Source organism: Panicum virgatum, chromosome 3N (genome assembly GCF_016808335.1).
Source record: "Panicum virgatum strain AP13 chromosome 3N, P.virgatum_v5, whole genome shotgun sequence".
Taxonomy (NCBI): domain Eukaryota; kingdom Viridiplantae; phylum Streptophyta; class Magnoliopsida; order Poales; family Poaceae; genus Panicum; species Panicum virgatum.
In genome coordinates this window covers 36,891,606-36,963,694 of record NC_053147.1, presented here as the reverse complement: position 1 = coordinate 36,963,694, position 72,089 = coordinate 36,891,606, and the positions used below count along the sequence as shown (strand labels likewise).

General features: G+C 46.7%; 1 protein-coding gene, 1 long non-coding RNA gene and 1 other non-coding gene across 3 annotated transcripts; all 3 read right to left on the bottom strand.

Annotated features, from left to right (window-relative positions):
- Positions 1-16,492: 16,492 nt before the first annotated feature.
- LOC120668260 lies at positions 16,493-16,633 on the bottom strand. Its single transcript, XR_005672356.1, has one exon. It is a non-coding gene; the product is annotated as a small nucleolar RNA Z247 (small nucleolar RNA).
- Positions 16,634-33,196: 16,563 nt separating this feature from the next.
- Positions 33,197-40,974, bottom strand: LOC120667792. The gene is made up of 3 exons (XM_039947789.1): positions 40,717-40,974; positions 34,245-34,317; positions 33,197-33,588 (listed from the first exon to the last, which is right to left on the bottom strand). The coding sequence occupies exons 1-3, from the start codon at positions 40,972-40,974 to the stop codon at positions 33,197-33,199; spliced, it is 723 nt and encodes a 240-aa protein (XP_039803723.1).
- Positions 40,975-42,760: 1,786 nt separating this feature from the next.
- LOC120665874 lies at positions 42,761-46,486 on the bottom strand. The gene is made up of 3 exons (XR_005671410.1): positions 46,129-46,486; positions 45,736-45,812; positions 42,761-43,101 (listed from the first exon to the last, which is right to left on the bottom strand). It is a non-coding gene; the product is annotated as an uncharacterized LOC120665874 (long non-coding RNA).
- Positions 46,487-72,089: the final 25,603 nt, after the last annotated feature.

The following is a 72,089-nucleotide window of genomic DNA, read 5'->3' as shown; positions in this document are numbered from 1 at the left end:
CCAGTGCCAGCAGCTGGAGGCTCCTTGCCCGCCTCCTCGGCCACAGGACTCTCCGTTGTACCGGCAGCAGAATTGCCCAACTGATCATCCCCCCGCGGCGAGCTGGGAGACAACTGAGCAATATTCTTAAGGGAATAAAAAATTCCGTTCTCCGACTCATCAATCCCAAGAGCATCTGGATTGCTACAAAAAGAAGTCCTTGACACTTCAATCACAGTATCAAAAGAGCAAATACAAACAGTTGATCAACAAACACACTTACTGAGAGGAGTGCTTCAGCACGAATTTCTTCGCCTTGACAAACTTCGGGACCATGGTCTGTCCCGAAGCGCTCTGCCCCTTAGCATCACCGCTCTCACCGAACTCAGCCGGCGTAGCAGAAGCCGAGTCCACAGGGCTCACGAAGGAGCCCACCACCTGCCTCTTCGAAGAGGAAGGAGGCCTGAGAAAAGGAAAAAAGCCATCAAGAAAAGGAAACAACTCAAAAGGGTACCAAGCCATACTCACCTGTCAATACTCCTAGCAGAGGCAGCACTCCGCTTCCGAGTCCTCACAGAATCGACGGCCGGCTCATCCGCCGCCCGCTCCTGGACGTCCGACGCCGTCCGACTTGCCGAAAGACCTGCAAACAAGATTCAACTGCAATCAAACAAGGATCCAACGACAATTTCAATCGAAAGCACAAGGCAAAAGAAGTCAGATGCACACTTGAGTCAGTATGCACCAAAGGCACATCTTCTAGCAGCGGAGGCCTACTCTGATAGTTTTCTGGATTAATCTACACGAAAGATACCGAATCAACTCGACTAATCGACAAAAAGTACTCGAACTACACTTCAGTCGACTACTCAAAATAGTACCTCCCGAGGACGCCTGACAGCGCTGAAAGTCCTAGCAATATTGGCCGTCCCTGGCACGTTCTTGAGCAATTCCAACACCCGATCCTTCAGATCATCCTCAAAAATCTTGGTTCGGGTATAACGGGAAGGATCCGCCTCTCCCATATACTGAAAACCCAAATTGACCCGCCGCTGCAACGGCTGGATCCTGCGCATCGACCAATGTGCAATCACAGAAGCACCGCAAATTTGGTGCGAAGAAGAAGGGAAGAAGAAAGATTCCTAATATAAAACCACATTGACTTCTAGTCGATGACCTTGTCACTCAAATCATAGGGGATATACTTGGGTTTCCTCCCCTGACGAAATTGCAACCCGGCTCGCCCAACTACATCCACCTTGGATTCGTTGGGATGAGGTTTCAAATGAAAGAAATACTGAAACAAATCGAAGTGGGGCTCGATCCCCATAAAGGCTTCACACAAGTGAACAGGGATAGAGATGTGGAGGATGGAATTAGGGGTCAAGTGATGCACTTGAAGCCCCCAGTAATGAAGGAGGCTGGGGAAAAAATCAGAAACAGGAAAACCGAGGCCCCGAAGAACATGAGGAAGAAAAACGACAGATTTGTTTCCCCCTCATGAGGAAAAAGCTCTCCATCCGAACTCCTCCAATAGATCACATTCTGGGGCTGAAGAAGGTGACTCTCTACCAGATTCAAAAGGTGGGAGTCGATACACTTACTCGACTTCCACTCTTGGACCTCCGCCCCGTCCCCGACCGCGCTGCTCGCCTTCCCCATCGCAGCAGATCTCTTCGGCGCCATTAGAATGAGTCTCTCTCACTTCACGCCCGGGGGCTAGCGGTGGCTAGTTTCTCGCGGCACTAGAGGGCGAGAGCAGATGAGTTTTGCGGCAGCTCAGAAAGAAGAGGAAGCGTGCTAAACCTAGATTTACTAAAGCGGTTAAATAAACATAGACAGGGGCAGTATGGTAAAAAAACAAGAAGTACAGAAGGCGTGAACCAAGTTCTCAAAGTTATCTCATCCAGCAACCCTTGGACTCATTCCAAAGGAAATACAATTACAAGGATTACATCCCAATATAAGAAAATACACAGATCTCAACGGTTTCACCACTCGAAACCACTCGATCTCAACTCCAAAGAGAACAGCCCAAGGGCTGATAGAAAAATACAAAGCTTGTTACACCCAGAAGGGAGCAATCTAGATACATTTAGGGAGGAAAAGGTTTGTTGTAAGAAGATATGGATGGATACAGAATATCGCAAATCCTCTTCTTGCACTTGCTCTTCTCCCCGATACATTTCGCACAAAAACAATGCCATCTCACCACAAAAACAACTAGGATGGCTGCGATGTGAGAAGCAAAGGCGGCGGCCTGAGAGAAAACAAGTGTTTGTGCTGCTCGCAAACACTCTTCTAGCACCTACAAGAACAAATCGAGTACTCTCATCAGGAGGTCGAGTACTCTCCAGTGCAGAACTCCATCTGGAACCCATGTCTGCAACTACAAGAATGAAGATTCAAGCGCAACAGACCCTGCTTAAATAGAAGAAGAAGAAGCAGAGCCGCAGCTCAGCTCGTGACATCCAACGACAGGGAGGCTCACGGGCAAAACAGAAAAGATTCTGCAGCAGTACCCGCCACATAAACCCACGAGCAAACAGTACACCACGCTGACACCTTTTCAGAAGATTCGCTCCAGCACTGATGATTTCAAAAAGATCACAAGTGGACGTCACACGATTCTCCTGGACCCTTAACCCCAAATCAAGGATTTGAATTCAAGGCTTGGGGGCTGCGGAATACGTGTCATGAACGAGCAACTTTTTTCGAAAAAAGTTCCAGACTTCAAACGGGAGGTCAAAGAACCCAGAAGACCAAGCCGATCCTCAGCCTGATTCATCAAATCAAACTAAGGCTCGGGGGCGACTCCATATGGAGTGTGAGTACATCGTGCATCATACACCAAGAACAGACTCGGGGCTTGAGCACCTCATAGCCTCGATGCAGTCAAGGAAGCACTCGGAAGACTATGTGAAGCACTCAGCGGACTCCGAGGATGAACAACCTGCTCCAGAAGCACCCGAAGCACTCGGTCACACGGGCAGAAGTCCAAAAACTCTCGAAGTAGCCATCTTTAGAGGCGCTCGATTGCCTGCAGGACTCGACTACGAAGAGCTCGAGGGCTTGTTGGACCCGGGCCAGCCGGACTGCCCACGGGCACGGAATATCCTAGAGTAAGGAGTAGTACATGGATATGCCCTACCTCTCTTGTACCTACCCGAATAGGAGTAGAACTAGTCGACGTACTCGGGAACTAGCCGAACTCCTCGGACTAGGATCCTAACAGAACTCGACTAAGACTTTCCATGTAACTCTGTCCCCCCAAGATATATAAGGGCGGGCAGGGACCCCTCCAAAGTATCAAACAATACTAGAGGGAACACAAACCACCACACATGATGTAGGGTATTATGCTCCGGCGGCCCGAACCTGTCTAAATCCTTGTGTTCCTTGCACCATCGCGTTCTGATCTCGGTTAGTCCCTACTCATAACCACTATCCTCGGGGTACCCCTCGGAGAATCCGACGGTAAAACACCGACAGGAAGTGTTACTGTAGTTGACCCAACAGGAGCGAAATTCATCTGACCAGGCTGCTGATAACATAGTCCTGTATAACCTTGAAACGCACCTTCGCTCAACGTTCTGATCACGACATTATGCACAGTGTGGGTCGTTACTGGTGCGTGACTAACAAACGCGTGTCCCACAGCTTGATGCACCATGTCCAACATCTTGTTCTTACGCTGTACCTCAGTTAGTGACTGGAGAGTAGGGAAATCAAATTTCTTAACCGCTTCACCAGCCCTAGTAGCACTGAAAGATTTGAGGCATTCACGCTTAAACATCTTCGTAGCTTTGTTTAGTTCATCTCTTTGTTCACCTTTGAGCTTGTCTTCCTTAACTGGGACATAGTTGTCCTCGCTGACACTAGCATTATCTTTGGCCTTGATCAAAGAACACTTACTAGCCAATCAAGTCGCTCGAATATGAGGTGTCCTTGATCAGCTCGAAAGAACTCACAGAAAAGAAAATAACGAAGTCACTGATGAGAAAGTAAATTGCAAGGAAATTGTAAAGGATTTGTTTGATTTGGTGTGTACCAACCTTACTCAGGTCTCATACAGCTGCTATTTATACCCCTAAACTAAATGACTCCTAGCCGATTATGGCAGATACATAACTTGACGCAAAAGAAAAAGATTCCTAAATAAAAACAAATCGAATCAAAACAGGACTCCACCGCAATCTGAGCAAATCTGGCTATTCCGCCGGTTAAGAGAATCCTCATCGGCAACGGCATCATCGGCCGATCCTCATATTGGATACGCTGGTACCTTCCAAATCGGCAGCCCTCTCCATTCCAACATCTATCCTGACGCGTGTCAAAAAAAACATCAACACTATGCTTATAATTTTTTGGTAATGGTATAAGTCAGGTGATTTCATATCACCCGCGAGAGTAGGATTGTTGCTTACTTCTATCTTACTATGATGATGGATCTTGATATTAATGTGAGACCGGGTGGTTGCTTCAGTTGTGATATGGTAGACCCTCTTGTCTCGATTAAGGACCATACCATTGTTGGTCCTGTTAAGCATGAGACCCAGTAAATTGGTGTAGCCAATGATCGTGAAAGTCTGGGCAGCTTATCTGCAACTCTAGCACTACTAGAAAACAGGCCATGTGAACCGGTTGGAAATAGCCTTAGGCACCGGTTTTCCAACCGGTTCCCGCCAACCGAGACCAATGGCCACGCCTTAGGACAACCGGGTATTTAACCCGGTGCCTTAGGCACCCATTGGTACCGGTTGGAAAGTCCAATCGGTACCAAAGAGGCTGCCACGCTGACGCAAGGTGGCAGCCCCCTTGGTACCGGTTGGTCTTTTCAACCGGTACCAATGACATTTTCCCTTTTTTTCCCAAATTCAGTTTTGTTTGTTATATTTATTACTGTTTATTCTTTTATAATTGCTAAACGCACTCAAGCTCTACAGTACTATACGTTCATTGGTCGTTCATGTTCGTTTTTAGAGAATATTTGAAACTAACTAAAAGTGAAATGCGAGCATATAATTAAGCTAATTAGATGAACTAATATATTTACAAATTTACAAACATCAAGACATAATGTTTAAAAATATTTACAAATGTACAAGTCATGTTTGTAGTCCAACTATTGGTCCCCTCAAGAGGTAGATGGAAGCCATCTATGGATGTGACCGTCGTGGTAGAACACGCCTCTAGGATCCAAGATCTCGTTCAAAATGAATCCGGCGAGCTGCTCGCACACGGCGTTGATCCGATCAGTAGAGTAACATTCATCCCTCATTTGAGACATCTATCATTTAGAAAAAAAAGGATTAACATCATGTGCGTTAGTACAATTATGAAAATATACTAGTGAACGGTTTGGACGTACTCTCGTGTCTTCATCAGTAACCTTCCCGCATGGAGTCATGATGTGCAAGTAGTCGCATAAGTAGTACAAATAGTTGATAATGCATATAACTATAATAAATAGATACTATTCACTTATCAAATAAATGGATAAAACATATAAATACAATAATTTGATAGTATTCAAATATCAAATAAATTGATAACGCATATAACTACAATAAGATGCTACAAATAAAAATAATTATCCCATGTATAAACTAAATCAAGTAATAGCTGTTTCTAAAAATTAATTGCTAAGTTATAAAGAAAAATAACTAACATTTTTTCAAAAAAAGCAAAAATTCTCATCCCCTCACCTCACTCAGCTGCCATGAACAGTGAGTTCACGGCAGCTTGAGGGGGGAGGGGCTGGGGTATTTATAGGCTCGGGACAAAGGCACCGGTTGGTTTCAATGACCCGGTGCTAAATTTTGTTCAATAGCACCAGGTCAAGACACCAACCGGTGCCTTAGGCCCGAGCTCCTGTCAGCTGTCACGTTTCATCACCATAGGAACCGGTTATTACCATCAACCGGTGCCTATAGCGCCGCCTTCATTTGGTACCGGGTGGTGGTTCAAACCGGTGCCTATGCTGACGCATTAGATCCGGTTGGAACCACCATCCGGTGCCAATTGTCCTCTACTAGGTTAGTCCAAGGCTAAAGGTACCGGCTGTTGTTGGACCGATGGCCCGTTTTCTAGTAGTGTAGGCGTGTGGAGGAGATTGGTGGAGAGGGTTGAATGATTGTTGTCAGAACTCACGAATGGCTCATACGTGTGCATCGTGTTGGGGACTAGATATCCCCGAGAATTGCGGACCCGTTCGGACAGCCCTGGCAAGATGCGAAAGGTTGCCGCATATGACTGAACGGTGCATATCTCGGATATGAGTACAACTTGTTCACTGCGTCGCATCATAGAGTATGAGTATTAAGATGATGATGGTTGAGAATAAATATTAAAACTTGATAATTGATACTGAATCAGGATTGAGATAAGAGTTATATGTGCTAATCATGAGTCAGATAAATGCTGAATCTGCTGCTAAAATCTTGAAATTAAGAATGCACTATTAGTAAGCAATTTCTGTAAAAGAGTCAAACCAGCAGACTAAACAACCTTGCATGCCCTTGGTATAGGCAGTTATGCCAAATTAGTCGGGTAACTCTCGCGAGTACTCTTATACTCAGGGTCTGTGGTTTTGACCCTATTCAGGTAATGGGTTGTTGTACTGTGTCATGTGGAGTCTTTCACGAGAAGGACGATCACTCCAGAGATGGTTGGACGTTTGAACCAGAGTAGTAGGGGATTCCGGTACCATGGATGTTAGGCACGAGGATTCCACAGTGGGCTCAGCGGATGAATCCCGATAGTCTGTCTGTTTAATTATGTTATATAGTATATACTAAGGGCTTGTACCTTGCTACTTTTATATCGCTGCTACTTCTATTCTTGTAATATTACCTTTCTATCTATTTGCACTCTGGTATGTAATATAACTTCCGCTATGGTGTTACCGTACTATGTTGTATGAGTTGTTGTATTTCATCTCTACTCAAGTTTGCGAATTTGGTATATGATTCGATCTTTTGCTGGGATGGATGTTTCAGGTACCCCTTTAGGTGCTCAACGGACTACCAGATGTATTATCTTAGTATTTGGCCAACAAATGGGGCATCTACGTTTGCTCTACCTTGACAATCCCACGTTAATCGGAGCAAAAAAAAATATAAAATTACCCACTACCGCAATTAAAAAATTAGCCTAAAATGATTAACCATCTCTACATCCCCACGTCTTTTTATAAACTTTTGCTCTCAAAGCTTAAAAAATCCCACGTTAATCGGAGGAAAAAAGAAAATATAAAATTACTCACTACTGCCATTAAAAAAATTAGCTTAAAATACCTCTATTTGTAAATTAACCATCTCTACATCCCCACGTCCTTTTATAAGCATCGTATCATAAATAATTACTCTCGATCACTAATTGCTTTATTAGAAATAGAAAAGCCACGGCACCATGGCAAAGTACGACCTTTTCCAAGGTATATATCAATCTAATACAGAGCGATTCCCCTTCGAGTGACTTCATCACCTTCCGAGTCTGATCAGATAGAGCGCCTGTCTACTCTCTGCTTAATCCTCTTCGAATGCGAGATTGATAATGCGACAAGTTCTGGCACTCTGACGATCTCCCTCTTCGTAGCTACAGAACACAGAGTTGGCCTAGCAGAACGACCACTTTCGTCCTGGCTTGCCGCACAGTACAATCGGTACATTGCGGGCATGATATGCAGGCCAGCCCGAGATGAACATCGATGATTTCTGCCGTGCTACGTATGTCAGACCGTTAGCAATAGCAACAAGGGCACAAGTATACCGAACCGGCGAGCTCCATAATAGATGATTGAGCGTATTTTATTATATGCACGATACAAAGGTACGTACAAAACCTGCATCTCTGTCACTATAATAAGGAACTCACATTGATGAACAATAGAAATATTATGGTCTCTCTAGAGGCATGAGCGTAAAATGTTTAGGAAGCGTTGAACCTCCCGTAGGAGGCCGCGGGTCTATTTATAGTGGATGGGAATAGCCCCCATCGTGGCTTACAAGGAAAGGATCTCTGAGATCGTTAGGTTTCCAACTAACTATGATTTACATACCAAATATTACACCGACCATTTAGGAAACTACAACCTATGGAAACCATATGATCTCATGACCCCTTTGTATACATGGAAGTTATATTGATTGGAGCTATCTATATTTAACACCCCTCCTCAATCATAACTTATCTAAGTTAAGATTGTTTCTAAATTCTTCTAACTGTCAAACTGGAAGTGCTTTTGTGAATCCATCAGCCAATTGATCTTTTGTAGATACAAACCGAACATCTAGTAGACCTTGAGCAACTCTCTCACGGACGAAATGAAAATCCACCTCTATATGCTTTGTTCTAGCATGTAAGACTGGATTAGCAGATAGATAAGTTGCACCAATATTATCACACCATAATTGTGCAGCTTTTGGGCTCTTAACTCCAAGCTCTCTAAGCAATGTTTGCACCCCACATAATCTCTGCAGTTGCATTGGCCATAGATTTATATTTAGCTTATGTACTTAATCTGGAGACAGTAGCTTGTTTTCGTGCACTCCACAAAATAAGATTAGATCCAAGAAAAACTGCAAAACCACCTGTAGATCTTCTATCATCTAAGCATCTAGCCCAATCAGCATCAGAAAATGCACTAACACAACATGCTGTCCAATGAGATGCTGTAGGAGTGTGCAAATATTGACATACCTTGTTAGCAGCAAAAGATAAATCCGGTCTAGTCAAAGTCAAATATTGCAAAGCTCCCACAATACTTCTATATTGAGTTGCATCTTTTGGTCCTAGCGCTTCACCTTGAAAGGCCGACAATTTCTCTGAAGATGACAAGGGTGTACTAACAGGTTTGCAATTCACCATATTTACTCTCTTTAATAAATCAGAAGCATACTTCTGCTGTGTGAGGAGAATTCCTTCACGCACCTTCTTTACTTCAATCCCCAAGAAATAATTTAAGTCACCCAAATCTTTTAATGCAAATTCTGCCTTTATATCACACAGTAGAGCTTCTGTAGCTTTTTCTGAAGAACTAGCTACTATAATATCATCCACATAAATAAGCAGAAATATCACAACACCACCTTTGTTGAAATAGAATAAAGAGATATCTGCTTTTGATGGTTTGAAACCAATTGTCTGCAATTTAGTACTAAGGTGAGAGTACCAAGCTCTAGGGGCTGTTTCAATCCATATAAAGCCTTATCTAACTTGTAAACATAATTTGGAAATTTCTCATTTTCATATCCAGGAGGTTGTTTCATAAACACATCCTCTTCAAGAACACCATGAAGAAATGCATTCTGCACATCTAGTTGCTGAAGACACCAACCATTTGAAACAAAAATTGAAAGAACTAATCTTATAGCAGCTGCCTTAACAACAAGACTAAAAGTATCCTCATAATCAAGTCCATATCTTTGTTTAAATATCTTAGCTATGAGGCGGGCCTTGTATCTATGGATAGTACTATCAGCTTTCTTTTTTATCTTACATACCCACTTGCAATCAATAATATTTCTACCATAGCTAGGTGGTACTAGATGCCATGTTTTATTATTCATTAAAGCCTTATACTCAATGTCCATTGCTTGCTTCCAATTATTATCACGCAAAGCTTCATGTAAAGTTGCCGGTTCACCCATAATAGCGAGAACACCGTAGCCATACCTTATTGTTCCATCTGTAAACTTCTTTGGTTTGCAGATGCCACTCTGAAGACGAGTCTTTGCACGGACCACGCGATAGCGTGGTGGTAACACTTCTAGTCTGGGAGCTGCCGACCAGAGATCGATCCCTGGTACTGCACCTGGGACCGAGCTATGGGTAGGGTTGAAAACGGTCGGGATATATCCCGTTCCGTTCCGCTCCGATTTCTACATTTTACCGGCTCGTTTTCGTATTTTCGAACAAATTCGGAATCAGTACGAAATACGGGATGTCAAATTCGAAAACGGGTCGAAAACGGTTTGCCCTGTATCCCGATCGTTTCCGTATTTCCCGTATTTGATCGGGATATCCCGTTTTCATAAATTCGAACTATCCCGTTTTTTACAGCCCAAATCCACATCCTTGACGGCCCAGCCCAAATCGATCTAGGGTAAACTCACACGGTCACACGCACTAGTCAGGCTGGCAGTCACCACTCACCACGCCCCCGCCTCCCTCCAGTCCTCCCGGCTCCCAGCCTCCTCTCGGGCGCCGCCAGGCCGCCGGCCCCTCCTCTCGATCCCCGCCTCCCTCCAGTCGACCCGGCTCCCTGCCTCCTCTCGGGCGCCGCCAGGCCGCCGGCCCATCCTCTCGACCCCCGCCTCCCTCCAGTCGACCCGGCTCCCTACCTCCTCTCGTGCGCCGCCAGGCCGCCGGCCCCTTGCCCCCTCCTCTCGGTCGCGACTTGCGAGCCGCCTCCCTGCCTCCTCTCGGGCGCCGCCAGGCCGGCCGGCGATCCTCCCTGAGACAGCCCCTCCTCTCCTCCCTGCGACGGCCCGCACACACGGCCTGAGACAGCCCCTCCTCTCCCTCCGGTCCTCCCCCACACGGCCGGCGAGGTCTCACCGCCAATCCCTCCTCCGGTCCTCCCCAGACGGCCGCGAGGCCTCACTGCCGACGTGCACGGCTGAAGGAGAAGGACGTTGCATCCTGCAAGCTGCAACCACGATGGATCCGCCGCCTCGTCCGGGAAGGGGCAGGGTAAAGACCAAGAGCGTCCGCCGTATTCTCGATCCGTCGCCGCCCCAGCCACAGCCAGCGTCTAACTCAGGTACTGTCCTCGGTTGTGAATTAGAAGTGATCTCCTAGTATGCTGTGCTTGTGCTGTGCTTGTGCTTGTGCTTGTGCCTGTGATCCGTCGCCGTATGCTGCCTGTGATGTGAATTAGAAGTGATCCGTCTATTGTAGTGGCTGTTGAGCTCGAATTGGAGAGATGAGCAGAGGAGCGGTGAAGAACAGAGCAGGAGGGGTGTAGGTGTGGCAGCCAGGAAGGGAGAAATGAAAAGAGAGAGTGGATTAGCTGGCAGTAGATATGGACAATAGCACCTGACATGGTTATCTCTGTCATCAAAATAAGCAAATCCACTGTCTATTGTTAAAACCAGTTGCTTGGCTGACCAGCTTATGTTTATGTATTACGCCAGTTTTATTTCAATTAGAGATGTAGAGCTACTTTCTGAATGTGTATGGGTCCTTTTTTTTATACTGCAGCTTATCATCACTTTGTTTTATACTGCAGCTTATGTTAATGTTTAGTTATGCTGCTGATGTTACATTTTTTTTGCTGCAGCTGCCCTGCTTGCCTCCTATGTGTTCATTTCATTGCTGTTACAAATGGCCACCAAGAAGCCTCTTGTGTGTTCAGCTCCTATGTGTTCTTTTCATTGCTCCTAGTAGATAACTTTTTCATTGCTGTATGCTGGCTGTGATGTGAATTAGAAGTGATCCGTCGCCGTATGCTGCCTGTGATGTGAATTAGAAGTGATCTCCTAGTATGTGCTTGTGCTGTACTTTTGTTTTATTCTATATGTGGAACAAATTAAACTATTTGTTTCTGAGATTCTCTCCTTTGCACTACTATGTGTGAAGTGTGGTCGTGTCGTGGCTGTGAACAAATTAAACTACTTGTGCTATTAATATTTGTCTAGTGTTTTCGTGTATGTATGTCAAGTTTGTCGGATGATTGGGTACGATACTGGGTCGGTGTTTCCGTTTTGCCTTTCCGTAGACCGTTCGCTTTCGACACATTTCCGTTCGAATTGGTTCGTTTTCGAAATACCGTGAGTCCGTATTCGTATTCGTGTTCGACTTGTTCGTTTTCGATATCGTTTTCGTATTAAAATGTAAAAGTGAAAACGGTAAAGGGCTTATCCCGACCGATCCCGACCGTTTTCAACCCTAGCTATGGGAGCTCGGTAGGTTGCCTGGCTGGGGCTTGGCAGCCCGCATGCGGTTGGGCGCGGGTGCCGCTTCCCTCTCTTAAACGATGGGCCAGTGCTCTGGCAGCTTTAAAAAAAAAAGAAGACCAGTCTTTGCTCGCACAGGCTTCTGGAGCAACAGCATCAAGCGCCGCATCGGATACAGAAAAGTACCCCCGTGATCCGTAGTGGCGGCAGCAGGTGACTCGACAGCCACCGTGTCGGGCGCAGGGGACGCGCCAGGCTCAGGCGCCGCAGGTGGCGCGCTGGGTCCAGGGTTTTAAATTTCGGCGAAATTTCACCGAAATTCGGCGAAAAATTTCGTTTTCGCTATTTACCAGGAAAAAAATTTCGGTATTTTTCGGAAAATTTCGTTTGAAAATTCAAAATTCAAAAAATTTCGGCCAAAAGTCACCGAAATTCGTTGAAATTTACCGAAATTTCGGAACGAAATTTCGTTTCCGCTAAACACCGGGATTTGCAACGAAAACGAAATGGTTAACCCTGACTGGGTCCAGCGGGCGACGCACCAGACATGGGAACACCCGGCTGGTTGATGGCTTGCATGTGACGTGGAGCTTTGGGTGGCAGGTGGATGCGCATGCGCTGGTGCATAAATGGAAGGCTCCATCACATCAGGCATTAATTCTGGAGTGGATCCACCTGCTGAGGGCAAATACAACGGTGAGTCGACCTAGTCGCAGGGTTCTTTATACCGACCGGACACCCCAAACCGCCGGCCACAGATTCTGGTTAACTGGACCGGTTTGACCAGTTATCGGTAGAAACCGGTCAAATTCAAATTTGAATTAAAAAAACTCAATTCAACTAGTTCGTACCGGTATACCGACCGGTTAGACCGATTTACCGGTCGGTTTGACCGGTTTGAATTCGAATCCAAATTTAAAATTGCATGTGTAACTGGTATACCGGCCGGTTAGACCGGTTTACCGGCCGGTTTGACCGGTTTACCAAGTAGGCCTTAATAGGCCGTCTTATTTTTTTCTTTTTTTTTTTGTTTTAACTTTAAATGCCCGAAAAGTATGTTAAACGAACGAATTTTTTAGAAAATTTGATACCATTAAATTCATCGCACATTGAAGTATTTTTAGAAATTTTTAATTTTTTTTTATTTTTTTGAATTTAAATTTGAATTTTGAATTTTAGTCAGTTGGATAGCGGCCGGAACCGGAACCGAAACCGACCGGTCCGCACCGGTTAGGTGAACCTTGCCTCGTCGACATGCAGAGTTTTTGTTTTTGCAGAAAACCCCCCGCGGCAAGCAATTAGTGGAGAGAGAACAGTGCCGTCGTCTCGTTCGTCGCCGGCTCCCTCGCGTGCTCCGAGGCGAATCAACGACGAGCGCCACCACTGTACGACTGGCTGCGGCTCATCGACGGAGGGGCGGATCCGCTGCGCGCGTGGGGGAATCCATTCGCGCCATCTTCCCCCTCCTTCGGCCGGCAGAGCAGAGGTCCCGCGCGCCCCCTCTCGTTCCCCCTCTTTTCTTTCCCCCGGCCCCCGACAGAGCAGCAGCAGCAGGCGGTGGGGCGGGCGGAGGATGGCAGCAAGCGTCGCCGGCGACCGTGTTCCGGATCCGGCTCAAGCAGTCGCCAGCGAGCCTCGGGCATAAGATTCGTGTGCCCGAGCTCTGCAGGAACTTCAGCCTGGCAGGCAGAAGCAGCAGACAGGCAGTGCCGCCGTGCCGTCATCCGGGTAGCGCAGGAAGCACAGCAGGGACCCATCCCTCGCCTCCCCCTTCCAAGTTCGAACCAGAGAGAGGATTCTAGTAGCGCCGCGTCCAATTCTTGGACTCTCCCCAGTTCGCCGCCGCCCGTTCACTTCAGGGAGAAAAAAAAAAGAACGGAACATGTGCTTATGTTTTTAGCTTAGCTTTGTTTCTTGTGGCAATGACTGAAGTTTTGTTGCTTACAGCAATATGCGAAGCTGTGTGCTTCGTCTAGTAACTGGTTGGGGTCGATTAGTGTGGTTGTGGTATTTTCCAACGAAAAGACTGAGTAGGTTTTATTCATGATCCATCTATTTGTTCATGAGCATATTCTCTACCTGCTCGGTTGGTTGATTACCAGTTTCTTCCTTGCTTTCTTTAAGCTGCTGGTGGACAGGATGCACACCATGTGTTTGATTGTTTGTCGCTGCCAGTGGACAGGATGCACATCTAGGGGTGGTAAAGGGCCCAAAATTTTGAATAGAAAATCTAAGAACCGGACTCTAATCTTATATAGTTTTGAACTAAATATTTGAAGGGCCTTGTTGAGCTGTGAAGATGCCACTAGGACCATAGCTCATTACCATGTGTTTGTTACCATGCTGTGAAGATCCTCACCACCCCTAGCACACCATGTGTTTGTTAGCCTTGACCAGATTTCTGCAGAAATAAGGATTCTTTTGGTTTATCAAGATGTGTGATGAAAAAATTAAGTTATATTAATGAGAAAGCTATATTAATGAACTAAAACATGTTAAATATATTTCTATTAACATCAAACTATGCAACATGATTTGATCCGATGTTTTCTGCTGCCCCTTTTTTCTGTGAAAAGTAGCATGTGGTGAGGATCAGTGTTGTAGCAGCATGTGGTGAGGGCACTCCTTTTTTGCTGCTCCATTTTTCTATTAAGAGTCATACTAATTATTTGAATGTATTGTGCATTCTCTCATGTGTGCACCAAAATGGCTACAAAAATCAATAATGCACTAGATCACCATGAATTTGTGTGTCAAAGGATGAATTATTTGAATGTATTGTGCATTCTCTCATGATGCGCCTGCAGTTCCACAGGTGCCGGACGGATCAGCCGCGGTGTCCGAGCTTGGCAAGTCCTGCAGAAAATCATGGGAAACACCTTCCGCCGAATCAAAATTTTCTGGGAAATTTATAGAACTATTAACCACATCAATGCTATGCAATGTTGTACCCCTAAGCATAGAGCTAGCAGGATTAAATAAATCAGTGGGTAAAAGAAGGATTTCGTCACGAAGCCGAGCTCCTGCATTAGGATGGAGTTCCGCAAAGGGAAAAATATTCTCATCAAATACAACATCACGAGATATATAGATGCGTCCAATACAGATATCGAGACATTTTAAACCTTTGTGCATAGTGCTATATCCAATGAAAGCACATCTCTTGGAACGAAAGGCTAGCTTACGAGTATTATACGGGCGAAGATTAGGTCAACAAGCACAACCAAAAACTCGAAGCATAGAATAATTGGGTGGCTCTTTGAAGAGACGGTTCAAAGGTGTATCATACTAGATGACTTTACTCGGAGTTCGATTAATCAAATGAACAGCAGAGATGAAAGCTTCACCCCAGAATTTTAGGGGCACTGAGGCATGGGACAGAAGGGCAAGACCCACTTCAACAATATGTCTATGTTTTCTTTCAGCAGCTCCATTCTGTTGGTGTGCATGAGGACAAGAAACATGGTGGGATATACCAACCTTGCGGAAGAAAGAATTGAGTTTCTCATATTCACCACCCCAATCTGTATGCATAGTAATAATTTTTCTATCAAATAGATGCTCAACCAATCTTTGAAATTCATGAAATTTTTCAAAGACTTCGGATTTATGTTTGAGAAGGTAGATCCATGTGAACTTACTGTAGTCATCAATAAAAGAAACATAGTATGTATTTCTTCCAGCAGATTCGGGCGCACGGCCCCAAACATCAGAAAAGATCAAAGCTAAAGGAAAATTGGACACACTGGTCGACTTGGGATAGGGTAACTGATGATTTTTAGCTTGTTGACAAGCATCACACACTGACTCCTTACTAACTTCACTAGAACAAGGAAGATTATTCTCATCTATGACTTTCTTAACTATAGGTAGAGAAGGATGACCAAGCCTACTATGCCAACGACTGGCGGTTGGTTTCTCCGCACTCAAGCACTTCTCTGCTTGGCGCAGGTAAAGGATAAAGACCTCCTTTACATTTACCTTCAAGAATTGTTTTCTTCGTGAGCTGATCCTTAATCAAGAAGAAATCAGGGTGAAATTCAAGGAAAGCTCTATTATCAGTAGCAAGGTGATGAACGGAAACAAGATTTTTTTTGGCTTTAGGAACATGAAGAACATTGTTCAAGTGTAAAGGATGACTAGGGGTATGAACAATAGCATGCCCAATGTGATTAATGTTCATACCTGCGCCGTTGGCGGTGTGAATCTGATTGTTGCCATTGTATTTGTCATGAACCGTCATCTTCTCTAATTCACTTGTGATGTGATCAGTAGCACCAGTATCGGTGTACCAATTCGTGTCAACTCCATATGAGTGGGTGGCAGCACTTGCTGTCTTCTCCTGAGGAACATAATTCTCATCACAGCGATGCCAGCAGATATTGGTGGTGTGCCCTTGAGACATACTTGGCACTTGGGCCTTTTCTGCCCATAGTTGCCACCACCACCATTGGGGGTGCCACGCCCCCGACCACCATTGCCGCGACCGCTGCCACGGTTTGGTGGCCCTCCACGACCATGATTTCCATTATTATTATTATTACCCCCACGTCCTCTAGACACAGAGTTTACATATGACTAAGCACCGCCTTGCAATAGATCAAGGCATTGCTCAAAACTTATCAACTGATTTAACAGGTCACTATAGGAGATTGGTTCAACCCTAGCCAAAACAGTAGAGACTACAGGGTTGTACTCAAGATCTAAACCGGTCAATATATATATGAAACTAGTTCTTCATCTCCTAACGGCTTCCCTGCAGTAGACATGTCGTCGGCGAGGGACTTCATCTTGCCGAGGTACTCATTGATGGTCATGCCACCCTTCTTCATATTAGCCAACGCGATGCGCGTATTCACCGCACGTGTCCACGTCTGGGAGGAGAAAATTTCTTCAATGGACGACCACAGCTGGGCTGCCGTCTTTGCCGTAGCGACTTGCTTCAGGACGTCACACATCAAGGTGGTCAGCAAATAGCTGAGCACCTACTGATCTTGGGCGATCCACTGTGCATACTCCGGGTTCGCCACCTTGATGGTCTTGTCTCCAACCTTGGCGGCGACTTGCACCGGTGGAGGGACTGCCGTGCCATCGAGGAAGCCCTCAAGTTGGGCGCCTCTAATGGCTGGCATGACTTGAGCCTTCCAGAGGGTCAAGTTATCATTGGCGAGCTTCTCTGTGATTGGGAGTCCTAGCGGCTGCACCTGATTCATGGAGGAGGTGCTAGAGGAGGTAGCATTCGACATCTATATGTGTTGGAAAGAAGAGGAAGCTCTTGGTACCATGTAAAATGTTTAGAAAGCGTTGAACCTCCCGTAGGAGGCCGTGGGTCTATTTATAGTGGATGGGAATAGCCCCCATCATGGCTTATAAGGAAAGGATCTCTGAGATCATTAGGTTTCCAACTAACTATGATTTACATACCAAATATTACAACAACCATTTAGGAAACTACAACAACCTATGGAAACCATATGGTCTCATGACCCCTTTGTGTACATGGAAGTTATATTGATTGGAGCTATCTATATTTAACAATGAGAAGAGATTAAAAAAAACTAATGTTGTGTAATAAGGCATGTAGCTAAATGCTAGGAATATCTATATTTGAAACTTTTAAAAATAGTCACATTGATTATTGCGTTCCTAAAATAAATCCAAGTGTTTAAGAAGACTACAACAAAAAATAGTTAATGCTTCTGTATCTATTATCTTAGTATTTAGCCAACAATAGAGCCTCCATGTTCGCTCTCAAAGTCTAGAAATTACAATGTTGACCAAAGAAATTAGAAAAAAAATAACCATTGTTGATTTTAGTGGCTACAATTGAGATTGATTCAATATGATGGCAAGAGAAATTATCCTATATATTTGAACGGACTAAAGATACAAAATCCTATGTATTTACTACTATAAGATAGCGAGATAGATGACATGTATTTGAATTGACCAGGAGATATAACAAAATGCCAAATATGTAAATATGGGATCACTTTACTATGTTGGAATAGATATAACAATATATCAAACACTAGGTAATCATCAATCGTGTTGCAAATAAACAAAATCATAACAACAGGAAGCTTCCAAGGGTTCAATGGGCCATGGAGAGATCGAGATGCCGTCACCATTGACACTGCATCCAGCCGGTGATTACAAGAGTCGTCGATAGGTTCTACCATAGCAAATTTGTAGTGGCGGAAATTGTAGTGCGCATGCGCGGGTCAGCCGTTCAGGGTCAGGAGGAGCACGCCATCACCCTCAAGGACTCTAGAAAGCTGATGTAGTAGCCACTGGCCGGATGCGAATGAGCTCTAGAGAAGCCAGCATGATGCACCACCGTGCCGGTGATGGAATCAGCCAAAGTAGTCTCTCCAGCTCTAAGTGGATGAAGAATTGCAAGGGACCTACGATATTGCAAGACCATGGAATCATAGTTTCAGTAAAAGGCTGAAAGCCTGTACTAGATCACCGCCTGGTAGCTTCTTCAACATCAACCAATATCGGCGCAATATGAGAGTGGGTAGGTAAATGGATAATGCAACATCTGACATGAGGACAAGTCTTATTAGAAATTTTAGTTGGTGAGCTTTGATATGCAAAATTTGGTCAGATGTGTCACGAAGAAATTAAGGATCGGAGTAGGATGCAGGCAAGAAAAGTTGTGCGTTGGGCTGTAAATATGTTAGTTAATAATTATTGCAGCCAAACAAGTCCGATAGAGATCGATTCAGGACTCCAAACACCATGAGCATGGAGCTGCAACATATACACTACATATGTATGTGACACCCCGTGTCTTTCAAGGACCTAAGTGTAAAATTTCTTTGGAAGTGTTGATATATGTAAAAGTGAATACTTTGGACATAAAGAGTTTTTCATATGAAATATATGAGAAGTTATTGAGAAGTTCACTTTTGTTTGTCACATGAAATGACGAGCTTCCATTATTTGGAAATTGGAGAAAAACAATTCAAAACCTCAAAAGTTAGGGTTTGAAGTGAGAGACACCTTCCCAAGGAATCGAAAAGGATGCCATGGTACAGTTTTATATTTACCATATTGGAATTTGGCTAAAATTTGGCAATTCAAAGTAATACTACTACTTATAGAAGGTTGGCAATATGGCTCCATTCAAATTCAAATTCAAATTTGAATTCGAAAACAACAAGTTGATTGGAAGGCAAAAATGGAATCTCCATACTTTACTCTGTCTATGCTCTAGATTTGAGTCAATTTGGACAACATTTGGTCTTTCAATTTTTGGATCCAAAGTGCTCAAAGGAAATAAAAAGGAAAAACATTTTTCCTTCCCTCCTACTATTCGGGGCCGAAGCCCATCGCCGCCTCTAGGCCGCACGCACATCAAGCCGCCCTAACAGTGGGCCCCACTCATCATCGAGCCACCTCCCTCTCCCTCCCGCGCGAGCTCTCTCTCTCTAGCGATCCGGTCCCACGTGTCGGCGCCGTTGGAAGTGAGCCGAGCGGAGCTGGTCCAAGCCGAGTCGAGCCGAAGCCGAGCTGAAGAGCCGGGAGACCCCACCAGTAGTCTCCACATCGAGCTGAGCCGTGTTCCCCTGGCCAGCCGAGCCACACCGTCAGCCGAAAGCCGCGAGCGCCTAGTCCTCCTCCCGCGCTCTCTTTGTGACGCCATTCGCCGCCCGCTGGTCGGGGCGCTGGTCGGGCCCGCTCGCCAGCGATTGCACGAAGATGCCGAGGAGTGGCCGTGCGTACACTGCCAGTGCCGTCATCCGCTATCACTAGGACCCACATTGGGCCCCACCGGGACGCGTGGTTCCCCACGCGTCATCGTCGCGCGACGCGAGCTGGTTGGAGCGCCGTCGCCGCCGTGCTTTAAAGGAGAAGGAGGAGGCCGGCCAGAGATCATTCCCTCCCCTTCTCTCTCTCTCTCTCTCTCCCGCAAGGTCCTGTATAGGGTTGCAGGGCTAGGCGAGCAAGAGGGGAGGAGCAAGACCCTCGCCGGCGAGATCGCCGTCCACCACCCCTGTCCGAATGCCGCCGCCGCCATGACCGTCGATTCGCCGGCCACCATGTGCTAGAGTCCGATTCCTTGTGCTAGTAGCTAGTATAGAGGGAGACCAAGCTACTCCAAAGCTTTTGCCATCGCGCGCAACTCAGAATTGCCGCCGCGCATCGCACCGCTGCGCGGCATTCCCGACTCTAGCCAAGTCTCACAGTGAGAACCCATCTCCGAGCCTGTTCTCCGTAGATCCATATGTGTTCTGGTATCCATGGGTCACCATGATGCTCATAGTGCCGTCGTGGTCGCCATTGCCACCGTCTGGGTTCGTGCGACCATTCTGCTCACAACTGTGACCTCCTCCCTGTGATGTTGAGTGTTCTAGTGTCATTAGCTTCTCACGAATCAAAACAGTATGAAGAGTTTCTCCGTTTGATCATTCGGCTAGCGAGAACGTGATCGTGAACTCTCGGCCATGAGCTGTGGAACATGAACTGTAGTTCATGTCTTGATCTGTGGCGCGTTCCAAGCCTTTACGGAGCTGATATTGGGGTTGTACCAGATGTTTTGGGATGCTCTAGACACCATGTTGCTAAAAGAATTAAAGTGAACAAATCCAATTTGTTCACTAATTAAAGTAATTAATTTAGGGCCTTTTCTTCAATCTGAACTTCTAAAAATCATAGTAAATCACTTGGATGTCACAAAAATGCAAGACCACTTGAGATGGACTCCATTTGGTCCCTGTTTTCAGAATGATAAACTGTCCATGCATGATTTCTTACTGTTTTAGTGTTATTCACATGTATTAGTTAATTTGTTTTATGCAATGCTGCTATATCTATTCATGTTTAGCCATGGTTAACATTTTTGTTTGAAAGTACATGCTTTTAGATGTTTTATGCGAATTTGTTTTATGCATTAACAGATTAATTTTGGTGGTTTATCTTGCTGTTTCAGCAAGATAAATGCCTCATAATTATTTGTGTTGGCATAAAAATCTCAGAAATTCACATAAATTCTGTTAATGCATCTGAACTTCATTTATTTGCAAGTTCAATTGCATAAGTTTGATGAAATGATTAATCTCAGTTTTCCTGTGGTAAAATAAATGCTGAAATCATGCTTTTATATGCTGTTCTTAATTTTCTTAGCTTGCTGTTGTCACCCTTAACATGTTTTGTAAATGTCCAGTAAAGGGTTTGCATATGAAATATGCTTCTATAAAATGTTTGCTAAATAACGAGGTTAAGGTTCTATTTAGGAAAATATTAATGCTTTTACTATATATGTTAAAATGCTTTTATAATGTCCTTTTTGATAAAATAATTAGTTCATACATGCTTGCTGTTACTTTGACCATCTTATGCTCATAAAGTTATGTTTATAGATCACTTTATTAAATGTTATTTCTGTGAAGTGATGAAATCAATCTTTCCTTTGGAAGATCTGTTTCATCATCTTCTTTATACTTCAGTTATATGATCTATGCTTTACTCTTCTTTCCCTTTCAAAGATATGCTTTTATGAAAATCTTCATCTAAGTTTCTCAGTCAATGACTACCCTGTGATAAAATCATAAATAATAAATCCATCCATGCATTGCATATAGAATCACGTGAACCGGAGGAGCCTGCAGTTGCTAAGGAGGAGTTAGCAGAGGAGAACTATCAAGAGGAGGAGTTAGGAGCTGGGGTTTTCTCTGAGGAGGGTGATTCTAAGTGGTTTGATTTTATTGACCAGCTTGGTCAAGGTTTCTGAGGCAAGCAGCTATTCACAACCTTGTTTTCATACATGCACTATGTTTATTTATATATATGTGGGATTATTACGTTTAGGAGTTGTTTGAAACCCCTACAAAGATACACTAACTTTCCCACAGTCAATACTAGACACAGTAGGACGATAGACTTGCTATGCTTAGTCTGGATAGGTTTTTGGTAGAAGACGAGTGATGAAACATCTTGGTTCCGAGAAATATTTCCCATGATAATGATGGGGATGTTGTATTTCTTAAATAACTTGACGGTGATGATGTGTTGACATCATTCCGGTCTGGGCGTGGGCTTCATGGTCCCTGTGGTGGTAGACCCGCCTTGGCTGAAGGGTTGTTGTATAACACCGATGTGACAAGTTCGAGTGTGTACTGATCACTTGTGGGAATCATAAGTTGATGTAGCTAATTCCGCTTTGTTTAGACCATAATGTGGCCACTTCGAGCGTGTGGAGTTATAGCGAGACGTGATGCCAATATTGTCAGATGGCCTACGGGTGGATTCCTGACTGAGGCTAGATCTGATGGGGGGGGGCACTGTTGGCGCACAATCTGGGCCAACACACGAATGCGCACGGTCACGCGGCGCGAGGAGGAGCTCGATGCGGCGCCTCCTGCGTGAGGTAGTCAGACCGGTCAGAGAGACCGGTCAGACCGGTCGCCGAGGTAGAATGGCAAAATCCGCCGAATGCTCGCCCGGGAGGGACCCCGTTAGGGCAGGCGTACGTAGGGTTGTTCTAGGATCGGCAGGCCCCTAGAACGCCTTCAAACATCGCGGAGACGAAGAAAGAACAGCATATACAGGGTTGGAAGAGCTAGGGTTTGTAGATAAAGGTAAAGACAATAAAAAGATAGAAAAATAATGTATTGTTGTGTTTTTGATCGATTGGATTCCTCAATCGGTCGTGGCTCTTTATATTTATAGGGTGGGATGGACTTGCCCCACAAGAAATCCTGTTACAAGATTTAAATCTATGAAAATCACAAGTTGTACTCAGACTATGCTTGGACCGGTCAGACCGGTCGGACCCACTGGTCTGACCGTTCGGTCATGCCAAACCAGCTACGACATCACAAACCGGCCAGACCGCCTGGGATGACCGATCAGACCGGTTGGTCTGGTCTGCTACTAATTTTGGTCGTCAACATATGCCCCCTGTTCTTTGGCAAAGCTTGCGTGCTAAAGAACACTCTCTGGACCAAAATTGTCTAAGGGCGATGATTATTAATACATCGGCCATTTTTTGTGCTAAGGGCGATAAAATATTATCGGCCATGGGTTGCTTTACTTCAAGTTGATGATGAAACAATTTGCTTCGGCCTCCAAACTTTCTTCATGGCTATGGGCTTTGTTGGCTCGACCTCCACTTGTTGCTCCATCGTTTCTTGCTTGCGCAAATGTTGCAACCTTCTCTTTTGAGTGTGAGATAAGCCTGAGAGACACTAACTCGGCTGTAAGTACTTCGAATCTTGCTTCTTGTTCTTCTCACTCTCTTTGCTGCAATTAAGATCTCTTTTGACTAGATTGTCGCTAGTAACAATCGGTCTTTGTGGTGAAGCATAATTCGGATACATAGGAAGATATTGAATGTAATATGATTGCATATGCATCCTACTATAATCCAAAGGCGTATAAAAGTAAGGATGAAACAAGGGAGTAATCGGTCTATAATGCATAGCAATATAATTACCTTGATGTGGACAACAAACCGTTTGCTCTTGACACTTCGATGATGATTTCACATCCTTGGACTCACTTGGCTGCTGCTTCTTCTTCTAAGTAGCTCCTTTCTTTTCATATTTGGCCAAAAGTTCTTTAAAACTTGGCCTTGTCTTACTCTTGGAGGAACTCTCAGATTCACTGGACGCACCGGTCAGACCGGTCTTGGTACCGGTCAGACCGGTCAGACCGCCATTGGATCCGGTCAGACCGGTCGACTTGCTGTCGGCTTCTTTTCCTTGCCTTGCCCCCCCCCCGAGTGTTGAAGTCTTCATTGCAGCTCGGGAAGTCTTATTCTGCAGCACTTTTCTCTCAGGCCTTTCTTCTCCAATGATCACATTTTTTTCTTTTGTTGATTCGGCTTGACTTGGCCGAATTAAAACCTTGGGATTCTTCAATTCAAGCACATGTGTATGCATTAGAAAAGGATTTTGGTCAATTTGCATTGCAGATATAACCAATAGTCCTTTATTTATGGCTGATTGTATTTGTCTACGAAAAATATTGCAATTATTGATAGCAAGAGAAAAAGTATTGTGTTATTTACAATAAGCACGCCGTTTCAACTCATCCACCGATGGAATAGTGTGAGAGAACTTAATTTTACCAAGCCTTGCTAACTCATCAAAAATTCTATCACACTTGGATACATCAAAAGTATATTTAACCTCATCATGCCGATTTTTAGGAATCGGCTTTAAAAAAGCACAAGTGCTTGGTTTATCGCTGGATGACCATACAAATTCAGCAGCATAGACATCATTAGACTCATCGTCCGAAGAATCTGAATGATACTCAGGAGCATGAGTATTTGGACGATGATGCCTATGATTTTCTTGCAACTCTTTACTTCGTCTTTCTGCAGCCAGAGCTCTTTGATGCACTTGATTAACAGCAAAAAAGTCATGACCCTCTAATTTCTCTTTAATGTGTGATCGCAAGCCATTATAAGCTAAATCTGCTGAATCCTTTTCAGCAAGATTCACATTAAAGCATCGGTTTTTTGTATCGCAGAATCTCCTAATGTAATCATTGACAGATTCATCGCGCATTTGCCTAACCGATGTTAAATGGGACAACTTAAGCTCATAACTTCCAGAAAAGAAGTGATCGTGAAACTTTTGCTCTAATTGTTCCCATGAAGTAATGGAGTTAGGAGCCAAAGATCTAAACCAAGAGAAAATGGTTATAGTTAAAGATAAAGAAAATAAACGAACTTTCAATTCATTTATAGAACCAGCTTCTCCTAATTGAGCAAGATATTGGCTAATATGCTCAAAAGTGCTTTTACTATCGTCCCCATTAAACTTCACAAATTCAGGCAACCTAAAACCAACAGGATATGTAACCGTATCAAACGACATAGGATACGGCTTTTGGTAAGATTGAGTTTTGCCTCTAACATCTACCCCAAGATTTTTTTTGATCATCTTAGCCAAATCATTCTTACATTCAACAAGAAATTTCTCAAGATTAATTGAAGAATTTGGCTGTGTAGAAGTAGATGCGATTTGCTGGTTTGAAGTCGCATGACCGGGGGAACCGGTCTGACCGGTTGAGGTGAACCGGTCTGACTAGTTGATGTGGTCGGTCTGACCGGTTGCTGCTTGCTTTGCCATCGCTGCACGTATCAGTCAAACATCTCATCCGTGATAGGACCGATATGTGGCATGGTACTTCTAGGGGGTACCGGTGGCATGTTATAAGCATGAGTGGAATATGGTGGCATAGAATTTTCCAACTCATATGTTCGGCGAAAGTTAGCCGAACCATGGACGCTTGTAAGAGGATCAGAGTATGTTTGCTGAGCCACCGACACATTAGTTGGTGTCACTGTTTGACCACTGAAATAATGCATCGGCATTCCATACTGCGGTTGACTCACAGGTAATGTTGCCGATGGTTGAGGAACAGGGATCTCAGTAGATACAACAGTAGAAATAGGCGATGTGTCATCAATTACTGGTTGTTCACCGGTTAATATTAGAAACTTTTCAGTAAACAGATTAACTAATCACACATCTCGCTCAGTGAACAAATTCTCAACTTTCTCCATAGTAACATTGGAAGATGTCGTACTTATAGGAGCTGTTACCTCATGTGCATCTGTAGAGGTAGAAGATGAGAGAGTCGGCAGGACAAATTTTTCTTTTTGGATGACACCTTGCCAAGTCTTCCCATAGCATGAGATCAGCTTCTTCTTAGCTTCAGCTTCTATTTCCTTGAGCTTGATCTCTAAGGCTTGGCGCTGGTGAAAGCATCTAGGCCCCTAATTTGAGTTTTGGTAATTAATGACAACATTTATGGACTAATATTTTCTTGAGAGAATTTGAATATAAGGTTGGTCCATGAGAATGCGTGCATGAGTTGATGCCATGAAAAGATTTGAAGATGATATGGATGGTTTCATTCAAGGCAAAGGTATGTGATAGGGCTTTTCTATTTTGCCGGTCATGAGGTGATTAGAGGATGATTTATGACCGGTTTAATAGGATAAATAGCCGTACTATCAAGAGGGGTCGTTGTGCCCTTGCTTGTCTGTTCGATAGTGCCAAATTGCTCAAACATTTGTTGCATGCATGAGGGCTAACATTGTTTTGAGTTTATGGCAAATTCTAGTTTGAAAAACATGTGCTGACTGCTAGGGGCGGATGGTCCGGCCCTAGGGGGCGGACAGTCCGCCTCTCCTTTGGAACTTCTGGACAGAAACAAATGGTTTCTGTGTTGTGCCGTGAGGATTACCTGCAGACGGTCCGGCCCATATGGGCGGACGGTCCGCTGGCCATCTTGGCCTCGGGACAGAAGCACAGGTGTTTCTGTGTGTGGCACTAACAGATGACGGGCGGACGGTCCGCCCCCTAACTTCTCGATCTGGACAGAAACCCTAGAGTCTCTAGGCGTGCACAAAGGTGACGGGCGGACAGTCCGCCCAGGGGGTGCGGACGGTCCGCCCCTCATATTTCTGTTTTGCCCAGAGACGTTGTCATCTTTGCGTGTTGGATACTCTGAACGACGGAAGGTCTGCCCCTAGGGTGTAGACAATCTGCGAGAGCTGTAACAGTCGTCTCTGACACGCATTTATTGCACTTATAGCCGTTAGTTTTAAATGGCGAACAGTCCGCGAGAACTCTATTTACACGGGGCTTGAACATAATGGTTGGATTTCGAGTGACGGGCTATATATATGGGATGGCCGGCCAGGGGCTGGCTCTCTTGGCCATTGAAAACACTTGTGAAACACTCATGAGCTCCCCACTCACTCACTCTCACTTTGCTTAGGGATTGCATTCTTTGTGAGATTGAGAGCCACCTAGTACATTGCATCCATTGATTGAGCTTTGTGGCACTAGTAAAACTTCAAGCAAGCGTCCTCGACTTGTTACTCTTGGGAGTTGCCGCTCCCTAGACGGCTTGAAGAAGGTGATTTTGTGGAGCCCTTCAAGGAGATTGTGAAGGAGCCCCAAAATTAGTTGTGAGAGGTCTTTGTGCTCACCTCACCGGAGTGGTGAAGAGCAACTCTAGTGGAATCAAGGTTTGGAGAGGTTCAATGATTCAAGCCGGCTCAAGATAAAGAGGAGCATTGATAGAGGAGCGGTTGATTCTTTGAATCCACCTCAACGTGGATTAGGGGTAACCGGCAAGTCATCGACACCACGGAAAAAATTCTTGTGTCAATCTCAGTTATTTCTTTGCTCATTTCAATTCTTGCATTTTACTTTGAGCAATTTACATTCCTAATACTTGAATTGCCTCTTGTCACCTTAGGTTGCAAACCCAACTAGTGCTAGTTTTTGCTAGAAGTAGGAGCTCTCTTGTTTTACTAATTAAATTTATCTAGTGTTTGTGTTTGAAGTTTAAAACCAACTATTCACCCCCCTCTAGTCGGTGTCCTTGATCCTACAGCTGGTCCTCTGGAATCTCTTCATATTCAAGATTATCAATATTCCTGGGGTCGATCTTGGAGTTATCCTCAGCCATATTTGCCGATGATGACTTCTTCTTCTTCCCCAGCGGAGTCGCCAAAATATGTTGGCACACGATCCGGGCCACCCCATGAACGCGCACTGTCGCGCGACGCGAGGAGGAGCTCGATGTGGCGCCTCCTGCGTGAGGCGGTTAGACCGGTCAGAGGGACCGGTCAGACCAGTCGCCGGGGTAGAACGGCGAAATCCGACGAACGCTCGCCCGGGAGGGACCCCGTCAGGGCAGGCACACATAGGGTTGTTCTAGGATCGACATGCAACCTAGAACGCCTTCAAACGTCGCGGAGACGAAGAAAGAACAGCAGATACGGGGTTGGAAGAGCTAGGGTTTGTAGATAAAGGTAAAGACAATAAAAAGATAGAAAATAATGTATTGTTGTGTTTTTGATCGATTGGATTCCTCAATCGGCCGTGACCCTTTATATTTATAGGGTGGGATGGACTTGTCCCGCAAGAAATCCTATTACAAGATTTAAATCTATGAAAAATTACAAGTTGTACTCGGACTCTGCTTGGACCGGTCAGACTAGTCGGACCCACCGATCAGACCGATCGGTCGTGCCAAACTAGCTACGGCATCACAGACCGGTTGGTCTGGTCTGCTGTCAATTTTGGTCGTCAACATGCACCCGGACCCAAACATTGCAGTGATGACGCGAAAGGTTGTTGTGTACGGTTGAACGGTGTGTGCAATGTCGTCGGTCCTGGTAATCCCTCGCGTCGACGGGTGTACGGCTTAGTAACGGCGTACGTAGCTGGTGATCGGCTTTTACCCATGCATGGTTGTATCGATCCGGATTGCCATTTGGTCTCTCGGATATGAGTACTACTTGTTCGAGCTGTTATAAATGATCAGGGTTTCGTGGATTAAAGTGATTTGAGTAGAGCTGGAATAGCTCTACCTGCTGATAAAATGTTGCTGAATTGATAACAATGCTTGTGGTTGCTCTAGAGTTAGTGCAAACCTGAGTCGGTTAAACACTTACCTGCTGCTAAAACTGGAAATAGGACCAACTTTTAGTAATTGCTTTTGCTGCAAAATAACTCACCTACCACAGCCAAACAGCTTCACGTTATTCCTTGAGAGTCGATCATTAGACCTATGCACAAGTCTTCTGAGTACCTTCGTACTCAGGTCGGTTGACCTTTTGTGCAGGCTGCTATCCTCAGATATGTGTGGCGAGATACCCCATGATGGCAATGTGGTTATCTCTCATGGAGTTTGTTATGTACCTGATCTACGTTAGACTTTTGGCGATGTACGTCGCCGTTGCCAGACTTATGGTTCACCTGCTTTCTTTGGTGGACCGTTTTCTTCAGAAAAATTAAGACTTCCGCTGCTTCTCCTTTCTTGACCTTGAACTCTTTATAATGTAATAATTAATACTCTCTTTGTGGTGTACTCATGACTTGATATGAGATGTTGTGTGTTGTCTTATTCTCAACTTTGCGAGATGTGGTGTATTTGATTCCTGGTGGTTGGTTGAATTGAGTGCCGTTGGGTGCTCGACGGACTACCAGACTTGGATAGGTTGAAGTGTGTTGGAAGCCAGTGGTGGCTGACATACTTGAGCCTGTTTAAGTTGGGCGGTTCCGCCACAATGTAGTCAACGGTAGGCACATTGGATCATATGACCATCACTCCATTAGTGTGTATCATTCATTTAATTTGCTTGGTTCTAATGAAAGTATATGTTATCTATTCAGGAACACCTCATGCTCGCAGCATTGGAAATTCAGAGATTGATCTATTTTCACTGCTCCAGCAGCATCCGCCTCTTCCGACCCTGGAATCCGATCCATGCATGGTAGCTTTGATTATGTTGTCTTTGAGTAGTAGTGCAACAAAGTTTTGCGCCTGTTGCCATATGTTGGTATCACATAGCTCTGGAAGGACAAGGTTAGCCTGTTGTGCAGCTTGGAATTAGGCATTGATGTGCAAATGTGTGATCACTATAACCTCTCGTGAGCCACTACTCCAGAATAGTTAGTACTAATGCTACTCGCAAAAAAAAGTTACTACTAATGCTTAAATATTATGATGCGAAGCAGGATGTTAAAGGGCTTCAAGGCGCAGATTACAAAGAATTACACGACTTATCATCACCTCTGCAAATGTAGCAACGGTATACAAGTTTGTTCATATAATAAAATATTTCCTTAAATAAAAAATAAAACATTAATGAAGAAGTGCAAATCCAAAGCACAATAACATATATAATAGAAAGTATTGTTTCAAGCTAATACATAAAAACATGTAGGACTAGAAGTGCACACAACAATTAATTAGTCCAAAAAAGGTTCCAACCCATATACTGTTCAATTGGTAAGTTGAAGGTAGACATGAGCTCAATAAACAACATAAAAGAAAGAAATATCGACTTCACTGTCCAGACTACAGAACACTGTAATTAGTCTGGTAATGAAGCTTTATGTAGCTGTGCAATATATATTAAAATATTTTAGTTGTGACCATCAAGGCATCAATAGGTAAAGGATCATATAGATTGACGACATAAGTTTCATGTACTTATTAGATTAACTGACCATATGGTTTTAGTGACTGCACAGAAAAAAGGCTATAGTTTCAATGAAATATTGATGTAAAAAAGGAAAGTAGAAAAGTAAAAAGAAAATGTAAATTTTAATTCATACAAATCTAGCCGCACAAATGTGTGGGCAGCTGTCGTGGTGTGCAAACCCACAGCCGGGTGGCGTAGTGCACCCGCCTAAACCCTGAGGGTGAGTACTCGGGGTAGCTAGGATTAGCCCAATCTAGATGCAAGAATGCGATGAACACAGAGGGTTTAGAGTGGTTCGGGCCGCCGGAGCGTAATACCCTACGCCCACTATGTGTTGTATTGCTTGTGCTCTCAAAGGTTGAGAACGGGATTGTTCGGAGTGAATCCGAGCTTATGTTGTGTCTGGCCTCCCTTGGCCTTCGAGTCTTTTTGTGTGCAGCGAGCGCCTCCCTTTTATATCTCAAGGGAGGCGCGTACACGGCCATTGAGTCCCCGACAGGTGGGCCCAACGATGTAGTATAAAATAACATACTGTACAGACATTATGGCATTGCAGGCGACGGAGATCTCATTCCTGGATTTCCTTACTCATGGGAATCTTTCGTCCGGCATAGCCATGCCTTGTCTTGTCGAAACGGCGCTAGGGCGTAGCTTGCGGCGTTGCCTGCCACGTACCTGAACGGGCCGTGTAGCTTGCGGCGTAGGCGGTATGATGAAAAGGTGTCGTGCCGTCGTATCCATTTAATGCGGCAGACGGGCTCTGCGCGGATGCGGCGCATGCGGCTGCACTGTGTACCTCGGTAATATGCGGTCTACAGTGAGGCCTGACAAAAGCTGCCCCGCATGCCGCGGCGGCAGAGCACGCCTCAACCACCCGCATTGAATGCGGAAGACTCGCGCCCGCGCCTGCGCCTGCGGGACACGTAGCGCCCCCGGACCCCTATGGGGGGTCTAAGCCCTCGGCTGTTGGCGCGGAGCTTCCCCTCCTCAGGGGCACGTGGCGTCACCGGACCCGTCCCAGAGCGGGGAGTGGGTCCGGGGCCGTTAGCCCGGTGAGGTAAGAGCCTGACTCGTGGGGCCCGGCTGCTCCGCTCCTTAGGGCATAGTTACGGATGACTACGCGAGTCCTGCCTTGCTGCAGTAGGAGTGGGTATTCCTGCTACAGGGTACCGACAGTGGCCCCCGGGCCCACCTCGGGAGAGGCGACGAACCCGCAGGTGGGGCCACTACTGTAATTTGGCTCTGCATAACTTGAAGCCTCTAGCGTTAGATTGTGCGCGTTGCAGGAGTCTTGTCCAGCTTTGACCATCCATCGGGTTTTTCGCTGCCTCATCACATCGCAACGGCTTACTGACTCGTGGCCCCCACTCACAGTGGTACACCTAGTCACGCGAGCGACGCTCGGCATTGTTGTGGCCGGGGTAAATGGAATTTTTACCACCAGCGCAGTTCCCGAAAAGCCTGGTCTTGCCAGCGCTTCATGCGTGCACGTCAGCTCAGCTTCCGCCACGCTTCGCGCGCGGGCGACGGTTCAGATCCCATCCTTTTCACACCTTCATTTCTTACCCGCCTCTCCTGACAGGCGGGCCTGGGCCCCTTGGTCATGGACTGGACGTCTAACGCCAAGCGTGAGCATCGCTTGGCTTCCAGCGATGATTCCGGGGCGTGCCGGATGGATCAGGCTTCATAAAGGGCCGAACCGCATACCGCGGTTACTTTTCCGCATTCGCATTCTTCCTTCCAAACCTTGCTCTTCTGGACAGATTGTTCCTCGCCTCCATAGCAAGATGGCGTCCCTCGTTTGTCCCCGTCATTTCCAAACCGAGGAGGAACTGAACACGGTGCGCCGCCTGCTTGGGTGGAGTCCACAGGAGACTGCCTGGGGGATTCGAGCAGGCTCGGTTCCCCTCAGTGATCTGTGCGCCGGGGAATTTGTGCTATTTATTTCGCACATTTCCACCGGCTTGGGGCTGCTGATCTCTTCGTTCTTCCTGCTGCTGCTGGAGGATTTCGGCCTCCAGCTCCAGCATCTCACACCCCACTCCATCCTCATGACATCGATCTTTGTCCACTTATGTGAGATGTTCGTGGGGGTGCGGCCCTGCGTCATTCTCTTCTGCCACTTCTTCGTCCTGATGAAGTCTGAGAAGGGCAAGGATGAAGTGGGGGCGTACTACTTCCAGATGAGGAGCGATTTGTGGATGCCCTACATTCCCGGGCTTACTGGCGGAAAGTGGGAGGATTGGCGCAAGGAGTGGGTGATCGCCACCACCGAAGCCAACGAGCGCTTCATCATGCCGACCGGGGGACCCGCCTCCGACCGCCAGTCCTGGAGGGCCAAGCCGTCCCTGCCGTCGGAGTTTGATCCTGTGCAGAGTAAGATCAGGGTGCTGGTGGAGAGCGGCCTCACCTCGCTGCATGTGCTCGGGGACTTCCTGAAGCGCCGGATTGCCCCTCTAAAGCAGCGGCCACGTCCTGCCTGGAGCTTCACTGGACTCCAAGACTGCAGTAGGACCCACCGCGGGGAGGACAGCGATCTGACCCAGGAAGGCCTGGAGGTCGTGGTGCGGGTGGTGACAGGGGAGATCTTCGTCCTGGAGCACCTGATCCTTCCTCAGGGTGTCGTCCCTCTCTGCGAGGACTCAAGCCTGAGGACTGCGGTGCTGGCCACTCTGCCGACACTTGACGACGGTGGGCTAGCAGCGCGCCAAACTGGGGGCGACCCGGACCGTGGGATCCGGATCCCCGGTGCGTCCGTGGAACAGGCCGTGCCGAGCGCCGCGGGGTCTAGCCCTTCTGCCAAGGGCAAGCAGGCCGCGGCTGGTAGCTCCGCTGCGAGCGGTCCCAGCTAGGCCCGAAGCAGCTCCGGCGCATCGCCGGAGGAGGCGAGCCGGCGCAGGTTGCACCGTAGTGACGGAACCCCAGTTATGGAGCCCGCCGCAAAGCGTCAGAGCACCGCTGAGGACGCAGGCCAGGGTAGCTCCCGGGCCCCGGGCTCATGCGGGACCCCTGGAGTAGCCGCGCCACCACCACCACCGCCGGGAGGTGCCTCTCCTCGGTAGCAGCAGTCACGAGGTGCGCCTCTGCCGCCACCACGGCAGCCACCACCATCGCCGGGAGGTGCCTCTCCCCGGTAGCAGCAGCAGCCACGGGGTGCGCCTCCATGGCAGCAGCAGCAGTAGTAGCCTGCTCCACCACCACCACCACCAGGGTAGCAGCAACAGCCACGAGGTGCGCCTCTGCCGCCGCCATGGCAGCAATAGTCGCCCAACCTCCGTGGACGCTGAGACCTGGCGCTTCGGGGTAAGTGTTCTTCCGTTCACTCCCCTTATTCCTAGCGGTTCGCTTTTTGCTGAAGGGCTTCATCTCTTCGTTTTGCCAGGGCCTCTCGCCCAGGCAGCTCTTCCGCCGCCGCTGGCTCGTCAGCGGGGGTCCAGGCGACCGGCGCCTCGACGGCAATGGCGGAAGCGACGGCAGATGTGGGGAGCTCGGGTGCGGCGACCTCCGCTAACCCAATGGCGCCCAGCGCGGCAGCGGCGGATGCACCAGTGCCAGGCACATCAACGCCCGACGCGGTGGCCCCCGAGGCCCCGGCTGCGGCGGCAGACGCGCCAACACCGGGCTTGGCGACGGCGAGCACAGAAGCAGTGGGCGCAGCAACGGCGAGCACCTCGGTACCCGAGGTCCCGACATCTGTTTTGGATGTCCCCACCCCCAGCATGAAACCTGCAGCAGAGGAAGAGTTGGAGGTGGTCTCTGGTAGGCGGCTCTTGCAGGGTCCCCCAGAGGAGGACGCGGTTCCCCTCCCCCGGGTGCTGGTCCGGGTCCGGCGGATGATAGAAGAGGTGACTTCTACTGCTGAGGCAGCATTCCGGCGGGAGCGAGCGTCAGCGCCTCAGCGACTAGCATATCTGCCTAGAGGAGTGCATGAAGGCCGAAGCCTCCCGTGCCGCCGCCGCCCGGTCCGAGCTTGAGGCCGACCTTGAGTCCTACAGCAATGGGTTCCGGAAGGTGTTCGACCGGGAGCTTGTGGCGGCGGGACGGGAGAAAGCCCTGGCACTGCGGGAGGAGGCTATTGCCAAGGTGGAGGCCAGCCTTGCAGCCCAGCGATCCGAGCTTGAGTCTCGCCGCCAGGGACTCGAGGTCCGCAAGCTGGAGCTCGACAAACTCTTCGAGTCCCTGCATCAATGGCGCCAGGAGCTGCAGGAGACCGCCAGTCAGCAGGCTGTTGCCGAGATAGAGCTCGAGGGGGAGAGGAAGTCCCTTGCACGGCGGGAATCCCCCACCACCAGCATGGAGCAGGCCCTTGCGCGCCAGCGCGAGTGTCTTAAGACCCTGAAGGAGTCAGCGGCGCGGAAGGAGTCCTTGCTCCAGGAGAGGACCCGCCAGCTGGAGGCGGCTCAGGCGGCACTGGATGCCCAGGTGCAGGAGGTCGTCCAGGAGGCAGTCCGGAAGCTGCAGGAGGACCAGCGCATGGGGGCCCAGCGAATCATCGACTGGGCTAGCGAAGCAAGCTCAGCTCTGGTGCCACTTGGAATGAGTCCAATCCAAGTGGTGGAGCTGCCAGCTTCAATTGCTGACGCCCTCCCAGTGCTGAACTCTGCTTTAGATAGACTCCAGCGCCTGGAGCCGATCCTTGCTGGCCACCTTGAAGCCGAGGGCCGTGAGCTGTGCCGGATGGTGGCTGAGTACATTTTGACCTGCCTCCGGAGCCACGACCCTACCATCTCGCTAGCCCCCGTTGTCGATGGTCCAGTGGCGGAGACGGAGGCCTCCGCTCGGGAAAGCGTGCGGGAGGTCGTCGACTTCGTAGCTGCTTATTTCAAGCGGGAGCCTGCAGATTCCTGAGCTGATCCATCACAGCAGGCGAACTTTTGTTTTTTTGTGTTATGTAAAAATATTGTACTTGTTGAAATTTTAATAGAGGAAAATTTCAACTTAGCTATTTGTCAGTTGCTCCCGGCGCCCTGCCCCCCTAGTAGATAGGTTCAGTTGTTAGAACCTATCTGCCATCCGAGCCGAGAAGACGCTCCGGACCCCCGTATGAGGTTGAGCAAGTGTCCTTGGGCGTAGTGTAGCATAGATTGCAAGTCAAACGAGCGACTTATTCCCTGTATAGCAGAAAAAACTATAGAGAGGGAAATCAAACTCGTTGGGATGGTAGTAATGATACTGCAACTTAGCTGTTTGACGCATGCAGAATCGATCCTTGGTGTCTGGCTCAAAGCGAACGATCCGGGCCCCCTGGGAGACAGGCTCAGTTGTTTTGAGTCTGTCTACCACTGAGACTGGACCTCGATCTGCATGAAGCCTTAAAGCGGATGCTTGGCCCTTCTGGTAGGTAGGCTCAATGGTTTGAGGCTAGCTACCACCAGTCAAGGCTTAACCTGCATACCACTCAAAGTCAAAGCTTAGTAGCAGGCCCGCGGGACCTATTCTGAACCGGCCCCCAAGCTAGTATAAGGTCTGGAGCTCCAGATACGCAGGTCCGGGCAGCACGATGCTTGTTACAGAGTGGTGGAGTGTGTAGGCTTAGGGTACGGAACCAAGCTAAGCCGCTACACAGGGCTCCAGACCACTCCAGGAAACAAGCATGACTTTACGAGACCTGGCTCTGACGTTCCGGACCCCTCCCTAGCAGTGGGTGAGGCCATTCTGTCGTACTCGATCCCAGCTGAGGAAGAGTTTGTGGAGCCCTACTCGGTTCAAGATCCGCCTTAGGACGAGGTCCCCAGCCTGGAGCTCCCTACTGTGCATGAACCGTTGATGATAACGCCTGAGCGCCTGGTTGTAGCATGCATTTCGGATTGCTGCTCGCCACCTTCATTCGTCAACGAAGTCCACATCGTCACGCCGCAGTTGTTCCTGCATGGATTTGTCAAAAGCCTGGACCCGTGGTGAGCCCAGGTGAATTTTCGGGGGCCCGTAGACCAGAAAGAATGGGGTCTCCCCGGTGGCTCGGCTAGGTGTGGTCCGGTTGCCCCATAGTACGCACGGAAGCTCATCAACCCATTTTGCACCATGCTTCTTCAAGCAGTTATAGGTGCGGGTCTTGAGTCCCCTAAGGACCTCTGAATTCACTCTCTCGACCTGTCCATTGCTGCGGGGATGTGCCACGGACGCAAAGCATAGCTAGATGCCGATGTCCTCGCAGTACTCTTGGAAGAGTCTGCTTTTGAATTGGGTCCCGTTATCCGCGATGATGCGGCTTGGGATGCCAAATCTGCACACAATGGACTTGAGGAATGCGACTGCTGATTTTTTGGTGATGTTCACCATAGGGGTAACCTCCGGCCATTTTGTGAATTTGTCAATGGCGACGTAGAGGAACCAGTACCCGCCGACGGCCCGGGGGAACGGCCCCAGGATATCTACGCCCCATACGGCAAATGGCCATGAGGGCGGGATCATTTGCTGAGCTTGAGCCGGTGTGTGTATTTGCTTTGCATGGAACTGGCATGCTTTGCAGGACCTTACCAGCTCAGCTGCATCTTGGAGTGCTGCCGGCTAGAAGAAGCCATGCCGAAAGGCCTTACCAATAAGCGTGCGAGATGAGGAATGACTTCCACACTCGCCTCCATGTATCTCCGTGAGCAACTCGCGGCCCTCTTCCTGGGAAATGCACCGCATGAGGATACCATTGGCGCCACAGCGGTAGAGATCCCCTTCTACCACCGCGTAGCATTTAGCCAATCGTACTATGCGCTCAGCGGACACATCGTCATCAGGAAGGATATTGTCTTTCAGGTAGTCCCGAATCTCGGAGATCCATGCATCGGGACCTCCCTGAGCAGGTGGGAGTGGTGCTATGAGGTCTCCAGGGTCCTCAACAGCGCACACAACCCTGGGCGGGCACCACGGATGGAATGCCGCTGGGACCGCTAGCTTCGAGGTGCTAGCTTGATCCCCTTCACCCAATTCGGCAGGCTGGGCGGTAGGTCTCAGCAACCGTCTTTCGAAGATGCCCTCGGGCATGGATGCCTAGGTAGATGCTCTCGCGGAGAGATCATCTACTGCTGAGTTGAATTCGCGGGGAACATGTTGCAGTTCCAAGGTGTCGAAGTCCTTCTCGAGCTTCCTCACATGAATGAGGTATGCCGCGAGCTGGGGATTATTGTAGCTGCAATTGTCCCGGACCTGCTTGATGATTAGCTGAGAATCTCCCTTCACCAGGAGCTACCGGACCCCCAGAGACAGGGCTTGTGTCAGGCCAAAGATCATAGCTTCGTACTCTGCCATGTTGTTGGTAGTATTGAACTCAAGGTGCACCATGTACTTCAGCTGATCTCCGTTTGGGTCGCTGAGGACCACACCAGCTCCAGCCCACTGCTTGCGGACGGACCCGTCGAAGAAGAGTGTCTAGTGGGGCTCGGTGAAGACTGGTGTCCTGACTTCCGGCTCCAGGGGTCCGGCGTTGAGGTCCGGACCCCCAGAATTGCTTGGGGAAGGAGTCCATTCTGCTATGAAATCAACCAGGATTTGGCTTTTGACTTCATGGCGGGGCTGGAAGTCCAGCTGTAACTCAGCCAACTCCGCTGCCCACTTGGCGATGTTGCCCGTGGCGTTGGAGTTGTGTAGGATCGCTCTCAATGGATAAGAGGTCACTATGACAACTCTGTGTGCTTGAAAATAGTGGCGCGGTTTCCTGGACGCAATAAGTATGGCATAGATAAGCTTATGTGTCTCAAGATACCTGGCCTTTGCCTCATGGAGGACTTCGCTGACGTAGTAGACTAGCTTCTGGATTGTCCGGACCCTGGCCACCGGGTTCGGCTCGCCCTTGTCCACCACGTCAGGTCCTTGGGCCCCCAGCAGTTATGTGTTCCCACTGGGTCGAGGCTCCTCCGGACCCCCTTGTGCGGGGTCCGAACCTTCAAACAGAGGAGTGGTTGCCGGACCCCCATGTCCGTGGCCCGACTCACCATCCTTGGCCGCGGAGACCCTGGTGTCCCCCTGGCGAGCTTGCTCCGTCCTCTCGGCGACCAGCACCATGCTGACCGCCTCTGCAGACGCAACAAGATATAAAAACAACGTCTCACCTGGCTCTGGAGCCACCAATATTGGCAGTGAGGTGAGGTGCTGCTTTAGTTCCTGGAAGGCTTGTTCAGCCTCTTCAGTCCAAGAGAATGGACCGGACCTCCTCGATAGCTTGAAGAAGGGGAGGGCCCTCTCAGCCAGCGTCGAAATGAAGCAGCTAAGAGCGGCCAGAGATCCAGTAAGCTTCTGGACGTCTTTGATGCGGCCAGGAGGCCTCATCGCCTCGATCGCCTTGATCTTGGCTGGGTTTGCCTCAATGCCTTAATGTGAGACTAGGAAACCCAGCAGCTTCCCTGCCGAGACGCCTAAAACGCACTTCTCGGGATTCAGCTTTGTGCGCGTGGCGCGCAGTCGGTCAAAGACGAGGGACATGTCCTCAACTAGTGTTGTCCCTACCTTAGTCTTGACTACAATGTCATCGACATACACCTCAACTATATCTCTAATTAGATTACAGAAAGTTTTGTTCATAGCTCGCACAAACGTGGGTAAGGTATTTTGCAAACCATATGGCATGACAATATAGCAATAAAGTCCATCCACTGTTACAAAAGCAGTATGTTTCCTATCCTCTCTAGACATCTAAATCTGGTGGAAACCAGAGTATGCATCTAGGAAAGACAAAAGGTCACACCCGGAGGTGGAGTCCACAATCTGATCGATACGTGGAAGAGGATAGGGGTCTCTAGCACATGCCTTGTTGAGGCTGGTGTAGTCGATGCACATCCGAAGCTTCCCGTTGGCCTTTGGGACAACGACCGGGTTGGCCAACCACTCGGGGTGGTGGACCTCCTCGATGAAGCCAGCGTGTAGTAGCTTGCGGACTTCTTCATGGATGAAGTTCTGCCGCTCCACGGACTGCTTCCGAGGTTTCTGGCGTACCGGCGTGGTGTCGGGGTAGATCCTCAGATGGTGCTCGATCACTTCCCTGGGGATCCCGGGCATCTGTGACGGTTCCCAGGAGAACACATCCACATTTGCCCGGAGGAAAGTGATGAGCGCGTCTTCCTATTTCTCCTCCAGGTTTCCCGCGATGCGGGTGGTCCGGGAGGAATCCGCTCCGATCTGCACGGTCTTCACGGGAACATTGTCTGGGTCGGACGGTTGAACCTTATGTGCCCTAGAAGGCACCTTGGCTCGCGAGGTGGATGGGTCCTCCTCGGAACGTGCAGCCTCTGCCACCAGAGTGTGCAGTTTCTCAACTGCAGCGACGGCAGCGGTGCGGTCACCCCGCACGGTGAGGACACCGGCAAGGGAAGGCATCTTCAGAACCAAATACCCGTAATGGGAAATGGCCATGAAGCGGTAGAGAGCCGGCCTGCCAATGATGGCATTGAACGGGAGGTTCACCTCCGCAACATCGAACTGGACGCTCTCTGTGTGGAAGTTCTCCTCGGTCCCGAATGTAACCGGCAGAGTGATGCTCCCCAGAGGGAACACCGGATGTGGGCCCACTCTGGAGAATGGGCGAGAGGGAGCCAGCTTGGACTCCGGGATCTGCAGCTGCTTGAACGCTGCATAGCTGATGACATTGAGGCCAGCCCCACCGTCAATCAGCACGTGATAGAGCCTGATGTTGGCTATGACAGGGGCGGTGACTAGAGGTAGTACACTAGCCCCGGCCATGTTCTCCGGGCAGTCAGATGGCCCGAAGGTGATGGTGGTGTTCCTCCACCTGTGGTGCGGTGCCGCCTTCGGGACCACCGGCTTCGCCGAAAGGACCTCTCGGCGAAGGGTCTTCACGTCCCGCTGGGAGACAAGCTCCCAGCTTCCACCGTACATTACGTACAACTTCTTGTGGTGGTCCTCGTTGTCAGAGTCGGAGTTGTCGTGGCTGTAAACGCCCTTCAGCTCCCGAGCGGGGGATTGGTACCCCAGCTCGTTATCCCCTACAGCGGTCTCGCTGTCGGAGGCTTTCTCCTTGCCAGACCGCTGGCGAGGAGGGGGTGAGCCGTCCTTGGAGGCCTTCTCACGCCGCCCACTGACCCGCTTCACGAGTTTCTGGATCTCACGGCAGTCAGCGACGCTGTGGCGAGCGGTGGGATGAACTGGGCATGAACCCCCGTTGCCACCTTGCGGGCGCGGATGCTTGCCATGCGTATTCTAGCACCCAGCCGCTGTCGCAGCAGCTAGTGCCGCTGCTGTAACGACCGGACCGCCGGCTTCTGGCTCCCCGCGACCCCGGTTCTTGTTCTTCTTTTTCTTGCCACCGCCCTGGACGGTAGCTCCGGAGCCACCAGCCTTGGCGTCTCCGTCTTGGGGGGCTGAGTGCCATGCGCGGCCCTCAGCGGCCCTGGCACACTTGTCATCCAGGGAGAAAAGCGTGGTAACACTTTCCACGTCGTGCGTCGCTAGTTTCTCGAGCATCTTCTCATCACGTACCCCCTGATGGAAAGCAGTAATGATAGATGCGTCAGAGATACGAGGAATGGTACCCCATACCTTGGTGAAGCGCGAGATGAATACCCAGAGCGTCTCTCCAGGTTTCTGCCTCACGGCGTGGAGATGAGCCTCCACACCATGCTGCTGGTACGCACTGGCGAAGTTCGCAGTGAACCTCGCACAGAGCTCCTCCCAGGACTGAATCGTCCCAGGAGTGAGGTTCATGAGCCAAGTCCGGGCTGGCCCAGTCAAGGCTACATGAAAATAGCTCGCCATGACAGCGTCGGTGCCACCAGCTGCTGTAATGGCGGTAACGTACACCTACAGGAATTCCGACAGATTAGTGGTACCGTCGTACTTCTCCGGCAGGTATGGGCAGAACTTGGACGGCCATGCCACCGCGCGGAGGTGATCCGCCAGCGCAGCGCAGCCCACCCCAGCCACCGGGGTGCCCGCCCGTATCCGCGCGTTTCCCGGAGGCTTGGGTGCTGCTGCATCCAAGTAGGCATTGCGGTTGCGGCCCTTGATGTTGAGGCAGTGTTCTCGCGCCCTTTCCACGGAGATGCAGGCATCCTCACCCGCGCGCCTGCGGTTGAGCTCCACCCGCAGGTCTTCTGTCCGCGCACCCCTCACCGAGGGGGAGCGCACGGACGCCGACGCACCGCCCTGGCGCCGGTGGTAGTGTACCACCATATTGCCAGGCGGAGGTCGTTGCCCAATCCTTGCAGAACTGGGAGAGGCCTGAGCCAGATGGAGGAGACGGTCAACGTCATCCTGCCACTGTCTCAGGGCGTCTGACGAGGCTGCAGTAGCCGAAGGGTTGCGAAGCAACTCCCTAGCTGCCGCCAGCGTTCCGCCGCTCACAGCTTGTGAGGGGGCCCTTGATGGGCGCCCTGATTCTTGCCGACGTGCAGCGCGCGCCGCTGCCGACGGTGGCTGCTCCACGGGCACAGTTGCCCCTGGTGCAGGAAGGCGAGAGGCGTGTGGCGCGGATGACACCACACCCTCCGTCATCTCCATGTCATCGTCGTGGTGGGAGTGCTCAACCACCCGAACCATGGAGATGGGCAAGAGATGAGCTAAAACTAGCTAAAACTTCCCCTACCTGGCGCGCCAAATGTCGTGGTGTGCAAACCCACAGCCGGGTGGCGTAGTGCACCCGCATAAACCCAGAGGGTGAGTACTCGGGTGTAGCTAGGATTAGCCCAATCTAGATGCAAGAATGCGATTTAGAGTAGTTCGGGCCGCTGGAGCGTAATACCCTACGTCCACTATGTGTTGTATTGCTTGTGCTCTCAGAGGTTGAGAACGAGATTGTTCGGAGTGAATCCGAGCTTGTGTTGTGTCTGGCCTCCCTTGGCCTTCGAGCCTTTTTGTGTGCAGCGAGCGCCTCCCTTTTATATCTCAAGGGAGGCGCGTACACGGCCGTTGAGTCCCTGACAGGTGGGCCCAACGATGTAGTATAAAATAACATACTGTACAAACATTATGGCGTTGCAGGCGACGGAGATCTCATTCCTGGATTTCCTTGCTCGTGGGAATCTTCCGTCCGGCATAGCCATGCCCTGTCTTGTCAAAATGGCGCCAGGGCATAGCTTGCGGTGTTGCCTACCGCGTAGCTAAACGGGCCGTATAGCTTGCGGCGTAGGCGGTATGATGAAAAGGTGTTGTGCTGTCGTATCCATTTAATGCGGCAGATGGGCTCTTCTCGGATACGGCTGCACTGTGTACCTCGGTAATATGCGGTCTACAATGAGGCCTGATAAAAGCTGCCTCGCGTGCCGCGGCGGCAGAGAACGCCTCAACCACCCGCATTGAATGCGGTGGGTGGGCGAGTCTTCCAGCAGAAGACTCGCGCCCGCGCCTGCGCCTGCGGGACACGTGGCGCCCCCGGACCCCGCCCCGGCGGTATATTGGTTCTACGCGTGTGGGAGGTCCGGACGGACGCGGGGAGGACCCGGACCCCTATGGGGGGTCCGAGCCCTCTGCTGTTGGCGCGGAGCTTCCCCTCCTCAGGGGCACGTGGCGTCATCGGACCCGTCCCAGAGCGGGGAGCGGGTCCGGGGCCGTTGGCCCGGTGAGGTAAGAGCCTGACCGGTGGGGCCCGGCTGCTCCGCTCCTTAGGGCGTAGTTACGGATGACTACGCGAGTCCTGTCTTGCTGCAGTAGGAGTGGGTATCCCTGCTACAGGGTACCGACAGCAGCCTTGCTAGTTTATACTGTTTCAGGTGCACTTGTGGTCTAGCTAGATAGGGGGACGATTAGTCTGCTTGAGACAGTTTAAGTTGGGTGGTTCCGCCACATATATGGGTCATGGAATTTATATCCACTAGTGTATAGCGCGCGCGAAGCGCGCGGGCACGTAAAAGATGTTTCACTTTGTGATCTTGCTTCAACTGCATCACCTAGTTTGGTTTTTATATTAAATAACACTAAAAGCTTTTGAGGGATTGAGCAATATGAATGTGCAATGTAGAGGTAGGGACATTTAACACCCAGATAATTTGCATTAGAAATTTAAGCACACGGCTGTTCAACTAAAGTAAGGAAACATCGAAATAGGATAACTGATTTGCCAGTCCACTGATATGACGGCATCTAAAACAGCAAGTACTACTACATAGCACAAATATTACAAATGTTCGGTTCAACAGGCTAAACTTTGGTGGAGATGTCTAGTGTGGTAGTTCAGAAGGTTCAGAAGGAGGAAAACGCGCGCTTACAATTGTACCGTATAATTTCAGCACTTTTAAATTTGTTTACTATTTCCTGACTAGCTCTTCTCCATCTGTACATACAACTTGCTCATGCTTGTAGAAACTGCAAAAGGAGGAAAACGATCAAAGAAAGAACCAATATAATAGACAGGTAGAAACAAAGAGTCAATATGCACCCCAAAATATAGTTTAGAACCTACAAAGTAAACTCCCTCAAGATTTGGGGAATCATTACTTATGGTATGAGCGCATCTAAGAATCAGAACATGTGGTAAATAGCTAACTATATCAATGGGGAACTGAGGTATAATACATGAATATCTTCTTGATTTAAGAGCTTGTATCCATACAGCTTACAATTAAATTGTATGACACATGCAAGTTCCAAGATGTTTTTGGGTGAAGCAAAGAACCTAGATACTTCTTGAAGAGAATTTTCACAGTAGAGAAGATAGATGTTTTCAATGCTTTCTCACTTGGAGCAGGGCTGAATGTTTACTGACATTATCAGCTACTATTTTGTCATTCGAATAAGAAAGGATATATTTCTTTCCTACGTGTTCATATTTGAATTGGGGCTACTGAAGCTGCATTCTGTTGAGAGAAGATCTGGATTCTTCTTGAGGAGAGTTTGTTATTTGCACATGAGAGGGGATAGATTTTTTTTCAGTGCTTTCACACCTGGTGTGGGGACTGTCTTCATTTACCGACATTGCAGAGTACGTTTTTTGTCTGTTGGGAGAGATTGTAGTCAAAACCATGTGCAGTAGAGAGAAAATGTCAAAAGGAAGGATTCATGAGTCATGAGTTCACATGGGTAGAGAGGCATTATTTTTTTTAATCAATTCCTTTCAATTGTGGGCAATACTTTTTACATGATATAGGTTTGAACAATGTTTCAAGAGTCATGAAGAGTAATGGTAGTGCATAATTTGGTAATCATGCAATGCTACTAACCGAATTGTTTGAAACATCCTCATCCTAAAAGTCCAATCACTCCTCAAATCCCAATTCAAGGGATGAGGCAACATTACTAAAGTTCTCTTCCACTGGTAAAGAGTTAGTTGGATAATGCATCTATTGTTTTAGAATGGGCGATGCTACGGTACTCCATTTACCTCTTAAGAGGTAAGAGTTCAAATAAATCTGAGCCACTGAATTTTCAAGAATTAAATCCATCTTAAAAATAAAAAATGTATATGTCCTTAATTATCTTGCATGCATGCATGCAGATCCGAAAATCATGGAACTACGCGCTAAATCTCGTTTTCTAATCATGCATGCAGACCGTTTAACTAAATCATGCATGTACCTGTATGGAAAAAATGTAGCAATATTAGTGAGTTTAGAAAAAAAAATTCTGTACACAGTTAAAATGCATAGCACCTCTCACACAAAAATAATAATAATATGTGCACATGTATTTATGTCACCCTATAGAAAATAAACGCCTAGATCTAACACATACATTTCTCTTTTTTTTCATATCATTTGTTACAGGCATGTCACGTTAGACCAAGTCCTACCACTAGATTATATCATGATACATATACGCACCTGTCATGCTACAAAAGTTATATAGGCACCTTCCATGATATGGATCTAAAAATATTTTTTTTGTTCAAGTTTGTCACGTTTACATGTTATTGTCACGAACATGTTTTTTTTCAAAGTAACCACACACACCTCACGTTTGCTTTTATTCACGTTAAGAAACAAATATGAGATCTCAATTAATTCCTATGGCGGGCACCTCATCATGTGGAAAAAACATAAATCTAAGATCTCAACTAATCTACATGCAAGTTAGTTCTAACTCTCTATTTTCTGATTTGAAAATATTAAAACTATTACCACCTAAGAGGTAATATTGCATTAGATCAACGGTCCACAGTTACTTCGGTGTACCGTAGCAAAGCCCTTTTAGAATGGAGCCTACACCCTGTGTTTCTTCCTTAACTGGTAGATTTAGGCCTTCGCCCTTCAGTGAGTACTATGAAGGTTTGTGATATTTTAGCTTGGCAAAATTGGTTCAGTAAATACTAAAGATTCCAGCTTCTATACACTTCCTGCCTTTAGTATATACTGGCTATAGTGTGGACATGGAGAAAAAAAACTGTACTTGCTTATTGATTGGAATGCGAATGTGAAGAAAAATCATTTTTGGGATCATGTCCTGTCAATGTCAGATCTAAGTATGAACGCAAGAAAATTCATTCCCAAGAGGTGTACGCTTCAGGAAAGCCACTTGGGCCATGTTTGGTTCATAACGTGAAAATTTTTTTCACAAAAAGATGAATGTTTGCATGGAGTACTAAACAAAGTTTATTTGTGAAACTTTTTCACGGATGTGTGTAACTTTTCGAGATGAATCTAATGAGTCAAGTTCCACCATGATTGGATACAGTGATGCTACAGTAACCGCACCTAATCATCCTCTAATCATGCAGTCAAAGACTTTATTAGCTACAGCACATGCTACAGCACCATAATTATGGAGGTTATTTTGTAATTAGACTTCATTTAATACCTCTAATTAGTAGTCAAAGAGGCGAAAAATGTTCATAAAAACTTTTTCGCCCCCTAACCAAACACGGCCTTGGACAAACAATCTTCTTCCTTTGTCAGGTGTGTATGTTTGGTACCAGTCCTCGTATGACTGGTTTTCATCTAGGTGAATAAGCAAACTCAATATAAAATTGTAGAATAATAAGTGCAAATGTGCAATTGAACTTACCAAAACTTAAAAGCTGCAATTCTGGTTTCTCTGAACAAGCTAAATTAGCAGTAGCATCCTTTTCTTTCTCTCTCCAACTGCATACCAAAAGAAAAGAGTAAAGGTAGATCAATGTTGGGCTCATACCTTAACAGCGAAATAAGTTCAATAAAATCAATTTAGTACAGTACTGGAGAAAATATTTGACAAATTAGAGTTGATGCTATTTGAATTTGTGGAGTTGTTAATCAGCTGCCAATATTAATAATATTGTTCTCAACTCTGAAATGTAAGCTTGTTCAAGGAGGTGTCTTTTTCCTTTTAAACCCTGATCATATAACTACTACTATGTTTCTTTCATTTCACATGAGGCAGAGTAACTACAGGCTTGCCGTTCAAGAAGCAGCTACTCACGTTCTACTGACTTAAATTGTGCATGAAATCCACTGAACAAATTTTGGGAGCCAATATCCCAGGCAGCAGCAGCTCCATTCACCTGCAGAGAGCAAAATTCACTGGGTTCAGTTCAGAGAACGGGAGGAAGCAGAGTCGAAGATAGCTCCGGTGGATGGCAAAGCCAAAGGGGCAGCCACCGTGGTGCTGCCGCCGCCAGCAAACTCGCGGCCGCGACACAGGCGGGCGGCTCCACATCCAGAAGCAAACTCGCGGCCGCGGCACTCTTAACAAAGACCACCACCGCCCATTGTTGACACTCAAAATTGGCACGATGAAGGTTTTCTAGATAATTTGGGCAGACCGGTCAGACCTCTCCTCTAAACCGGTCAGACTGGTCTAGACAAGTTTGTCAAATTACAAATTGGACTGCACCATTGCGTAGATCTCGTCGAGACGATCGAAATACATATATAGAACGTCCAATTCGGAGTCCGGATGAGGAAGTTATGCCTCTTGAAAGACCTGCACCCCGGTCTGACCTGTCCAGAGACCGGTCAGACCGGTCCGAAACATCCAATCCGAGTTAGGAGTTGTATTTTGACACAGAATTTGATAGGGTTCTGACTCCTAACGGGTACAGACCTCTCCATCCTATATATATGAAGGGCCACGGCCGATTGAGGGTAATCCCAACCGATTCACACATTTATCCTTTACCTTTTACCTCCAAATCCTAACTTTTCCAATCTCATCTGTTGTTCTTCGCTCGTTTCCACGGCGTTCGATGGCGTTTTGAGTGGCCTGCCGACCTTAAAGCAACCATAGATCCACGAGCTCCGACGGGTCCCTCCCGAGCTCGAGGTTTTAGGTCTTCGCGGCGTTCTTTGTAGAACTGGTCTGACCGGTCGCCATAACCGATCTGACTAGTCCGTGCGTAGGGAGACCGTTGGTGAAGATCGTGTCGACGATCAACGCGCGTTTTAGCGCTTTCAAGTGTGTTGGCGAAAATTAGTGTCAACACCCATTGCCCATCACCGCGGGGGCAGCCGAGGCATTTCCTGTGCGCGCTGGATGCCGAGGGAGACCATCTGCAGGAGCAGCGGCCGCGCTCCCCCTCGTCGCGGAACCATGGGAAGGAGATCCGGGAACGCGGCGACGTCCCGCCGCGCGCGTCCTGCGAGGCCGCCGCCAGTGGAAGCAGCGCAACGCACGCGTGCTCCGCGGCCACGCTGCCGGACTCCAGCGCGCACACCATGGCGTCGGACTCCGCGAGGAACCGGCACGCCGCACGCGGCGCCCGAGGACGTCAATGCGGCCAGCACGGAGATGGCTCGCTCGTGGTATAACGGGAGGAGGTCCCGGCGGGTGGAGCCTAGCAGCGCCGACACTGCGGAAATGGACGCGGCGGCGGGCGCCTGCAGCGATGCCGCGAAACCCGCCAGGTCCTCTAGCAGTGTAGCGTCTTCGGAGGCCAGGCGGAGCTGGGACATCATTGCGTCCGCGCCATAATCCACGCCACCACCGGCGACGAAGGGTGCCGGCGTGGCGAGGAGGCGCGCGTAGGCAGCGAGGCGGAGGAGGACGAAAGCAGTGAGACGGTGTAGAGGTGTCTGAGCCTCAGCTTCGGCACTTCCGCCGCTGCGGACAGAAGCGCGCCGAGCGTGGTCAGCGGGAACTCGGGGCTGGCGAGGGCGTCCGCACCCCGCGAGGTGAATTGGAGCATGGCGGGGCCCCGGGTGCGGCACGGCACGGCAGGGAGAGCCGCGCGCGTTAGAGCCACAGAGGCCATGGCGTGCGGGGTTGTTGGGGGCGCCGCTCCTAGCGTCCGGCCCTGCGGCGAGCGAGGAAAGATGGGAGGGGAGGGGAGGGGGGAACTGATTCATAGGAGGCGGCAGCAAATGTGAAAGCGACGAGCCCAGGAACGTTTGGGGAAGCAGCCACGAAGACCACGGAGACGACGAGCACGAGGCAACGAATGCGGCGAGGAGTGGTAGATGAAGAGCAAGGAGAGGACGGCGAGTTTCAGTATGAACGGGATGACAAAAGATCAGCATGAACATGGAAAAAGAGAGCAGGCTTTGACAGGCGCTCCACGCGCTACAGGTTTTCGGGACTGATAAAAAGCTGCTGCGGAGTCGTGTGAACGCAAACACACTGTGTAACTAAGCACTGTGGAACGTGTGCGCCGCAGTGAGGCAAAGGTCGAAAGAGTGGACACTGCCGGCAAAGGTCGAAAGAGTGGACACTGCCATGAATCAAAGCTGTCAAAAGGCTGTGAAGAATTAGACTCGTGTGAAACGTCGACGCCGCCTTGAGAAGAGAATGGACTCAGCTATGACATTTGGTGCCTTCAATCGCACATCGGACAGAATTCATGCCGACGTGGACCTGCTGAGAGCACGGGATGGCTACACGCTCTCACATATAGAAATAGAAATAGAAATTTATGCCTACTTATCTGCCATGGTTTTGGTATAGTCCTTGGATGCTATTTTGTTAATCTTATTTTAGTGGGCAATTCCAATATGAGATATATGTGATCGGCTGTCACAGCCGTATCAATAATACTATTATTAAATTTGATTATACGCTAAAGAGGCCGAAATACTTGATGGGTACAGTATTATTTTTTTAGTTGGCGAGGGGTACACACTATGTAAGAAAAGCCCTATAGTGACGGGCATCATCTCTTTAAGGTGACGGGTATCGCGCCCGTCAATTCTTCAGCATCACTGTTATGAACAGAAAGATGACGGTCGTCTGTCCGTCACCTATGTGACGTTATAGGTGACGGACTTCACTAGAGAACCGTCACCTTTCTCAGTGACCAGGTACCCGTATGAAGTCTACGCCTATCACCTTTGTCCAATACAGGTGACGGGCGTAACACAACGCCTGTCACCTATGATTCAAGCATAAGTGACACGCACAGGACAGCGCGCGTCACCTATGATTCGAGCATAAGTGACGGGCATAGAACAACGCACGCCACTTGGAATTTTTAAAGGTGACGGGCTGTGTTTCCAAGCGGTGTCACTTGGTAATTATTAAAGGTGACGGGCTTTGGTTGTTGCCTGTCACCTAGGAAATAGACCCCTGCAAGGTCTTTTTTGCTTCCGGCTGCATCCTGGAGCACAGTTAGGATTTGGTAGCCATCTTGATCCAGTAAACACACATAATAGAAACCATATACATCAGAAATCTCCATTCATATATATCACAAAGGTTATATTAGAAACAACCACCAAGTGTACATGACAAACTATATATTATATCTTTTCACAACAAACAATATAAAAATCACATGAATCCAACAGTCCATGAAAGAACTCAGTTCAACTGCGATAGTGGAAGTCAACTATATATTTAGCATTTCAAAAAAGGCATCAGAACTGGGAGAGATATGTTTGGATTATAACAATCCATGAAGACCTTAGCCTCGAAAGGCATAAGCTACTGTATATTTGCCATGAACACCTCAGCCTCACTGTGTGGCATGTGCTTCATGCCTTTTGAGGCAGAGGTGTTCATGTGCAAGTACACAATAGCTTATAAGAACAATCTGCTTTAATTTGTACTCTTGTATCGATCTCTCAATCTATCCTGGTGAACACTAAGGTGGAGGTTGAGATGGATGTTATTTGGCAAAGGTGGCAATGAGTGCTTCACTCTCCCATATCATTATTTGCCAACAAATATCAGTATACAAATCAGCAACTGCAAATTACTTGAGTGTGGCAGTTCAAATCAGCAAGACAAATCAGTAGACAATTCAAGAAGGGAGATCCTTCATTTCTAAGAAAATGGAACACAAAGAACGGTGAAGGATGCAAAAATCATGGAATAGGATAAATAACCTAGCCACGACTGAGGGTGATGACACATAACACCACATAACACCACGGTGATCGTCAATAATTATGTACAAGCTATGGTGTCCACATTATTATGCATATTTCATACAAAGCAACAAAGTTCATGTGTTCATTTATTTAAAATGCAACAAAGTTCAGGTGTCCACATTCTCAAATTCTATCCTATGCAGACCTCGTGCTTTGATATAAAAAAGAATCGGCGATGTCCACATTATCACTCTCTCTATATGCCTCTCTATATATGTGTCTCTCTATGTATGTGTCTCTCTATATATCTCTCTATGTGTCTCGTGGACGAGAGAGAGCATGAATGGAGACATCGCCGACTCTTTCTTATAATCGAATTGAGGACACATGCTTTTTATGAGCTATTTACTGTAACTTTGATATAAAAATTCCTGATTCAATTAAGAGTGTCCAAAAACTAAGCATGAATCTATTATACATGTAATCCCAAAGCATCGACTTGTAACAATCTTGAATGTAATAGCACTCATGAAAAATAAAAGGCAAAGGCATCAACTTGTAACAATCTTGAATGTAATAGCACTCATGCATTATTTGATCTTTGATAAGAACAAAAACCTTCCCTAAATGAATAAATCTATCCCTAGTCTCTCTTCAAGGAGGAGGAGGGGCTCACCGGCAACGAGGAGGCAGCGGTCAGCGACGCTCGAGTAGGAGGAGGGGCTCACCGCCGACGAGGAGGCGGCGGTCAGCAATGCCCGAGGAGGAGGAGGGCGGCGGTCTGTTGTCAGCATGGAAGACGAGGAGGCACTGGTCCCAGCCCACGCGTGGCAGCGTGGAGGAGGGTGGTGGTCGGACGACGACGTGGACCAGGGATGACAGCCGCCGGTCCCATGGTGGCGTGGAGTAGGCGGCGGTCAGGGGCCCGAGGAGGAGGGGGGACTCACTGGCGACGAGGTGGCTGTGATCATCGACGCCCGAGAAAGAGGAGGGCGGCGGTCGGTCGGCGGCATGGAGGACGAGGAGGCCCTGGTCCCGGCCCACGCGCGCCGGCGTGGAGGAGGTGAGGAGAGGTGGAAGTGGGCTAGGGTTTGGAACAGGAAACGGCCAAGTGTTGTTCTATATATTCAAACGAAAGAGAAAGGTGACGCGCGATATATGTTGCCCGTCACCTATGTCACCTTTAGCGGACCGTTCGCTTTAGATTGTTTCCAGTGTGGCCTGTCATCTTTGTCTTAGGTGACGGACGAGGTTCGAGGCCTGTCACCTATGTCTGATAGGTGACGGGCTTTGCTGTTGCACATGCACTTCCAGAATGCAATTCCAGGCTACACTTACACGTCCAGACTTGCACTTGCACTTGCAATATATTACATTAGAATTCAGACATCAATTAATGTACATTACACTAGAGATATATTACATCAAGACTCAAGGTTTCCTGACCAGCAGGAACTACAATCATGCCAACCAAAAAACAAAAGTAAGCATCGACAGTGATGCTCCAGTTTCCTGCATGAAGTCAGCCTCCATTCCTTGGTGATGTTGGTGCAGTCACAGCAATCATATGTACTTCCACCCGCCACTTCTTGGATACCATCATCTATTCTTTCTTCAGTGCTTGTTCAAGCTCCTTCTTCTGTGCTTGTGCTTTTGAAAGCTATTCAACTAGTCCATCGATCTTGCTGACTTGTGTTTGTAGCTCTTTGTACAAGGCCTCAATTTTTTGAGCATTCTCAAGCGGGGTTGCCTACATGTCAAATTCAGAATGTAAGTTCTCAATGGTGTAGTATGCAGCTAGTGAACAAACTATAGCATATTTGAGTACTGGAAAGAAAAACTATAGCATATTTATTTGACTGGAAAAGTAAAACTAGCCATTGCAGCCTATATGTTGCTAGCTGCTTCTTGAGTTCATGATTGGAAGAGATAAATTAAAATTCTTACTGCAGATACATATAAGTGCTCCCTGTGCATGCAGCACTTCTAGTGTCACAGGTCCAGAATAATGAGCTCACAGGTCCAAAACAATGAGCTACCAATCTGGAATTGAAGCTACTCACTAATGATTTAGTTGTTCTTTATTGATCCTACTCACTATAGCATCTACTTTTACCAATCAGGAACTGAAGTTACCAAGCAGGCGCAATTGATTAATCATGAATCAGGAAAAGAATGATCAACACCTGCTTCTTCCCCTTTCCCTGCTTCTTGTGCATCTGATTGGAGCTCTTCAGCTTCTTCCCCTTTCCCTTTTCATCCTCCGAGTTTGAGGTCAAGTCGATCTGGACCTGGGGGCCTCTATTGGGGCTCCTCTCCTCAGAGCGGGTGGGGGAGCTCGGGCCGCCAGTTGGAACCGCTGTGGCCGGCAGGGAGCTTTTCTTCCCACTCGCCTTCACCTCGCCGTTGGAGCCGCCTCCCCAGGAGGGGGAAGCGCGGCGGAATTGCTGGCCCTCTATGCCCTAGGAGAGCTTCTGCCCGGTCATCTTCACAACGCCGCCGGAGCACCAGCGGCCATTCCCATCTCGTGGCTGTATGCGAGCCTGCGCAGAACGGCCGCCGTGCGCCATCTCCGTGCGCCGCTGGTCAGTGGAGGGGAAGGAAGAGGAGGGGAAGAGTCGGCCAATGGAGGGGAAGGAAGAGCCGGTCACCTATGTATCATTTAAAGGTGACGGGTATCATCATGGAAACGGCCAAGTGTCGTTCTATATATTCAAATGAAAGAGAAAGGTGACGCGCGATATATGTCGCCCGTCACCTATGTCACAGGAAAGGTGATGCGTGATATATGTTGCGCGTCACCTATCTTTACATAAGTGACGCGCAATATATGTAGCACGTCACCTATGTCACATGTGATGTTGCTAGCAACATTCAATTGCTTGGGAATCGCAACTGCCGGTGCTCTCTCGACAACCGCGTGTGCCCTCTTGGTTGCCGCGCACCGTTTCTAATTCATCTCTCGATCTCACGATCTCGGCAACCGTGCACCATTTTGCATTCCTCTCGCCATTATATATATTGCCTCTCGGCTACTCTCGGCTGCCATCTTCTTCGCTGTAGCACGCATGCTCTCGCCACCGTTGCCATCCCCTCACACCCCTGCTCTCGCGCAGCCGCTGCTGTGATGTCGGGATCCGTCTCTCGCTCCAACCGCCGCCGCCACCACTACTTTCAAGTGGACTCGTCGTCATCATCGCCGCCGCCTTCTTCCTCCCCTCACCACCGTCACCATCGCCGGTCGCCTCCTCTTGTTGCGGCTCCGGCCCCGGCTCCTGCGCCAGCCCCCACTCCGGCCCCGGTGCCTGCTCCGGCCCCTGCCCCGTTGCCTGCGCTGGCCCTGCTCTGGCGCCGGCTCCGGTGTCTGCTCCAGCACCTGACGATCCGGACCACCCCTTCAGCTTCGGCGACGCCTGGACAATCAGTGTCACGAGGGATTCGTTCAACGAGTTGAACGACTATCTCGTCCGCCTTGGGAAACCTCCGGTGAACCCACCCATCGTGGAGAATGTCTCCGGATATGTCTACGCCATCTTCAGGGTGGCGGAAGTTATCAGAGACCTGCCATGACTATGTATATCGTAGTTTGTATGTAGGTCCCTATATATATATAGGGTCCGACTATTGGGAGCCCAGGGCTTCTAATAAGAAACGGAAGCCCCGGCCAACTAGAGCCAGCCCCCGGCGCCCCCACAAGCGTGCCAGCCCCATGCACCTGACACGCGCGTCCGCTGCATGCGCAGGTGAGGGAGGGCTAGAGAGTAAAAAGATGTTTTTTTTTCACGCTGGTTTTTTTATAATAACTTTTTGCTCGGATATCCAGTTCACAAACGGTTTTCACCACTAGGTTACTAGCATTTTTTGCATCATATGAGATCCATTTTGAATAACTTTTTTGGAAAAAAATTCAAATTTGAATCTAGACATCATAGATACCTATAGTTATAGTCATAGATGCATCTATTCTGTGACATGGCATAGAAACATATGCGTGCAGTCATAAAAATATATGTGCAGAGGCACAAATAACCTCTGTATCTAGTTGGCTCATATAAATCACATTAGCATGTCATAGAAGGCAGTGATATAGGTCATAAAAGCTAGCGATGATGCAAATCATTTTATGCTCTATGCAGGGTCATAGAAACATGTGTGCAGAGGCATAGAAATATGTATAGAACCGCATATAACAACTAGGGAAATGGGGGATTTAAATTTTGAATTTAATTGCTCATAGAATTTGAACTTCGAATGTTGTTGACCCATATAGATCACACTGTCATGTAGATCATAGAAGGCAGGGATACAGGGCGTAGAAAGGGTCATATATGACAGTTTATACTAACATGTCATAGAAAGTAGCGATATGGGTCATACACCCATAAAACCAGACATAACACGTATGAATATTGGCATATAACTAGACGTCCTCTGCAGAAATTTGTGTATCCACACATTCAAAAATCATGCACACAGCATCAATCAAAGAGCTAGTACAACATAAATTTTAAATTCACCGGTGGTGATCATAAAATGCAGTAGTGACAATCATAGAAAGTAGTGGTGATGACCACTAGACGCCAGTAGATTCCAAACTATCTGGCCAGTGAGAGAGAGGTGGTTTCCACGCTGGTTATTTTATGATAACTCTTCACTCCAATATCCAGTTCGTAAATGGTTTTCAATCATAGACTTGGGACAATGGCATAGAAACACATCAACATTGGCATAGAAAGCCGAGCAATGTCATAGAAACATGAACAACAATGTCATAGAAGGTGACAATCATAGAGCTACACTCAAAAATCATACAAATTTGAAAATTTATACTTCAATCGAACAAAGAAGAAAAAGGAAGAAATAGAGCAACTAATCCCATCGTCAATTTTTATATCTACAGCAACACAGTTGAATCCGTACACGGTTAAATGCAAACAAACGGTAAACAGTCATAGAAACCCACTGTACATATCATAGAAAATGCTAATTGAATCTGTACATGATTAAATGCAACAGTAAGTCATAGAAACCCAAAGTACATATCATAGAAAATGCCACTATGCATCCCTGCGGAAAAAAGGAGGAATTTTGAACTCCAAGCGGGAATGGGGAACGAGATGCTCGTCGCGAATCCGCCGCTGCCCCGTCCCCTTCCGGGGGTCCAGGGACCCAGGGGTCGCCGCTCCAGACCATGCTCACCGTCGGGGAGGGGCCGAGGGTCGCCGCCGCCGCCAGATCTGGCACCTCCGCTCCAGGGCCATCATGCACCGCAGGGGGTCGAGGGCGTCGCGCAATGGCTGGAACCGCTGCCGGATCTGGCGCTGGATCTCTCGTCCAGCCTGTAGGACACGTAGGTGTCGACGACGGCATACACGACCTGGCCCCGCTCCAGGTCCCGCTTCTCCTGGTCGCATATGGCGATGGCGTCGGGCTTCTCCATGTTGAGGTCCAGCACCTCCTCGGCGTACTCTTTGAGGCCTAGCTGCAACGGAATTAGCTTCTCCATGTTGAGGTCTAGCAGCAAAATTAGCTTCTAAACTGCAACGGAATTGCACAACTGACCCATAGGACAAAGGATCCAGCAAGAAAACAAGAAAGAGTAAATTTCACCAGCGGTCCCTGAACTTGTCCCGAGTTCTCATCCCGGTCCCGGTACTCTCAAAATGCACGTCTAGGTCCCTGAACTTGTCCCAAGTTCTCATCCCGGTCCCGGTACTCTCAAAATGCACGTCTAGGTCCCTGAACTTGTCCCGAGTTCTCATCCTGGTCCATGAACTTGCTAATCTATTTCATATAGGTCAAAACCTCCATAACATGCGCTCCAAACAGTACGATTAAGTGAACTGATAGGTGGGGCCCATATGGCAGTCACACCTCTCCCTTCTAGCGCTGTGCTGGCCCGCTGGCGCTGGACCGGGACCAGGACCGGAGCGGGGCTCGCCCGCCAGGGCGCGCTGGCGGTGGTGGCCATGGAGGGCGCCGCCCTCGGGGTGGTACGACATCCACAGGGAGCGGGGTAGCCGAGGGTCGCGTGGGACGACGGCCTTGACGGCAACGCGGCTGGGTAGGGAGGGCGTGGGGCCGGTGGAGGGGCGGCGGGGATGCGGGGTCCGCCGTCGGCATGGCCAAGCGGCGGTTGGGGCATGAACGAGGACCGGGGCGGCGTGGAGCTGAGGTCCATCGTGGCAGCGCAGGCGCACGGGTGGCGACGGACGCTAGGGGTGGGGTCCGGCGGCGCCCATACAGAGGGAGGAGGGAGAAGGGAGAGGTGTGACTGCCATATGGGCCCCACCTATCAGTTCACTTAATCGTACTGTTTGGAGCACATGTTATGGAGATTTGGACCTATATGAAACAGATTAGCAAGTTCATGGACCGAGATGAGAACTCGGGACAAGTTCAGGGACCTAGACGTGTATTTTGAGAGTACCGGGACCGGGATGAGAACTCGAGACAAGTTCAGGGACCGCGGGTGAAATTTACTCAACAAGAAATAAAAAGCTCCTTTATTGTGGCACGAGTTGGGTACAAAGCACCATGTGCACGCACCTTCTTGTAGACCCCAGCGGCATGGCTCCTACGGCCGCGCGACCATATTGGCATTGCTGGACATGCGAGCCCCTCGATCTGTTGGGGTGCCGCTGGATCTACCGCCGGCGCCGAGCAACTAGCTCCGCATGACCCATCCCTCGGCTAGCAGGAACGGTGCGGTGAGCACATTGGAGCCGCGACGACTACTGCGCTGCTCGCCGCGGAGCTCCACCAATTGTTGCGTCGGGATGGGGGCTGGGGTGGATGGCGGCTGGATGCGTGCAGGTGGGGGTAGGAGGAGGGATTAGGGTTTGGTGGGATGGGGTAGTGCAGTTATATACATCTAGACATGGGCTGGCCCAATGGGCCTGGCGTGGACCGGTGGAAGGTGGGCTGGTTGGGGAGCTGGTTGGCCGGGGCTTCCATTTGTTATTGAAAGTCCTAGCCTCCTAATATATATATATATATATATATATATATATATATACACACACACACACACACACACACACACACACACGTGAACGGGCGGCGACACGGGGGAAAACTCGAAAATTTCAAGCTGCAAATTCAAAAACTCGAGTTACTATTCACAACACTATTCAAATACAGCTAACACTATTCAAATTTAGCGGCACTATTCAAATTATCAGGTACTATTCAAATTCGGAATATGAATAGAAAAATCCCACTCGTGAGGTGGATGAACCACTTCAGGGAGATTAACCAGGCGTCGCTTTCGTGCTACTATTTGTGGCAGTATTCGGGTAATATATATATTGACTAAGTATGCGCTTTACTCTTAATTAAGATTATGAATAGTGCACGAGCACTCACCAGGAGGTGGCTTAGGCACCAGTATTCAGCACTAACTATTGAACGATAGCGACCTTCGTGGGAGGTGGACGAGTGCGTGATTATTATGTGCGTGATTAGTGAATATGCAGGGTATGGGTATGCGTGCTTCTCAGGATCTTGGCAGGTTGGCGAGGCCAAAAATTCAACCGGTCGTGAAACTATGCTTGTGTAAATCCTACTCAGTACTCACCGCATATATCGCTAGCTCACTTCAGAACCAGGCCGACCCGGTCTTCTCCCAAGCTAACCCCGGCTATGCGCACACAGAACTCAGGCTCTACCGTCTTCCCAGGCAGTTCCACCAGAAGGGAACACTTCTCTGCGGACACAGGGCTCTCTCAGACGCCTCTCTCTAGGCTAAATGAGAGCAACTCAACACAGAGGTTTCTCCTCTAGGGTCCCTAGCGTAGAGACACCACCCCATATGAACGAGCTCAAAGGAAAGCTGAGAAATTCACAGGAAAGCTTAATCCATTTCCACATAGCAAACTTACATACGGCTTTCCCTTTCGGGAAACCCCAAGCACTTACACAACCTTAGGGATTACCTTACAAGCGACTGGCGATCACAACAGGCTCCCTTATTTCTATAATACAATGAGAGTGGAGTGGTACTAATTAAGTGGAGTGGTGATGGATGTGTTCTGAGTATTCGGCGGTCGGTGTCTTCTCTCCTCTTCTTCGTCCGGCCATGAATTCGTGCATCTGGCTTCTCCTTTTATAGACGGGAGGAGCCTTCTGGCTTAAGGAAGCGCCTGGACACCCGGCGTCTTCAATTATTCTCCTATACTGTTGCTTGGATAGCTAGATGGCGCTGCTGCCTTCAATAATTGTCCTAACTACAGTAGAATTTACTATTTTAATTATTATTTATTCCTTTTGCCTTGTCCACTTCCGCACAACTTTCTTCACGTGATATTCTCTGGAGATATTCGGGGGTATAGTCACGCCCGAATGATTGATGTCAAACACTCTGGCATGTTTACCCCACACATCAAGCAAACTTTATGGCATGTCTATCCCATGACGGAATTGTTGATAACACCTTATCAACATACTGGAAATATTAATATTGATCTTGCTGATAGTCTTCTTGCAATATTTCTTCTTCATTATCAACATCTTTTGGCTGCCATATTTCATACCATGTCAATAGTTCTCGATATTCTTTTCTTAGTTCACATTCTGCACCGTAATTAGGCTTGATCAATCTTCCCACTTCTCTTTGTATTATACTCTTTTTACCATAATATTCTCGTAGGAATATTTTTGTTATCTGATTTTGATACATCATATAGTATTCAGGATCAAATTTTGTATTTCCTTCTATTTCTTTTGCTTCAATAAAGATTCTCCACTTGTCATGATTTGTATTATTGGTAAATAATTCTTCATAATTTTGCCATGTATCAGAAGACCAGGTAGTAGGAAATTTATATAATCCTTTTGTAATATAAATATCATGGCTTGCTGGTCTTATTGGTTGTGTAAATTTTGATGGATTAGAGCAGAATATAATTCTATACCTTCCTTGGACACAAGCCAATTTTTTTACATGCTTCTTTAAATACCATTCCAAGGTCCGATCGACAAATTTCTTTAAGTGTTCCATAAATATCATAAGCTAAAACATGATCTACAATAGTTTGTAAAGAGATATTATCACCAATATTTCTTTGTATACTTCTAAAGTATTTTAAATTTAAATCAGCCTTGAATATTATAAATTTATGATAAGGCTTGACAGTTAACTTATTATCAATATGGAGTAAAGGAAAGATATTTGACTTGGCAATTATACCCAAGTGCCTTTCTTTTCCTTGATATAATTTTATAAAATAATTTTGTATATCAAGAAAGGTTTTGTATTGTCTTTCAACATATTTGCTCCATATTAGATCTATAATATCTGGTGTAAAGCATGACAGGACTTGCTCAATCTTAAAGCTTATTCTAGGGAGAAGAAATTCTTGCGAAGTATTACTCAGATATTTGTTCACCTTCTTATCTTTCTCTAAAATACTTTCATCTACCAAATCTATCTTAGTTACTTTATTAACTTCTTTTTTATCATTTTGCTATTCTAAACATGATATACATGCTTGTCTTAAGCAAAGACCACATGTTGCATGTTGTCCTGGATCTTGATAATATATGCAATATACACAATTTATATTAGAATCTTCGTTTTTATGATCCCATTTATGTTCACAGATTATTTGATCCATCATTTCTATTTTTAATCCAGCTAGCTCATCAATTAAATCTAATTCTTCCTCACTTGATTCATTTTCTTCCTCATATTCTACTTCGCCGGTCTCTATTATTGAATATATTGACTCATCATCCATTATATCATCATCACATACTAAAATATTCTCATTCACACTATCTATTATTAATATCTTTTATTGTTCTTCTTGCTTACTAGAATACCTATTCTTACCTTTATTAGGGCAAGTTTTACTTAAATGATCTGGTGAGTTACATATAAAACACCTGCATGTGCTATCATAATTCTTTCTAGGATTATATCTTCGTACATTTCTTTTATGAAGGAAAAGAGCTCTATTATCTGACCTCCTCAGAAAATATCTCTTCTTTGTTTTTACATTTCCCTTCTTATAATTCTTGGATATCTTTTATTTCTAGATCTCTCTTCTCCATATGTCAATGGTATTTGAACTATCTTATTGCAAAAATTATAATCTGATTGCTTCATTGACCTTTGAGCTTGTATATTTGTGCATATCTTTATAAGCTGCTTAAAAACAAATGTTATATCTCCAGAAATGTTATATTCTTTGCATTTCTTTTTATATTCTTCGAATATCATGGACCCTAAAGGGTCTGGCAACTTATTAAAATATATTTTGACAATTCCTTTATTATATCCTTACTTAGCAGTTGTAGCATTATACAAATAGTGCTGAGAGAATTCTTTTATTCCTTTCCAGTTTGTTAAAGTTAGCTTTTCTATTTCTTTTAATCTTTCATTCTGCAATGTAGTATATCCTAATTCGCGATGTTCTCCTATGACAATGCTTGAAATAATATTTGCAAAATTATATGGATTACTACCAGCTCTTTTTAATTCTTCATAATAATTAGGAAAGGCTTATATCCATTGTTCCCATAAAACCTTAGCTGATTCTCCTAAAAATGTTTCTAAATATGTAAGCATATCTTCCACTTTATTTCCAATATTATGCTGGTTCTGTATGTATTTTTGCACTATTAATCCTTTCCATATACTGATTATATTAGGCCAATCTATAGGATCATGTGCTGCTAAATTTAATATAGCACCATCACTTCTGTAATTTTGAAATTGAACTATCTTTTTAAATTGTCTCCCTTTTGAACTCATATATTTATATTATCCAGGTATATAGCTATATGCAGGTTCTTCCTTTTCTGGAGGCCAAGTTCCTGACATTCTAGAAGGTCTTTCTTTTTCTCCTTCAGTTTTTATTTCTGGACCTCATCTTCTTTTAGATGAACCAGGGTCAAGTTCCATTGCTTCTATAACATGATCTTTGTCTTGTAAAGATATATGTATTTCTAAATCTTTGCAATATGATTCATTTATATCTTCATCCTTTTCCTCATAGCTTTCTAATAAATACTTATTATTAATTTCCCACTGTTCCTCTTCACTAATAATATCATCTTGTATATTCTCTACCTTTACTTCGTTTTCCTTTTGCAACTTTAATTTTTATTATCTAAATTATCTTGTTGTTTCAGCTCATTTTTATTTTGTTATATTGGTGTATAAGCCTTTCTACTATTTAATTCTCTTTCCTTTTTAATTTTGTTAAGCCTATAAATTTCTGGTCTAAAGTAAATTTCCTTTTCTCTTATAACAGACCATTCACATAGCATAGAAGTATTATATTCATCAGAAATTTTACTCAATTTAAACACGTACTGCTTAATTTCATTTTCTAGAGCTTCCATTTTAAACACGACTAAGATATTCGGCTAATCTTTATATTCTAAAAAATATCACGAAAACCCTTAAATTCAAATTTTAATAACCAGGCTCTGATACCAATACGTGGGAACGGGTGGAAACATGGGGAAAACTCGGAAATTTCAAACTGCAAATTAAAAAACTTGAGTTACTATTCACGACACTATTCAAATTCAGCTGACACTATTCAAATTCAGCAGCACTATTCAAGTTATCAGGTACTATTCAAATTTGGAATATGAATAGGAAAATCCCACTCGTGAGGTGGATGAACCATTTCAGGGAGATTAACCAGGCGTCGCTTTCGCGCTACTATTTGCGGCAGTATTCAGGCAATATATATATTGGCTAAGTATGGGCTTTACTCTTCATTAAGATTATGAACAGTGCACGAGCACTCACCAGGAGGTGGCTTAGGCACTAGTATTCAGCACTAACTATTGAACGATAGCGACCTTCGTGGGAGGTGGACGGGTGCGTGATTAGTGAATATGCAGAGTATGGGTATGCGTGCTTCTCAGGATCTTGGCAGGTTGGCGAGGCCAAAAATTCAGCCGGTCGTGAAACTATACTTGTGTAAATCCTACTCGGTACTCACCGCATGCATTGCTAGCTCGCTTCAGAACCAGGCCGACCCGATCTTCTCCCAAGCTAACCCCGGCCACGCGCACACAGGACTCAGGCTCTACCGTCTCCCCAGGCAGTTCCACCTGAAGGGAACACTTCTCTGCGAACACAGGGCTCTCTCAGACACCTCTCTCTCTGGGCTAAATGAGAGCAACTCAACTCAGAGGTTTCTCCTCTAGGGTCCCTACAGTAGAGACATCACCCCATATGAACGAGCTCAAAGGAAAGCAGGGAAATTCACAGAAAAGCTTAATTAATTTCCACACAGCAAACTTACATATGGCTTTCCCTTTCGGGAAACCCCAAGCACTTACACAACCTTAAGGATTACCTTACAAGCGACTGGCGATCACAGCAGGCTCCTTTATTTCTATATTACAATGGGAGTGGAGTAATTAAGTGGAGTGGTGGTGGATGTGTTCTGAGTATTTGGCGGTCGGTGTCTTCTCTACTCTTCTTGGTGCAGTGATGAATGCGTGCGTGTGGCTTCTCTTGTTATAGACGGGAGGAGCCTTCTAGTTTAAGGAAGCACCTGGACACTCGGCGTCTTCAATTATTCTCCTATACTATTGCCTGGACAGCTGGACGGCGCTGCTGCCTTCAATAATTGTCCTGACTATAGTAGAATTTACTGTTTGGGGGTATAGTGTTCCACGCCCGAATGATTGATGCCGCAAACATCAAGCAAACTAACTTTCTGGCATGCATATCCCATGACGGAATTGTTGATAACACCTTATCAACACCAAGTGTATATCTAATATATTATGAAAAATAAATAGATATACATAGTATATGTGACATTTGGCCACACAAATGTTGTTCGGCATGCAAAGCATTGCCAAAGAACAATTACTAGTGCTGAAACAAATGCAAAGGTGATGGCATATCTCTTTCGCTATCTCAGCAATACAACCTGTCGATCGTGCACGCGCGCAGACAACAGATGCAAAGATTTGTTGGTTGCTGGATCATTCTACCATATATGCTTGGCTAGCTGAAGTGCTTGCCACCTTAAGACCTGTTGTTCCAATTATTGGCCCTCTCGCTCGACCAATGTAGGTGCCAAGTTTTCTGGTCATGTGCTTGTCGCTTGCACGTAGATATTGTTTTTCTTTTGCAGGTATGCACGTAGATATTGTTGCGCACGATATATAGAAAAAGGTAGCTTTGTATAACGAATCACTTAGTCAGAAGATTCTTGTGCGGTTGTCCCTCCGGCTGGACCGAAAATGACTTCTGCGGCCTTCTGGTCCCACATGCATTCAGCTCTCCTGTCTAGTAGTGCTACTAGCTACTCATCATCCATATTCTTTTAGCAGCTCGATGCCGGAACATCTGACACGCCGTTCCTCTTTACATCTGATATGTTTTTCCTGGTTATACCATGCCTGTTGATTACTAATATCACAAAGCAACGAAGGCCGTGTAGCTTTCGTGCTCGTGTGCATCACTATTCAATACTGACGAAACAGTTGGTTTGCCAGCGTATTTCTGCTTTCCTAGTAAAAAGCCTGATATGGTCTAGAGAGGGTTGCTATCCCTAGTCGATGTCGAAAGCATAGTAAAACTTATCGTTCCTTGGAGTTTATTTGCTGCTATCCTCGGAAGGAGATGCTCCCAGTCCGTGCCACGTTGGCGCCTCGGTGGCATATAACCTAGGAATTGTAGCAATTTGTGGGGAATCGGTGGAAAAAAAAATTGTAACTACCACCCCATTACCACGCACGGCGCCCCGACCCTAGCGCGGTAAATTCGTTGCGCGGCATCTCGGGCCATGTTTGGTTACTCTAAAAATCAGACCCATCACATCTAATGTTTGATACTAATTAGGAATATTAAACATATATTACTAACAAAATCCATTCCATAACTCCTAGGCTAATTTGCGAGAGGAATCTAATAAGTCTAATTAATCCATAATTTACTACACTAATGCTATGTTAACCATCCACTAATCATAGATTAATATAGACGCTACTGCTACACTAATGCAGAATCCTGCATAGGGTTCTGCGATTAGTTTTATAGATAGATTTTATTTAATACTTCTAAGTGATAAGATTCTCTGGACTAAAAATTAGTACTAAAATTCAAACAGGGCCCAAAATTTCACCATCTCCCTTCCGTGTTGCCGGCATAATACTGCCGCGCTATGACCTCGCACCTGAAGCCTCCCGCCGCTGACAAAAAACTATTCTGCCGCGCCCAAATCAATCCGCTTAGATATATAAACGGATCGAATACGGACAGATTTTACTGGTACCATATTTGTTTTCATATTTTTCTTCAAATATGAGACGGATACGGATAGTTATCGAATCAAATCTGAATAAAAATTGTCTCGGTTATGAATACAAATAAATGTGCCTCGAGTAGGGGCAAGTCGGATGCGAATGATGTCGGTCACGAGTATTTCTTCGGATATTGAGTAAAAGCCGCATTCATCTAGATCACACATGTTCTAATCATCCAGTCGCTCTAGGTGTCCAAATTCCAATTAAATTATGTTTGAAAAAGTAAATTAACAATACATGGCAATACTTTTATGTAGAAAAATTACATTATTTTGACCATTTGCATTTTATATATTTTAACACTTATTAAAAATATTTTAATAAGATTATAATTTAAACATAGCTCATGATTAAAACATATATATACATATATATACTATATGTACATATATATATACACATATATATGCATACGCACACAGATATATATAAAGAGATAGGACGCTCTCCCTTCTAATTCTAGTGGGCTGAAATTTATCTTCGGTTTGAAATCAAATTAGGCTTGTAAGCCAGACCTAATGGATATCCAATATGCGCGTCCGTCCTTATCTCCCCCAACAGTGCTGTGCGGGCGACAAAGGCGAAGCGCGAGGCAGAGCTTCTTCCGGCGCGATTCCGCCGTCCCTCCTCCTCTACGGTGGCTTATGCCGTTAGAGAGGAAGGGGCAGGGGAATCGACGTGCGGACTAGTATAGGATAGCTAGTTTCTAGTCCTAGGGTTTGCTCATCGCCGGCGACGGTGGCGGAGCTAGGGTTTCCCGGCGGCGCTTGGATGAGGGAGCTGGCGTCGCTTCTGTGGAATAAGGTACTCCAGACTTCTCTCTCCTTTGCCAGTGTGTGCTCTGGTGCTAGCGTCGGGTCTGGGAGTTCGCCTTGTACAGGAGTTCACCGCTGGCCGTTGTCGATGGTGGTTTTGGTTCTTCTTTCTTTGTCTTTGTTGGGTTTGCTTTCGGGCTCTTCTGTGTTGCTGGTGCGGCGGTCTGCGGCGTCTGGGTGCGAGGAGGCGAGGGGTTGCTCCAGTTCTGTGGTTCCGATGTCTGATGGGCTATTACCGAGGATCTCTTGCAGTCTTATTTCGTGTCCGTTCCTCGTTCTGGATGGCTGCGGATGGTGGTTGGTTGCTGTGGTGCGCTTCGCTGTGTTCGGAAGACCGACGGCTCCCAGTTCCGACGAAGAAGAAGAACAGTAGCGGTAGGTTGGGCCTTGTTGTAATTTCGTGTTTCATCAGGGTCCTTTCCACAAGAATGGGGTGTACTATGCTTACTTTCATCTAATATATGGTTGCATCCTCTTTCACAAAAAATAATGGATATCCTGTATAATTATCCGAATTCACTATCCGGATTATCAGACCAGATACCCGATATCCGACGGATACAACCATTCTTATATCCATAGCAGATACAAAAAAAATATCCAAATTGAATTCGATATCAGAAAAAGAATCTTGGATATCCAAATTTGATATCCAAACCGTTCCCTCTAAGCTGCCCACCGCTTGTCCCTGGCCCGCCGCTGTTGAGAGCCTAGGCTCTGATCCCACAAGGGATGCAAGTGGGTACTCATTTGTTTTTTTAGTCAGTTGATTAATTATGTTGACTTGTCATTTTAGTTCTTTTTCTCCCCTAATTTAATTATATATCATGCCATTGTAGTTTATTTTATCAAATTTTGGATTGACTCAATAACTCAAAGAATGTAGTACTTGCATCCTAGATCCCAGAGGTGCGTCGCCGCTTAGAGCCTAGGAGTACGTGCTGTATCTGTAGAGAAGGAGAACAAGAAAATGTAATTCGGTGGAACGAAGGCAGGGAGTTGCAGCTGCAGAGAAAGAGGGCAAGGAAGCTTTGTCACTGCTGCTGTGCGTCTGTGTCGCTACATGTGACAGACCCGCCGAGTTAAAACACTTAATTAAGCATAACCGCCATCATTTGAACACATCAGGCGCATTAGCTTAATTAAGTATAACTTGACAGGCTGTTTTCAACCCACAGGCCGATCGAAACACACCAGAAGTCTCGCACGAAGGCGAGCGCAGAAGGTATCAGCATGAAATATTCTTACAAAAATGGTAATTAATTTTAAATTGCTTACAAAACAGCCTCTAATTTAGAATTAACATAAGAAATGATAGCAGCGGAAGAGATAGTCTAACCTGTGGAAAATTTTCAATGGAAAAAACAAATGAAAACAAGTAAAGAAAAACTACGACGGCACGAGGACATCACATCGAGCCCACCGATGAGAATCCGGGTTAGCTTCTACACCTAAAAACAATTTAACAACAAACCCTGAGTATACTAATACTCAGCAAGGCTTACCCGACTAGTGGGTATAACTTAGCCCACATATCTAGACATGCAAAGTTTTTGGCTGGTGGTTATTTTTGCAGAAAAAGCGACTAAAGTAATTCCTTACTTTCATTATTTTAGCTCCAGGTTCTATATAAATTAACTCTCATCTAGTCTTTGCATAGACCCACTATAGCAATCACGGTGATGCAAGCAAAAATATTTCAATGTACTCAATATTTTATATAAACATACATAACTCACATTCTAATATTTTGCTACGATGCAGCAAAAAGATCAAGGCCCTCATGACCGCGAGACACGGCGAATCGATCCGATTTAACCTTGCAAGGTGGACCTAACCAACACGGCACGTATAGGCCCCGTCGGACCCCACGTACCAACCATTTCCCACCCCACCTCGAAGTACAGGACCGCCCCACCATCATATGGTCAGCCGAGCTCAACGTGAGACCACCAAAAGTAAACATGCATCCCCATTTCTCCACGACTACTCGACTACCCCAGGAGGTGAGTTGAAGTCCTGTACTTTCGAAGCAAGGCAGTACTAGGCTTACCAGTTTCGACTACCTCCTACTCCCGGCATGCGGTTAGTACAATTCAATCCCCGATCAGCACTGCTACAACGACCGGTCCTTAATTGACACGGGCGGGGCTAAGACACCCAGGAACCCTGTCCTGCTGTCAAACGTAATATCATCATCCCCGCCCGGTCTCACATGTCCATATCTGTATCAATCCATTTCTCAAGTACTGAAGTATAAAGACAATAATGTATCTCGCGAGTAACCGGCAATTACTCGGCTTCTAAAGTTTCCTGTGTCTCGCGAGTGACACGGAGTCACCCGACTTCTACCGGACTTATTTAGCCTGGCACAGCTATCGACCTATACATACTAGTAAAAACTCAATGAAACCTAGGGATCATGCAGCTAGGGTTCCAATCAATTCCTAATACGTAATGCACAAGTAATAGATAAAATATATACATAGTGAATCATAATTTAATATAATAGGACATGCACCGGGGCTTGCCTTGCGTCTGCTGCTCAACACTGGGGTGGGTTGGGCCTTGGGCCAACTCCCCGCGAACCTCCTGCTGCGGGGCTTGCCCCTGGGGCTCCTGTGGCTCCGCAACCACCTCGTATAGGACCTCCTCCGCCGCGGCTGCTACACGTATGCATATGCACATGACATGAGAAATGCATGCAAGATTTATAAAAATTACAATCAATCTTTGCAATGCCCAAGTAGAAACACTACAAATTTACCCAATTCTACACCCAACAGTTCTAATAAAACCCGGAATATCCGGAGTATCTGGACTCCGAAGTCCGGAGTTTTCGGGCCTATACCCGGAGTTTCCCCCGAAGTGTCCCAAACCCAGAGTATCCGGGCTTATACCCGGAGTTTTGCCCGGAGTGTTCAAAAACCCGGAGTATCCGGGCTTATACCCGGAGTCTCCGGGTTCGACAGGATTTTCGCCCCAAAAACTGAAATCTTGATTTTTTGGCAAAACCATCCCACCAAAAATCAAAACCCTTTTAGATCCAAGTTGAGGGATGCATATAGAGTTGATTGACCAAAAGAAATCACTTAAAACCTCCTATAAACATAGATCAGGGCGGCACAAGTTGGAGTACCTTGAACGCGCTTTTCACCGCGCAAAGAACTTGAAACCGAGGGCACCCTGGGAAGGAATACGTGAGGAAGATGGTCCTCCACGCGGATTCGAAGTCTCTTTGGTCTTGGGATCGATTCGGGGTGGGGGATTTGGAGTTTGAGATTTGGGGAGAGGGAGAGCTTGTGAGGGAGAGGGAGGCCACGGTGAGGGAGTGAGAGGGAGAGGGAGTGACGTGAGAGAGGGAGAGAGTGAGAGAGTGAACTGTGAGTGAGAGAGAGTGAGATATTTAACGGTTGTGGGGCCCAGAGGACAAAATAAAATAAAATAGACAAAGCCAGGTCCGGAGTATCCGGACGTTAGTCCGGACTATCCGGGCTAATACCCGGACTATCCGGGCCTAGGTTGATTCCGAGGAGAAAAAATGATATTGGGTCGATTTGGATTTCAAAGGTGGCTCGAACCGTTATTGAAAACCATTTTAAAAGTTATTTCCTTCTCGCATAAGTTAACTTGCTAGCAAAAATTTTATTTAGTGATCTTATTCATGCGTGTTTAAGGCTTAATAATTATGTTAATCACGGGCTTATCCTTAATTACAAGAGATTAACACCTGGGGTGTTACACTACAGAAGTAAGGCTCGATGGAGAGTTTGCACCGCTGTGCAACGAAGGCTTGAACCTTGAAGGTGAGAAGGAATTTTCTCTCTTGTGTAGTGCTTTTATAGTGCTGCATCTAAGTTCTAGTGTGCACTGTAGCTATGATCTGTTTTGTGTTGCAAAATATATTGGACATGGGAATTGATTTATTTAAGATGTGTCTGTGATCCAAAGACAATTGTTGAGGCGATGATTTCAATATGCACATGTAGTAATTAATTAATATGCCAATTTGTAGATTTTTTAAGTCTTCTTCGTGCACCTATGAATTTGAAAACTATATCAGCTACTGTTGTCTTCAGGATCAGTTCGGTGCCATTGTTTGATAAATATAATTAAATATTAGATTCTTTTTCGCAATTGCTATTAGAAAACATCCATGATAAACTTTCTCTGTTTGTTCCCAATTCGTCTATGTTTTTGTGACATGTAATTAGTATGTTTACATTCTGAATTATAAAACTGTTTGCTTTTAAGTTTCACAGTAGATATGCTATCCATGTTGTGAAAAATGACATGGTAATGTACTGTGTTACAGTTTATCGTCGCAACCCACATAAATCATGTCAGTAGAAAACCGCATGCAGTTGGAAATCCAAGGTTGGAATGACAATGGTTGTCACGGATAATACATGCTGCTGGTACCTGTAGCTCCTAGTGCAAAATCCACCTTCCATTTGCTTTGAGATTCATGCTAGCATTCATTATCTACCTTCCGCCTTGCATCTTGCATCCATCATCCACCATCCATGATCCACCAACGGGCGGTGGATAGGGTAGCAGCAGCTACCGGTGGCAGCAAAAAATCCGCTTTCATGGTTGTCATTCCTAGGATGGGGTGGGCAACACAAATACTTTTCTAGACCATGCTTTTTTTAGGAGTCCTAAGCTAGAGTACAAGTTGTAGTATCTGAACTTAGAAGTAGACACACACTACACACTCACTCACACCACACGCAACACCTCCCTACAAGTAAGCTAAGATCAACTACAACCTATTCTCCGAAGATGCCTGCTCATGTGCCAAGGTACGGTCGGAAGAGGGCTACCTGAGAAATTGGGGGCCTGCCCCGGTGAGAAACGCAGAATCGATTCCTGGTTCTAGACCATGCTTTTGGTGGTGTTCCTAAGGTTGAAAAGTCCGAGGTAGCTTGTCCATGTATAGATTATTGCAATAGAGTCAAACGGAGGAGAGCTGTAATGAGTATGCATTTGTGTAAAAGAGGATATATGATGGGTATACTAGATGGACTAGACATAAAAGAGCATCTTGTTACTGAGCCTCCGGGTATACTAGATGGAATAGACATAAAGAGCATCTTGTTAGTGAGCCTGCATTGGAACATGCATATATAACACTATACATGAATTGGATGAAATATAAGGAGTTTTTAGCTAGTGATGTAATGCACACACACGCACACACACCCAGAGAGAGAGATAGAAGGGAAACTGTGGGTCCCCGGGCTAGCAAATACCTAGGTTCCTGTTGTGCTTTACTGTACTTGTCTCATGATCAATCCGCAAGTACGCATAACAATACCGGTATCACAACTGCACTCAAAACTTGTTAGTAACATTAAAATTTAATCAGAACTAATATATAATCTGGTGCAGAAGCAAATAGAAATATAGGACTTCCATCCTACAGTAGTGTGCCTCACCATTCCCACTGGCAACTGACTGGGAGTTAGTCCTAGAAAGAACCAACATCGAAAACCCGCATCCTTTGCCAAGGAACTGAACTGAGATGGCTCTTCCTCGAACTCTGGATTTTAAAATTTTAGCAACAAGGGTGAGTACAAAATTTGTACTCGCAAGACTTTGGGTGTATATTAAAAATCCTATAATACATGCATGGTTAATCAAGGAAGACTGTCAGGTTCACTAGCACTAGGCTACATTTTATTTGAATTTATCATCATACATATATTTTTGCAAATATTTTGTTTTATATAAAATAGACCGACATCACCAATCATGACTCCTCATTTTCCATTTCGTTTCTCTGACCAACTATCTCGGTCCAAAACATCTGTACCGGTGCAAGTGTTATCAAACAATGCCCATCCAAGTTTTCAAACTAAAAGTTCAAAAACCGGCGTCTAGTTCAAGCGCTCTTGACCGTGAGCACGGATATTCGAATAGTTTTACACTCTGTAGAGGTTGTACACTTTACCCATACGACATGTTTCGCTTCGATGCCAGCGCGTAGCTAGCGCGCATATACACAATTCCTTAGATGTGTCGGCAAGCTAACATGACAAAGCTGTTACATCAACCGAACCTGAAATATGCTACACGACAGACTGTAGGAGTGTCTCGGCTCCGTACATCTGACCGGGTTAGCTATCCTGACACCGATGAACTCCTCGAGCACTCGGGCGGTAGCATCCTCTCGGGGCCAACTGACTTAATAAGCTAAGGTCAGTGCCCATTTAGCCGTATGGTTGCACTGTAATACTTGGTTAGAATTGTGCCAATTACCAGTCATTAATTTGACACGGGTGATAAGTCCCTAAAATGCGCCGGAAACGCATACAGAACCAAGACATATCCATCATCCATTTTACCATTCATTTTTTTCCATCCACATTCTTTTTCTTCATCCTCGTATCATCATAACCGCTAGACCATATATTCACCCGCGTCTACCAAAGAGTTTTTATCCTTTAAAAACAACAATATAAATGTATATTTTCTTTAAAGAAACCAACCCATGTGATGCTACTTAACTATTGCGCAAATAGTAAGCTAACTAAGCATATGACTTCGAGCTAAACGAATAACCCATAAACTTATGGCGACAAAGAATAAAGGGTACAACTTATCAAGGAAGATAAGTGTATTGAAATAGGATGTGTCTACCCGACATAAAATGATATTTGAACTCATAAAATCATCATCGCATCGCATGCATATATTTGAAGGCTTAGGAATTTAAATAGGAGCAAAAATGATCAAGGAGGTGCTTGCCTTGTTACCGATCGTTCATATTCTCGATATTAGCTCAGCGTCTTGCTCGGCGTCTGAGCAGTTACGAACGTCTCGTCGTCTACGTGAATCGGACGAACGAAAATACATGCAAAAGAACCAAATAAACAGAAATGAACCACCAAGTAAACACCATGAGATGATAGAGCATGATTTATAAAAAGTTCCTATATAGAAGTATTTAATTAGGAGTTCTTTTAGGCAAGTTGGAGAGGTTTGAAATTTAAAACAGATTAAGTGTGTATTTCTTATTTTATTT

Bases quoted from the DNA above. Each gene is read 5' to 3' on its own strand.
- LOC120667792 (XM_039947789.1), bottom strand. From the start codon at position 40,974: ATGGTGGTACACTACCACCGGCGCCAGGGCGGTGCGTCGGCGTCCGTG. The intron at 34,318-40,716 runs GTGGGCTGCGCT...GTCCTCCTGCAG, and splicing joins CGGGCACCCCGGTGGCTGGG to CTTCCGGACTGCCTCCTGGA. The intron at 33,589-34,244 runs GTCCTCTCCTGG...CCTCTGCTGCAG, and splicing joins GAGCCGCCTCCAGCTGGCGG to GTTTCATGCTGGGGGTGGGG.